This window comes from Bos javanicus, chromosome 27 (assembly GCF_032452875.1).
Source record: "Bos javanicus breed banteng chromosome 27, ARS-OSU_banteng_1.0, whole genome shotgun sequence".
NCBI lineage: Eukaryota > Metazoa > Chordata > Mammalia > Artiodactyla > Bovidae > Bos > Bos javanicus.
In genome coordinates, this window is record NC_083894.1 from 24701436 (window position 1) to 24773028 (window position 71593).

The 71593-nt window shown below is 43.0% G+C and overlaps 3 protein-coding genes and 1 non-coding gene across 4 annotated transcripts; 1 reads left to right on the top strand and 3 right to left on the bottom strand.

Annotated features, from left to right (window-relative positions):
- The first annotated feature begins 10722 nt into the window (after positions 1-10722).
- On the top strand, positions 10723-12718 carry CLDN23 (claudin 23). Its single transcript, XM_061404372.1, has one exon. The coding sequence runs from the start codon at positions 11039-11041 to the stop codon at positions 11918-11920; it is 882 nt and encodes a 293-aa protein (XP_061260356.1). The 5' UTR covers positions 10723-11038; the 3' UTR covers positions 11921-12718.
- A 3599-nt stretch (positions 12719-16317) lies between these two features.
- On the bottom strand, positions 16318-16390 carry TRNAE-CUC (transfer RNA glutamic acid (anticodon CUC)). The gene has a single exon. It is a non-coding gene; the product is annotated as a tRNA-Glu (tRNA).
- Positions 16391-21210: 4820 nt separating this feature from the next.
- LOC133239938 (very low-density lipoprotein receptor-like) lies at positions 21211-40468 on the bottom strand. Its single transcript, XM_061404371.1, has 17 exons — positions 39807-40468; positions 38511-38746; positions 36734-36863; positions 36360-36544; positions 35403-35589; positions 34603-34821; positions 34028-34211; positions 32817-33018; positions 32564-32728; positions 32187-32387; positions 30674-31223; positions 30148-30273; positions 28951-29061; positions 26458-26694; positions 23926-24394; positions 21733-21841; positions 21211-21290 (listed from the first exon to the last, which is right to left on the bottom strand). Exons 1-17 carry the CDS (start codon positions 40027-40029, stop codon positions 21261-21263), a joined length of 3564 nt encoding a protein of 1187 aa, XP_061260355.1. The 5' UTR covers positions 40030-40468; the 3' UTR covers positions 21211-21260.
- Positions 40469-42832: 2364 nt separating this feature from the next.
- Positions 42833-51926, bottom strand: LOC133239770 (low-density lipoprotein receptor-related protein 6-like). Its single transcript, XM_061404032.1, has 7 exons — positions 51499-51926; positions 50607-50775; positions 49089-50294; positions 48172-48297; positions 46306-46530; positions 43858-44169; positions 42833-43185 (listed from the first exon to the last, which is right to left on the bottom strand). The coding sequence occupies exons 3-7, from the start codon at positions 49363-49365 to the stop codon at positions 42833-42835; spliced, it is 1293 nt and encodes a 430-aa protein (XP_061260016.1). The 5' UTR covers positions 49366-50294; positions 50607-50775; positions 51499-51926.
- Positions 51927-71593: the final 19667 nt, after the last annotated feature.

Consider the following 71593-nt stretch of genomic DNA (forward strand, 5'->3'; position numbering starts at 1 on the left):
GTTGCCTCATAGGTCATTTGCCTCTTTCTTATATCCTGTAGCCACAGAAAACTAGATGGACCAAAATATTGCCTTTTATTTCAAGTCACTACCACATCATCCATATGAACACACTACTCTCCACTATGCTCTTGAGACTTCTAGATTCCCATTTTTATTATAAATTTTAGAAATACTAGATAAAGAGTATAATGAGGTTTAAGCTGATATCATTCAAATACATGTTAATTGTGTTGTCACTGTTAATAAAATGCCATTTTAAGCGCCTATTTTATAAAGATTATTTCACTCATCCTTATACCAATCCTGTTGAGTAGAAACTAACTGCTCCATTTTGACTTGAAGAGAAAAGGTCAGCTTCTGAGAGCTCAACTTGGCCCAGCAATAAGCAATGCATGGCAGAACCAGTTGACACAGAAAGTCTGCTTTATGTCAAAGCTGGTGCCAGTGGCCTTCACTCCATCATTCTGAAGTCACCTCTCCTCTCTGCACCTCTGAATGTACATTAGGGGAATAAGAGTCTATGCTCTCTCCTTCCAGCCCCAAGGGTAGTTGATCTGCACATACCATGATGGGTTTGCCCATTTATCCATTGCTAGGCTTTGTCCAGGTCTTTCTTATCCGTCACTGGGTCGGGAAACGAAGTATGCCTGTCTGGTTGTAAACATTATGGTTATTGATTCAGGTGAAGTGAAAGACTGATAAAATGCCTGACTGATGGCATCAAGCTTCACACTGACAAGTTTTGCGAGTTTAACAGGTTCTGTTCTGAAGTGCTTCTACAAGATTGAGGTGGAAAGGAATGTTGAACTGAGGAGAAAGTGATCATGCTCAAAAGCTTATGCTTAGAAAGGTCTCTATTTTTTAAACATTTGCTTTCTAGCTACTTTTAACAAATCTCACGCCAACCATAAAGTGAGTAAAATACACTTCTGCATGTTTTGATGGTCTTCTAGATGTTAGTGATGTATGTAACTCCTTTGTCTCTCATATTTTAGTTATTTCAGTAAAATTCACCCCATTTCTGTCTGCTGATGTGAAACATAGCTGTGCACAGGAATGAAACAGGACAAAGAATTCTCCAGAGCAATTCTACAGTTTTCTACCTGTCAGAGAACAAACATGTTCTGCAAATGTCCAGGCAAAGGGGTTATTTTGTCCTCCAATCAGGAGGGAGACACCTTTCATGCCCCTTTTTTCATTCCCAAGTCTGGAAGATCTTTCAGTCAAAACAACTGCTTGTTAAATTTACTCACTTTTACTTCATCCAAATATAATTAAATCTTATGGGATGTATGTTTCCCATACAGCCACTATAATTCTATCTGGTATCTTTGAGCTAAAATTTCCCCTTTAAACTTTCTAACTTAAGTTTATGGGCTAGCAGTATATGGTCTTCACCTGTGCTATTAGATTCAGTGCATTCCTCACATGTGTTTAGAATTCACATAGCATGACATTATAAACATAACATTGGGTAATTCATAGGGTTGTTGTATCTGCTTAGCAACCACAGGAAAGTCTATTCAGGGTTCCAGGAAGAAAAGGGGAAAATATATTTCTTATTCTTTTAAATATACTGTACTCACCATTATTATGAACAACATTAATAAAAATGACCTTCCAAAAAAAGAAATAATGAAAAAATGAGAAAATTGGATGTATGGCTTCTCTGCTTACCAGTCCACAACATATTTCCCAAATATTAATGTAATCTTGAAGTTCAAAGTCAATGCCAAATGTGAATTTTGAAGCTCATGACTGATTTATATACTGAATCTTGCCCTTGCTGTTTGTTGCTGAGTAAAGAATATCTCTGGACTTCCCTGGTGGCTCAGACAGTAAAGAATCTGTCCGCAATGCGGGAGACCTGGTTTCGATCCCTGGGATGGGAAGATCTTCTGGAGGAGGAAACGGCTACCCACTCCGGTATTTTTGCCTGGAGAATTCCATGGACAGAGGAGCCTGGGAAGGCTACAGTCTGTGGGGCCACAAAGAGTCAGACACAACTGAGCGACTTTCATTTCACTTCAAAGAGGGTTTCTATATCATGTGTAAACATGAAAAATACTTGGGAAAACACCACCCAATTTTCTTTCTAGTGTTTGTTCATATTGTTAATTGTGTGTACATTTCTGTGGATGACAATGTGACAGAACTCCGCTCTCTCCCACTTTTCACATATGGCCTAATTATAGCCATAAAAGACTGTGCACTCACAATTATGGAAGAAAAATTTGTGTCATAAGAATGTGGGACTGGACTTCAAAGTTAGAGAAATTGTGAAACATAGTTGGCCATGAATTTTTAAAAGTCATCTTTTTCCAATTTAAAAAAGCCTAGTGGTAGGAGGGTTCACGATGGAGGGAAAACATGTATACCCATGGCTGATTGATACAGATGTATCACAAAAACCATCACAATATTATAAAGTAATTCTCTTCAAATTAAAATAAATAAATGCTTTTAAAAACCTAGAATAAGGAAATTTTGAAAATGTATAAAAGTTCAAAGAAAATAAAGATTGGTTCTGAAATCTATCACTCCAAATACAGCTAACATTTTGGTATATCTTCTTCTAGTATTTTTCTATGCATAAACTTTCTTTTTAACCTAATTGGTTTCATGTTACAGTACTATTTTGTAGTCTGCTTATTATAAGGGGCACTACAGTGAATATCCTTATTGCTAAACAGTTCTACATGCTGTTTATTTCCTTGGAGAAAAATACCTGAAAGGCTAATTGAAAAATCAAAGAGAAGGCACATAATTAAGGCTTTCAAAACAAACTGCAGTGTTATTTGTGAAATATAATACTCTATTTCCTCTAGTGACTTTTCCAAATCTAGCCAAAAGTATAGCATTTTTTCCCCTTAACTTGTCAATTTTGTTTATTTATTTAATGTTTTTATTTGGCTGCTTGGGGTTTTAGTTGCGGTTCTTTTTTTTTTTTTTAAAGTTTCAGTATGTGGGATCTTTCTACCTGTGGCAGGTGGGAACGTGTCCAATTTAAAAGGAGAAAAAATGGTTCATGCACATTTTATTTTGCATTTATGTGAATAAAAGGGTCATTTAGTTGATCACTCTGAATGTGTTTATTAGATATTTATTCTCTTCTGTGATTGTGCATTTTCTTTGCCCATTTTTCATTGCAATATTGTGTTCTTATTGATTCGCCAGAGAGATATGAAATATTAACCTCTTTTCTGCCACAAAAACAGAAAGAATTGTCCTAATGAAACAGAGAAGGACCCTATGATCCCTCGCCTCATGTTTTCAACCTGCCTTTTGCCTGTAGAAACCTTTAGCCAAATAATACATTTAATCGGAGAAATGAGAAAATGCAGAAATAGAGGAAAACAGTCAAATGAGACCAAATAATAATAGTTTAGTCATTAAGTAAATGCAAGAACGTTTAGTTTCTTTTCAGGGGCTATAGATCATATCCTAAGCCATGTCTTTTGTGCTGTTTTGTAGATATTGAAACCCCTACCAGGCTGAAGAAGTTAATCTCATAACCAGACTGCAGCCATGTCATAAGCTGCTGTAATTCAGAGAAATGGGAATGGCCTCAGAGAAATGGGAATAAACCGACCCTGAAACTAAAGATTAACTGTAATTAAAACAATCAAAATGAAACTGCTCAGATGACCACGTGGCCAATTTCAAGATGTCTCTGCTGTTTCTGCATGTAGCCTCTCTTCTCTGTCTATAAAATCTCTTTTCGACTGACTGTGGGTGGCAGGGTGTGGTAAGGGAAGTCTGCCTTCGGACAGGAGTTTGCCCTTCCAACCAGGTTGCTGGCCTGAAAAAGAAAGCGAACTTTCCTTTCCATCAATCTTGGCTCTATTGGCTTTTAAGTGGAGAGCAGCAGGACCCACTTTAGCTAATAGACTTTGGCGCCCAACGTGAGGCTGTGCTCTCGCGATATTGGGCTCCCAGCATTTTCCCCTATCAGAATGCGGTCATGATGGCCAGGATGGCTGCAAGGAACTCACTGCTCAAGGCCCACTGGCCCCAAGAAAGGACTTTGGGGGATACCGTTTATTTCAAGGATCCAGAGCAGGCTCCTCTGCTCGGCACCGGCTGCAAACACACACATTTCCTTGGTGGAATGGAAACATGCGCCTGGACAAGCTGACAAGCTCCACACCCAAGTAAGTCCATCTGTGTGCACTTCGGCAAACTTCTCTTTTGAGCATAAGGTGCTTTTTGAGCGTTTTACAGTTGGTTCTGATGAGTGTCTACCATTGAGAACTGTTTGTGAGCACTGAATGTCATTTGAGCATTTTGCCAATTGGTTCTGATGGGTGTCTATTGTTGATGATTGTTTGTGAGCACAAAGTGTTATTATTGGTCATTTTGGCCAGTTGGTTCTGATATATGTCTGATGTGGAGGGCCATTTTTGTGGAGGAGGTGTCTGTTTGGGACTCAGTATTGGTTATTCTCTTGGCACATTTGTGATGGTTCTATCTACTGGTGTGTATACATGTATTCCATTTGTGTAATCAGTATCTTTGTTGTCTTTTGTAAAATGGGAAGTTCAGGTTCAATTTATTAGAAAGCTTTAGCTATGAAATCACAATTAAAGACAAAAAAATTAAAGAAATAGAAAGATTTTGTAAACATTACAAAATTACAATTAAAAATTACAATTAAAGACAAAAAAAATAAAGAAATAGAAAGATTTTGTAAACAATGTACGGCAACAGTATTCTTGAAACTCCAGAGAAGATTGTTTAAGATGAAACTCTTGAAATTCCAACACTGGTTCTTTTTGTATATGCAGTTAGAGAAAGCTAGCTTGATAAAATACTGTTTTCAGGATTCTGACCGTAAGAGCAAAAATAAGCCTAGGAGAAAGCTTGACGTTAACTCTTATCATGTCCTTGAAATACAGACAATCCCACTTTGCCTGGGACTTTAGGTTTGAGTTAAATAGTAGAATTTCAAAAGATGTTTGGGATTCTTAAACACACGTCTTGTTTCACATTAAAGAGAAATTATGCTATGAGAAAAAAATTCAAGTTTTTAGAGGTTATGGGATATGTTCTAAGTTTGCCAATCAGTAAATGCTGGTAAAACAGTTTAATTACTTGTTTCTTGGTTTTGTTAAGGCTTTTAAATGTTAAAAATTGTCATATGTAATTAAAGCTACTAAAAATGATAAGGAAAGCATTTCAGTGTGTAAAGCAAGTAGGATATGTGTTGTTGGTGAGAGAAGATACAAAGAATGGAGATATTTTTGTGAGGAAAAATGATGATAATTTTGTCCTAGAGCTGCTTGTTTCTGGATGGGGAATACTTAGCTGATCTTGTAAGATTGTAAGTTTCTTTCTCTAATTTTGAGTATTCCAAAGGGCCCCTAAGCATCTCAAAAGAATCATTAAGGTAACTAGGATTATTTGATATGATAAATTATATGGAAAGCATAAAAGAATTCTAATGGTTAAGAAATTTAAAGAATTCTAGTGGAAAGTGATTCTTTTGCTTCAAACCATATTTTTGACCCCAATGTTTAGGATGAAAAAAATTGTCTAGGGAAGTTGTCACAGGGTATAACTACTCATTATGTATATTACTGCTGGCTTATAAGTTTACTGCTAAAAGCACATGTACCATTCTTGTGTGACAATTGGGTATAAGTGATCAAAAGTATAAGCTATAAAATTTCTCCATCAGAATACCTCTGTACTTGTTTGTCATGTCTGATTAGTTTTCCCCCAGTGTGGATAACTAGGCCAGGGTATAAACGAAAGATAGGCCTAGCACCAAGGGACCTGAATGGACCCCGAGCAGGCAACTGAGCCACTCTGGCAATGCTAAAAAAAAATGTACTGATTACCAATGCTTTCTATGGAGAGATTTGCAGTTTAGAGGGGAAAGTGGTGGAAGAAATTTTCACATGTTGAGGTATGGGGAAGTCATTCTGGTTTATACATGACTTAATTTGAACTTCAGCATAACCAAAACAGCCTGTTTATGGTCTGTTAAACATACATTGTACATCTGCTTTAACCATTAAGGGGAAAAAACATTCTGAGAATAATGTAAAGATGAATTTTGATTATCATCTTCATTGTAATATGTCTAAAATTTTCAGATGTTTGTCTATGTACCATGACAAAGTAATCAAGTTTTCATAATATGAAATATTGATTTAAGTGAACCTAGTCCATGGTGTGGTAAATCTTTTTGCCCTACAGGAGATAGAAATGGACAGAGTTGAAGGGAAGCAGGCTACGTAAGCACAGCTGCTGATTCCTGGGACCAGCCCTACCCCCACCACACATCCACAACTTTGTAAAGGAGGCAACCTTCATGCTAGACCAAGAAGGATTAGAAGCCTCTAGAAGATAAAACTTAAGCAGATTTTTTTTTCCTTTATAAGTGTCATAATATCCTGTGATACCTTCTTATATGTAAAAGAGGAATGGCAAGTAGATGCTTGCTTTAGATGAATAACCACACAGAAATGATATAGAATAAATTTAAATTTATTTACTAGGGATTTCCCTGGAGTTCAGTGGTTCTGAATCACTTTGCTGTACACCTGAAGCCAACACAGCATTGTAAATCAACTATACTTCAGTCTTAAAAAAAAAGGTTAACCATCAATTATACTTCATGTCATTGGTGGAAATTTTGCAACAATTTGTTGGTTTAGTTGATGTAATGAAAACATTTTAGGGACTTCCCTGGTGCTGCAGTGGTTAAGACTCCATTCTTCCACTGCAAGAAGATGATACCACATGCTGAATAAAATAAATAATAAATACATTGATTTACTATCAGCATCATTATTCACAATAGACAAAAGGTGAAAACAACCCATGTCCATTGATTAATAAGTGAATAAGCAAAATTTGGTCTATATATACAGTAAATATTACTAAACCTTAAAAAGGAAGAAAATTCTGATACATGCTACAACGTGGATGACACTTAAGGACATTGAGCTAAAAGAAATGTCAGTTACTAAAGGATAAATATTGTGTAATTCCACTTTTATAACTTGGATACATTAGTCAAAGTCAGAGACACAAAGTAGAATGATGGTTATCAGGGGCTGGGAGGACAGGAGAGTTGTTTGATAGGTAGAGAATTTCGTCGCCACGCAGGGAGCTCGACACCGTCTCCTGGCAAGAGGACAGGAGCTGCAAATCCTTGGGACGCACAGGGACAAGGAGGTATTTCTCTCAAATAGAGGGAATATACTTTTCATTTGCTGGACTTTTTCCGTTGTCTTATTATTCACGTTCTTGTGCACTATAAATTAGACTCCTATGCACTATGAACCGGAGAAGGCAATGGCGACCCACTCCAGTACTCTTGCCTGGAAAATTCCATGGATGGAGGAGTCCGGTAGGCTGCAGTCCATGGGGTCGCTAAGAGTCGGACACGACTGAGCGACTTCACTTTCACTCTTCACTTTCATGCATTGGAGAAGGACATGGCAACCCACTCCAGTGTTCTTGCCTGGAGAATCCCATGGACAGCGGAGCCTGGTGGGCTGCCGTCTATGGGGTCACACAGAGTCGGACACGACTGAAGCAACTTAGCAGCAGCAGCAGCAGAGAATTTCAGTCTTGCAAGATGAAAAGTTTTCTGGAGATTCAGTGATGGGAATGCCCTTAACATTACTGAACTGTACACTTAAATAAGTAAGAAGATACATTTCATGTTCTGTGTATTTTACTATGATTGTTTAAATGATGTGTGTTGTATCTTCCTTTTTCTGGGTAGGATTTTACAAAATTTATTTCACTATTTAACTAAAAATATTTATTGAGTACCTCCTATGAGCTAGGTACCATTCCAGCTGCTGAGATATAGCCAGCAGGGTACCAAGCACTTATTTGTAACTTAACAATGCAATGGTATAAAAAGAATATAAATAGGTCAATATGCAATTAATAAGAAAATATTTGGTAGTGGTAAGTTCTATATGGAAAATAAACTAGGGTGATATGATACTGGGCTAGCTGGGGGGCTACTTTAAATTGGATGTCCAAGGTTATCTATTGTCTACAATATTTTGCACACAAAGCTTGAAACCAGTTGTCAGGCTAGAGGTCATCAAGGAAAACTAATGCCACATGAGTGGTCTTCATTCACTTCAGGCACTATTTAAAACTAGAGGATGATCAGAGTTTAATTTTTTTTTCGTAGTTTAATTTTTATTCTATGACCTACTGAACTGGATTTGCCATTGGAAGACTAACATATTAACAGGGTCTTAATATGTGGACAGAGTGAAATATAAAGACCTGATAAAGGAACTCTGAGGATACCTCATAATGGCATACTGATCTTTGCTCCCCATATTTGCAACAAGACCCAGCCCGTGTAGGCTAACAGGGGACCAACATTGGTCCCCTGGGAATCTTTGTTGTTGCTATTTAGTTGCTAATTGTGTCTGACTCTTTTTTGACCCCATGGACTATAGTCCACCAGGCTTCTCTGTCCATAGGGCACCTTAAACAGATTCCTGTCTTATCATAGGCCCCTTTGCAGAAAAGAAAGCTATTCTAGGGCCTGAGGATCATTTACCCAGCAGGTACTAATCTCAGAAATAATTCATCCTTGCTGCACAGTGATTCATGCTGTTTTTCACTCAGCTTTGCGATGAACTCAGAGGCACAGGGAACAAAGAGCCCAGGTCTAGAATCAGATGCTGTGCTTAATGCAATCATCTTTTATTACTATAGAAAGTCACCCACACAGGGCTACACTCTTTTTTTGTCATAAATATTGGAATTACCCTAAATCTCATTGTTTTCTATGCTGGAAAAAAAAGCCTTTCAAATAATAAACAACTTTACTAAAATGCATTAACAGTTTATTTTGACCAGGCAACCATGTGTAAGAGAATTGTGTGGATACTATGTGAAAGGACACAGAGCGGAAAGAGAGAAAATGGGTTTGTGGAATGACTGCTTTGGGCCAGGCCATCAAAGAATTTATCCTTGTCCTGGACAACTAGATGATTCAAGTAATAAAGAATTATGACAAGTGTTACAATAGAAGAGAGGGTGTGTATGGAAGTCCAATAGGAAGAGTTAATCCATGGGATAGAGAAGCTCCCCCGGAGAAAATGGCATTTAAGCAAAGATCTGAGAGAGGCACTGGATTTGGGAATTGGCAAGTAGGACTCTAGGAAAAGAAAAGAGCGTATACCCAGGTCTAGAGACAAAAGGGAGCACAACACACCAGAAAAAAAATGGGAAATCCAGTCTTCCTGAGTTGTGGTATGAGGAGGTGGGGGGGTAGTTGGAGAAATTAACCCTTGTGTATTGTTGGTGGGAATGTAAAATGATGCAGCTACTGTGGAAAACAGCAAAGTATTTCTTCAAAAAAATTGAAAATAGAGTTACCGTATGATCCAGCAATTCCACTTCTGGAGAACTGAAAGCAGGGATTCTAAGAGATATTGCTATACCCTATGCATAGAAGGATCATTTGCAGGAGCCAAACAGTGGAAGCAACCAAAGTGTGCATCACAGGCTGAATGGATGAACAAAATGTGGTCCATACCTGCAATGGACTATTATTCAGCCTTAAAAAGGAAAGGAATTCTGATACATGCTTATGAACATGGGTGAAACAGGAAACCATCATGCTAAGAGAAATAAGCCAGTCATAAATACTGTATGATTCCACTTGCATGAAATATCTAGAGGATTCAAACTCATCAAGACAGAAAGTAAAATGGCAGTTGCCCCAGGCTAGGGGTAGGAGAGTTGGTTGTTGGTAATTTATTGGTTGGGTTGGGGAGTTACTGACAAATGAATAGTTTCAGTTTGGAGAAATGAAAAAATTCAGGAGATGGCTGATGGGAATGGTAGAATAACATAAGTATACTTAATTCCAATGAATTGTATGCTTAAAATGGTTAAGACAGTAAATTCCATGTTTATGTGTATCTTACCACAATTTTTTGAATTTAAAAATTTTCAAAAAAACAAAAGACCCATCCTTGGTATTGTCCATTCCTAGAATGTTCAAAATTACTTCAAACTAATGCTTAACTTTGCTCTTTTAGAAATCATTTTAAACAGTTGTAAAGGTTAACACACTTCCATTGTAAGAAATACAGAAAATGAGGAAAACATTGTTAAAGGATAATTTTTAGGAAAATGTAAAATCCTGATTCTCACACAAATATAAAATGAATGTCAAAGATTTTATTTAACTTATTGTGGAAACCAGTATGATGTAACTCTTCATCCCAGAAACACTCGCTTTGATTCTTTTGTATCAAGGTTAATCCGGAGTATGACATGTTTTTTAAGCAAATGAAACAAAATACACATGTGCAACACTCCGGGACACACTACTCGACCGAGTGGACCCTCGGTGCACACCTGCCCAGCGCACCCCGGGAGGTTCCATCCATTTGGCCACGAGTAGCTGCAAGCTAACAGCGCAAAACTTCGGGGGATCTCTCTTGTGGGGAGTGGAGGGAAGACAGGCTACAGGTGCACGGTCGACCAGGGACCGGAGAAAAGCTTTAGCCGCTGAGAAGCAGGAACCTGCTCAGCGCCGGCCAGGTGCGCCGGGCTGTCCGGGTGGTACCGCCCCTTTCCTTCCCCGCCCACCGCCGGCGGGCCCAGCGGAGGGGCAGGGGCGGGGCGACCTTTGCTCGGTTCGGCCCAGAGGGGCTCTTGCAGTTTCCGGCTCGCCACTCCCGGCCCTCCAGCCCCTCCCACCCGAACGGGTTGGGCCGCGGCTGCTGCAGCGTCCCCACCTTCGACTGCAGTTTCGATCAGACTCGCCCTCGAACTGGTTTCGATCAGGCGGCCGGGCTGGAGGCAGGGCGGAGCGGCTGGGACGCTCGGAGCAAACTAGGGACGCGCGGCCGAGAGCGGACAGTCCTGCGCTGGAGACAAAGAGCGGCCGGAGGAGAACCGAGTGCAGGAGCGCGGGCGTGGCTGCGGTGGCGAGCGTGCGGACTTCAGGGAGTTGGAGCCCGGAGCGCTCTCTGGGGGCGCGAGAGCTAGAGATTGCCAGTCAGCGGCAGGTGCGCCACCCAGGATGCGGACGCCGGTGGTGATGACGCTGGGCATGGTACTCGCGCCCTGTGGGCTGTTACTCACCCTGACCAGCACGCTGACGCCCGGCTGGAGGCTGGTGAAGGGCTTCCTCGACCAGCCGCTGGACCTGGTGCTGTACCAGGGCCTGTGGGACATGTGCCGCGAACAGAGCAGTCGCGAGCGCCAGTGCGGCCAGCCGGACGACCTCGGCTACTTCGCCGCCGAGCCGGTGCGCGTGGCGCGGGGACTGATGGTCACGTCGCTGGCCGTCACGGGCCTGGGGCTGCTGCTGGCGACGCTCGGCGTGCGCTGCTGGAGGGACGAGCCCCACTTCGTGCTGGCCGGCCTCTCCGGCGTTGTGCTCTTCACCGCGGGCCTCTTGAGCCTCATCCCAGTCTCCTGGTACAACCACTTCTTGGCAGATCGCACCGTCCTGCCGGCCCAGCCCAGCCCGGTCACGGTGCAGGTCGGCTACAGCCTGGTGCTGGGCTACCTGGGCAGCTGCCTGCTGCTGCTGGGCGGCTTCTCGCTGGCGCTCAGCTTCGCGCCCTGGTGCGCTGAGCGCTGTGACAGCTGCCGCAAGGCGCCTTCCAGCAGCGCGCGCCGCAGCAGCATTAGCACAGTGTACATCGACGGGCCAGAGCCCGCACTCACGCCGGCCATCAAGTACTATAGTGATGGCCAGCACCGGCCGCGGCCTGATCAGCTGGGCGCCACCAGCCAGCGCAAGGCCGGCTTCCCGATGCCCCGGCCCCCACCCAAAGCCTACAGCAACCCGGTGGACGTGCTCGAAGGGGAGAACGCTACAAACTCCGAACCCGGCTCGTCTTCCCGCAGCACTCGGCCCTGCGGCAGCACGCTGCCCTGCGACTCGGACGTGTAGGCGGCACCCCAAGCATGTACTGGCTCAGCCCTGTCTCACCAGGATCCAACCTTCCCTTTCCGCTGAAAACACCTGGCTCGGAGTCGGACCCTGGGACACATTCCTGTAACTGGTTTGGAGGGCCATCTTCCTTTCCTGTGGCCAAACTAGATTCCTTGGACTCTTGGTTCAGGTTGGGTTTGATTTTCTTTTTAAAGAGTTTAGTGTTCCTCCCCAGAGGAATCAAGGCCCTCTTCTGGAGCGACAGGCATTTCGTACTTTTAGCTGGAGACATAGAAAGAGTGACTTTGCATCCCGTTGATAATAATGTCAAAATAAGCAAATGGAGGCTTGAAACAACAATATTCTGAAATGCCTATGAACCTTGGATCAGTATAATTATTATTAATTTCCCCCCACTGTATAATTCATTTTCATGCAAATTCTCAGGAGACTAGTATGTTTCTGGTTATATTTGAAGGAGGCTCTTAGAATAAACATAGAGCCATGCAAATACCAGCAGCTTTAGTGACTCTAATGGAACGAAGTAACCTGATTAACTCATATTTACATTTCCTCAGGTATAAAGAGGATTTATCCTTTTATCACTCACTCCAGAGTTTCTCTTCTAGACGCCAGAAAGAGAATGAAGGGACTAATGCTGTGTTGTTCTATTTCTTGGCTACCTCACACTGGCCATAAAGAGCTATATATTAAATATTTGGAACAAAATGGAACCTGTTAATCTCATTAGGCTAATGTACATGTGTATATATCTCTTATTTATAAATAAAATTTGAGAGCAAGAGTTTCACTATACTCACAGAAGCATTTGTCTCCTGCACAACCTTTGGAAGGTTAAGCTTTCATTACTAACAGTTTCCTGGCTGCCTACACAGGCTGAAATCTAGCACTCACATCTTTGCACCTCTTAGCTAAGATTACTAAAACTAGCCAATGGGCCGCTTCAATCTTTGACTGCTTTATTTTCAGGTTCATGCTGTTTTCTGTGCAAAGCCAAGTCTATTGTTGAAAAAACTAGAAGCACCAGTTTCCACATGAGGTGAGACTAGAAATCTTTTCCTCTTGTAACAGTACTGCCTAAAATCACAGGTAGGCAGCTATGTGTACAATGAGCGGGACTAAATCTCCAGCAGGGCCGGCTCCAATTCCAAGTGGTTGATTGAAGGGCTGTCTTGAACTGAACTGAATGGTAGCCAATTCAGAGGTAGGAGCATTCACCTCAGTAGACACTGACAACACAGCTATAATAGAACTAACTCAGCAGCACATGCAGAGTATTAGAAGTGGAAGGGATAATGCAGATTCATTTTCTTTGCCATTTTGTACTGGAGTCACCTGTTTCTTTTTGCAACCAAGCTTGAGTGTGCTGGTATATCACTGGGGAATCTTTTTCAAATGCAAATTCTGATTCAGTAGGTCTGGAGTGAGTCCTGAAACTGATTTCCTAACTAGCTCCCAGGAGATGCCAATGCTGCCATTTCACAGGCCCCCTCTTGGGGCTGCATGGCTTTCCTTGGGACTGTGCCTCACTCAAATTTCAATCCCAACTGGCAGCACGTAATCAGATCTTTGAGAACTATTGCCTAGATGAGTTTGGGGACTTGATTTAGGGAATCAAGCCAGACTGAAAAATGGCAATCCTACTTTTTTCAGCTGACACCTCAAAAGGTTGAGCACCTGAGAAGTCAGGACCAGGCAGACAACATAAAGATATTGAGTTTCTGGCAAGTACCGAAGCTGACTCTTGCCTACATCATAATTCCAGTGTTTCTAGAGTAGCCTTGGTAAAAACAATCAGTACTAGTACTTAGTGTGATATTACTGTTCCCTGCTGGTCACTCTCTTCTGGCTTATATCCAAAACACTTCTTCTTTGTGATTAAGGTTTGCTGCTGAATTAGAACTCCATTTTTGCTTCATCCACAGGAATAAAACGAAAACTGTCTTTAAGAAAACCAAACTTCTTTTTACTATTAAAAAACATATTTAAGACAACATGGAAAGAGCCTCTCTGCATTGGGGCAGGATTTGGGTTTGACCTGAGAATCATGCTGTGTTAGAGCAGTAAAAAATGACAATAGACTTGAGAGTCAAGATGCTGGAGGAGGCTGGAGCCTCAGGACTTGCTATCATGGACAAGTCCTTTCCCTAAACCTAATATCCACCTAACCAAGGAGCTACACCACAGTGAGACTCTAACGTGAAATAGTACTGCCTCCTGGCCTCAAGCCCTTCACACCTCTGACACACCATTACGACTCACTTTTTTCTTAGACTCTTTTCTTTAAGTATAGTTGCTTTACATTGTTGTGTTGTTTTCAGTCACTTAGTCCTGTCCAACTCTTTGAGACCCCTTGGACTGCAGCCTGCCAGGCTTCCCCATCCTTCACTGTCTCCTGGAGTTTGTTCAAACTCATGTCCATTGAGTCATTGATCCCATCCAACCATCTCATCTTCTGTTGTCCCCTTCTTCTCCTACCCTCAGTCTTTCCCAGCCTCAGGGTCTTTTCCAATAAGTTGGCTCTTCACATCAGGTGGCCAAAGTATTGGAGCTTCAGTTTCAGCGTCAGTCCTTCCAGTGAATGTTCAGGGTTGATTTCCTTTAGGATTTACTGGTTTGATTCCCTTGCAGTCCAAGGGACCCTCAAGAGTCTTCTCCAGCACCCCAGTTCAAAAGCATCAATCTCTGATGCTCAGACTTCTTTATGGTCCAATTTCACACCTGTATATGTGTGAAAAACCATAGCTGGAAAAACCATAGCTTTGACCATGTGGACACTGTTGTGAGGATTTGCTTTTAATAATCCTAATGACATACAGAGTATGTGTCCCCATTTAATGGGTGAAGTCTTTTCAAGATTGCTCAAGCTCTGCCTGGAGGAACGAGGAATCTGTGAAAATAGAGCATGCCCTGTGTTAACACAGCTACTGCTCTGCCACTTTGCCAGTCAGGCTCTGATCCAGACACCCACCCTCACTAAGGAGGGGCGGGGTTTTGGGCGCACAGGCTGTTGATCCCTTGCTGAGGCTCTGGCGGGTGCGTCAACAATGCTTCAGCAACCACCCTCATTTTCATGGTCTAGATCATTTGTAAGTTTTGGGGCACCTGTCATCCTGTCAGCACATCTTTGACTGCCTTGGAAAGCAAATTTATTTCAGGCCTGGGCTTTGTAGAACGTTCATACTCTAGCATGAGAAAGATGTGCAAGGAAAATGAAGACTAACAAACCAGGGTCAAAGCCTGGAGAAAAAAGGCAATATTTTAAGGAAGGTGATTGGGAAGAAGTGGGGCTTGAGCAGAGAACTGAGAGAAAAGATTGGGTGTCGGAGAGAACAGCAAACTCCAAGTTCCCAGTAAAGAAATGTTAGTGAAAACAGGTTGGCATAGTGATCACGATACCATGCTTTACTTTTCCTTCACCCTAGATGGGAGTGGTAAGGACAGGACGAAGTTGGGGGGACCAACTGAGAGAACCCAAGGACCTCTTCTGTTCTAGTAGCTTATTTAAGGAGGGAACACAGTCTGGATTCAATCTGTAGCATAGAAAATTTTCAGAGTCAAATATAAACAATTTGATATATGAATAGCAGGTGAAGAACGTTCTAGTCTGCCAATGTGTAGACAAGCCCACAGGCAGAGAAAGGTCTTTTAGCCTCAGAGCCTCATCATATCCCTGAAGTGACAGGAATGGTTAATAACCAGGCTCTCTCTCCCAACACTCATCTCACGTCTTCACTCCGACCTTCCTAAAATGAAGAACCGTAACTCATCTTTAAGAGTCTCAGCATGTTCCTTACCTATGCTTCACTCTTAAATTCCATTCATGACTTGGCCAAGGCTTAGGCTTTCACTCTCATCACTTTCTCCCACACACATACTCTAAACTACTTTTCCTCATCAGCTTGGAGGTGTCATCTTTGAACATACCATTCAAATGTTCAGATGTATGCTTTCCTTGGTGTACTTTCTCATCTCATCTCTAAATTGAAGGTGGGGCATGGACGGCTTCTATTTATATTTGTAATCCTAGAATGGGTACTAACAGGTCTTCAGAGCCTGTTAGCAAATAATTAAATTATAAATTAATTTAAAAGTCACCTCTAAAAGCCCTTTCTGTACCCAAGTGCTTTCCTCAAGTGGTCACACACAACTTGTCATGTATGTGGAAAGTAATTAGTGGCCGAAGGCCACTGGCCCAAAACCCAATGGGGGGGGGGCCATGAGAGCAGCCTTGTGAATCTTTATGATTGGCTTACAAAGATCAGCACAACCCATGCCTCCTCTACCCCCAAAACACTACAGATGAGATCTTTCTCCCTTTGGGAAGGGAAGAGAAAAGGAACTCAATCAATAGTTCTTCCTTTTAAATTTGGCTGCACCATGCGGTATCTTAGTTCCCTGACCAGGGATTGAACCTGGGCCCTCAGCAATGAGAGTGCAGAGTCCTAACCACTGAACCACCAGGAACTCCCTCAGTCAATATTTCAAGTAAAAACTTAAGTAGAATTCTTACCCCATCTTCCCCCCAAATTCTGCCCACATTCTGCTGCTTTTTTTCACTGAAGACAATAAAATGACCTCCTCCAGCAAGTCTTTATGAAGTAGAACTGAGCACAAAGCAGGACTGAGCACAGGAAAACAAGGTTTTAATTTGTACAAATAAAGAATAACATAGACAAGGCTGGGCAGGGGGTGGGGGTGGAGTGAGGGGAGATAGTACTGACCAGAGGGCTTGAGTCACCGGGGAGAGAGTTAAGTGCAGCTCTACCGCATTCTTGTCCCATTATGCCACACTCCCTGGACATCCATGGGCAAATGGCCCTTGTATTCCTCCCCACCCCGACCATGTTTGCCTCCCAAATCGCTGCCACTCACCACTCAGCTGAGGAAACTGAACAAGTCACTGCCATTTTACTAGAATGTGGGTAATAATATGTTCCGTAATAATAGCCTCTGTCTTGCCCTTGCTGGATTTCAGTTTCTTTAGCTGCATAACCGGGAAGACTGGATTAGATGTTATCAGAAGGTCTTCCCAAATCTAAATATTCTGAGTGAAGGTTACAAACTAGGGGAGGCTGGAAGAAGAGATGTGAAATCTGAACAGTGAGACTTGGGGAAGCTGACTGACACATAAAATTAGTAACTGGCCTGAAAGCAAAAAACTCCATATTCTGGTTCTCAGTTTCTCTGAATTTCCAAAGCCTGTCAACAATTAACATAGTAGGAATTTAGAACAGCACACTCATCATTGTTCATGGTGGTGGTGGTTTAGTAGCTAAGTCGTGTCTGACTCCTGCAACCCTATGGACTGTAGACTGCCAGGTTCTTCTCTCCATGGAATTCTCCAGGCCAGAACACTGGAGTGGGTTGCCATTTCCTTCTCCAGGGGATCGTCCCAACCCAGGGATTGGACCCAGGTCTCCTGCACTGCAGGCAAACTCTTTACCAACGGAGCTTCGAGGGAAGCCCATTGTCCACTAATTTGTTTGTTTCCTAAAGAAAATAAGCATTGTCTACTTTCTGTATCTGTAGGTTCTCCATCTGTGGATTCAGCCAAATGCAAATGGAATATTTTCAGTGCAGAACCCGTGGATACAGAGGGCTGGCTCTAACAGCCTTGAGCATCCGTGGATTTTGGTATCCATGAGGATCCTGGAACCAGTTCTTCATGGATACCAAGGAACAACAAATATAAATTCTTAATTTAATTCTTTAATTGCTAGCAGTAGACACAGGAGGTCAAGTTTTGTGTAGGGCCCTTGGAGCCTAAAGCATAAAACCATGAACTTTTCCAAAGCTCTTTTTTTCTTCCAGAAGAAAACTCATACCTATTTACCAGGTTATAGAAGTTGAGTTTCTATAATGAAATGTAGAATTTCCTTCTTCTACAGATTTACTGCTCCATTTGTCAGCTGTAGAGGAATTGAGAAATTAATATGGAGATGATCACACTAGAAGGCTTTTATGCTTCATAACATGCCCATTGCTGCAAATAGATAAGGTCGTGAAATGGACATATTACAATAAATTTAGGGGATGGGATGGTTAGAAATTAAGTATAAAGTTTTAAATATTGTTCATAAAATTAAGCCTTTCTGGTGAAAAGGACATTCAGATATTTTCTGAATTCTTGAATAGAGAAAGCACAATAGGATGTGATAAAGTACATTCAGATGGGATAATAGGCACACATTCATAAAGGACCAAAGACAGGAAAGATATAAATAAGAGTGGTCAGGGTGGAAAGAGTGCATATGTGACAGTTCAGCTGCAGTCAGCTCCCTTTTACCCAGGAAGAGCAAGCAGGGGGTATTCCTGGGGCACAAACACGAAACAGGTCTGCAGAGCAGGAGGGAGGCTGAGTGTACCATTCCAACAGAGCCTGCGAAGCAGACTGAGCCACCCAGGACACAGCCCTGCGAGTCTGCTGGACGCCTAAGGTCTAAGGAGCCAAGACAGTGGCCTCAGCACGTTCAGGAAGGGAGAATTTCATCGTACCTCATCTCTGCAGGCTTTCAGTCTGGATGCTTTTGGGTCATAGGTTCTGTGTCTGGATGCTTTTGAGTCACTTTTGCACAGGTAGAGGCAGAGCCTTGCCAAGGGCAGACTTAGCAGTGAGGATGGCTCTTGGCCAAAGTGGCAGACAAGTGTGAGGCTGACCCTGGGGATAAGAGGGGTCTAGGGGACTGTGGGGTGAAGATGGGTTCTCTCAAGTACAGCTGAGCCCCAGAGGCAATCTGATGATGCTCCATGTGTCTTCTAGCCTTGAGGAAGGAGAGCCCCCAGCGACTGTTCTCCACTCCAGGTCAGGTCAGATTGATCTGTACTTGGGAATTTTTACACTTGACTGCAAAGCACAGTTTGTTTTATGCACTACACTCCCGGTAATAAGCCTAGGACTTTGTGCTTAGCATCCTATACAAATTCATGCTGCAAGAAACTAAGTATAAATAGTCTAGAAAAGATACAAGCAAGAAATCTTCCAAGTCAAGTTGTGTTTATTATGATTTATGCTCATGTTATCAGTCTCAGGTACTAGGCTAAGCAGGCATTTTTGTGTTTTAATTCAGTATCCAAATGGTCTGATGTAGGTTCTGTTAATCCTGTTTTTTATCTCTGGGGTAACAGTTTCACGATTAAGTCATCTGCCCAAGGCTGCTGCTGTCGAACTTTAGACCATATTCCTGCTTTGTTACCTGTATCCCATCACAGATTCAATTCCTTTGATTCCTTATGTGGGTATGAATAAAGCAGTGATGCAGGAAGACGTGCAGAGGTATTGGCACAAAGGGTGTTGGGATCTAAGTAGCATTTGCATGTTTCCCTAGCAGACACAAGCTAGTTGAGATGACTTCTGGTCCAAAGACCCTTTGTGTCAGTACCTCTGTGTGTCCAGTGTTAGAATCCAACGTGGATAACTGGGCCAATATATAAACAAAATGTAGGCCTAGCACCAAGGGACATGAATGGGCCCAGAGCAGCAACTAAGCCATTCTGGCAATGCTGGAAAAATATATTATCAGTGCTTTCTATGGAGAGATTTTCAATTAAAAGGGGAAAATGATGGAAGAAATTTTCACATATTGAGGTATAGGGAAGTCATTCTGGCTCATATATGATTTAATTTGAACTTTAGGTTAACTTAAACAGCCTGCTTGTAGCCTACTAAACATACATTGTATATTTGCTCTAACCGCAAAAGTCTGTCTAGTCAAAGCTATGGTTTCTCCAGTAGTCATGTATGGATGTGAGAGTTGGACCATAAAGAAAGCTGAGCACCAAAGAACTGATGCTTTTGAACTGTTGTGTTGGAGAAGACTCTTGAGAGTCCCTTGGACAGCAAGGAGATCCAACCAGTCAATCCTAAAGGAAATCAGTCCTGAATATTCATTGAAAGGACTGATGCTGAAGCTGAAATGCCAATATTTTGGCCACCTGATATGAAGAACTGACTCATTTTAAAAGACCCTGATGCTGGGAAAGATTGAAGGTGGGAGAAGGGGACAACAGAGGATGAGATGGTTGGACGGCATCACTGACTTGATGGACATGAGCTTGAGTAAACTCTGGGAGTTGGTGATGGACATCACTCCTGGAGTGATGCAGTCCATGGGGTCGCAGAGTCGGACACAACTGAGCAACTGAACTGAATTGATTAAGGAAAAATGTATTAGTATTTAATATTATAGACACTAAAGCCCCCACCAAGTGGAAGAAGTTAAGAACATGATGACCAGACTGTAAGCCATGACATAAGCTGCCACAGTTTCAAGAGCTGGCCTCAAAAAATATGGGAACAAAATGGCTCTGGAACTGAAGATGAACTGTACCTAAACAAAGTCAAGATGATGCTGGTTACCGGTTTCAAGAGGACTGTCACAGCTGACTGTGCTGTTTTGCATGTAGCCCCCTCCCTTCACCAATAAAAGCTCTGGTCTGCTGATTGCCAATGGGCGGTAGTTGGCCTTTGGCAACTGACTCCACTCTCAGTTGCCAGCCTCAGAAATAAAGCAAACTTTTTCCTTTCCATCAACCTTGCCTCTTTATTGGCTTTTGGGCAGCAAACAGCTGGACCCTACTTTTGGTAACAATCTCACTTCTGGGCATATATCCAGACAAAACTGTAATTCAAGAAGATAAATGCACCCCTATGCTTATACCAGCAGTATTCACAATAGCTAAGACATGGAAACAATCTAAATGTCCTTCAACAGGTGAATGGATAAAGAAGATGTGGTGCATATAAACAGTGGATTAATACTCAGCCGTAAGAAATACATGAAATAATGCCATTTTCAGCAACATGGATGGACCTAGAGATTATCATACTAAGTGAAATAAGTCAGAAGGAAAAAGACAAATACCATATACTACTTAGGTGTGGAATCTAAAATATGCCACAGATGAACTTATCTACAAAACATAAATAGACTCACTCAGAGAACAGACTTGTAGTCGCCGAGGTGGGGGTGGGTGGGTAGGGAGAGGGATGGATTGGGAGTTTGGGGTTGGGAGATGCAAACCATTGTATAGAGAATGGACAGACAAGGTCCTACTGTATAGCACAGGGAACTCTAATAAATACCCAGTGATAAAATACAATGGAAAAGAATATGAAAAAGAATGTATATAAACGTGTAACTTAAACACTTTGCTTCACAGCCAAAAATTAACAACACTGTAAATCAAATATACTTCAATAAAATAAACTAATAAAAAGCAGTTATTTTAATATGAAGTTACCATTTACCACAAATTGTTACAGAAGTTAAAACAGTACACAGTGAAATATATAAACAGTTTTTATTGAGATGTTTCAGCTTCTTTTTTTGTCAGGTTAGTCAGTTTGTAAAGACGTTAACAGTTCCTGTAGGAAAAGAGACTTGAAATTAGAGAATATGTGTTACATTAAGACAAAGCAAAAACACAGAGATGATTGAGCTACACAGAAGTGAGCAGAGATCGCAGGATGGGGGTGGGGGACATAAATTTTAGGGGTAATGTTAACCCTAATTACGCCTCGCTTCACCCCAAGTAGTATTGAGCCCCTTTTGGAAGTCCACCAAAAGCTGAATTTCTTGATTACATGTATGTTTCACTTTGGTGTGAACAACTTGAGACTGAACAGAATCAGCAATCCAAAAAGTTACTGAGCGTTCATTTGGTCTACATAACAACATCATTTGCCAATAACAAAAAGCTCTTTAAGTTAACATGGCCTACTTTCACTCTGCTAGGATTTTTTGGTAAGGGCATTCTGTGACTGGACCTCACCTCCTGTTTTCCTCAAAGACTCTTCCCAGACATACCTGTTCATCATAAGCTTCATTGACAAAAGTCTCACTATTCATTAGATTCTCCTCTTCTTGGTCATTTTCTTTATGGCAGGTCAAATTTCTTGATGATGCTGTCCTGTTTCTAGAAATCAGAGAAAGTCAAAAGAGTTGTTCCTTAAGGTAGAAGCTGGGAATGGGGCATGGTTCGAAGACATTAACTCGTCCGCTATGAAAAGTTATGAAAAGGAAATGGCAACCCACTCCAGTACTCTTGCCTGGAGAATCCCATGGAGGGAGGAGCCTGGTAGGCTACAGTCCATGGGGTCGCAAAGAGTCGGACATGACTGAGCGACTTCACTTATGAAAAGTTATTGTTATGGGAACGATGTTGTGCTTTTATTGTCTCTATAACAAAGAACTGACCTAGAATGGCCAACACTTGAGTCAGTTTTGATTTGTTACTAGGCATTCACTGAACTTCCAAAATGTATCTTCTCAGTTGAGAGGAAACTAGGAAATTAGTCAGTGAGAATTGAATCTAAAAACAGGTAACTAGCACCTGGACATAGATGAGTTAAGAAAGCAGGTTAATGTAGAAGACAGATGCGACTGACAGTCAGAAGCACAAGGGAAGCACCTCAATTCATCTTAACATTAACCAGTGTTACTTTAGGCAAAGATACACCATTTCTCCTGGCCTTTTCTCCAGTTTGTAAAGTGAAGGCTGTACAGAGGAGATGTAACTTTAAGGGATTCTAGTTATCTCTGTAATGTTTCTTGATAGGTATTCTGTACTGTTTCAGGTACTGTGTGTTAGTCACTCAGTCAAGTCTGACTGTCTGCAACTCCATGGACTGTAGCCCATCAGATCAGGCTCTTCTCTGTCCATGGGATTCCCAGGCAAGATTACTGGAGTGGGTTGCCATTCCCTTCTCCAGGGGATCTTCCTGACCTAGACAGAGTCAAACCCGGGTCTCCTACATTGCAGGCTGATTCTATACCATCTGAGCCAGCAGGGAAGCCCCAGTGTTTCTTGATATATAGGCTGCTTAATATCCCTTCCCAATATGTTTAATCAGTTCCCTTCAATTACTGTATCTTCCTAAAGCTTATTTTGTCATCATTCTTAATCATTTGAGTCATTCTTTTTTGTTTCATTTGTTTCTTTAATCCAGTGACTCTTGTTTTACATAAAACTTTATGCTTTTGCCTTAAATCTCTCTTATAAGCTTATCTCACCTCTTGTCAAGGGCTATGTTTGTCCCCCTAAAATTCATATGTTGAAGTCTAACCCCTAGTACCTCCAAATGTGACCATTTTAGGGATAGGGTCCTCAAAGTGGTAATTTATGTCAAAAGGAAGTCATTAGGGTGGGTCTTAATCCAACAGGACTAGTGTCCTTAGAAGAAGAGGAGATTAGGACATCAACATGTACAGAGGGAAGACTACATGAAGACACAGGAGAAGCCTGTATCTACAATCCCAGGAGAAAAGCAACCCTCGGCCTCAGAAGAGACCAACCATACTGACACGTTGATTTCAGACTTCCAGCCTCCAGGACTGTGAGAAAATAAATTTCTGTTGTCTAAGACACCCACTGGGGAGTGTTTGTTATAGCAGCACTAGCAAACTAACACACCCAAGAAATTTTCCCTCCAAACAGTCATTGGCACTGACTCTGCCTCACTGGAGGCTTCCCAGGTGGCGCTACTGGTAAAGAACTTGCTTGCCAATGCAGGAGATACAGGTCTGATCCCTGGGTAAGGAAGATCCCTTGGAGAAGGAAATGGCAACCCATTCCAGTATTCTTGTCTGGGAAATCCTATGGAGAGAGAACACTGGTCGGCTACAGTCCATGGGGTCGCAAAGGGTCAGATACAACTTAGCAACTGAGCATGCATGCACACACACTTTCTCATTAGAGGGGACTCTCCTCACTTTATGCCTGAGACTGTGCCCCTGACTGCTTTTACGTTATAGTAAAAGCACTGCCCCTGACTGCTCCTTACATTATGGTTTGCTACAGGTCTCACACAAAGATGGTCTCAGTTATGATTTTTCCAGGTCATCTAACAGATAAGTCTGCTTCATTGCTCAAATCTTTCCTCAGAGAACAAATTTCTACAGTGGATTCATACCTCTGATCTCATTAATCTTGTTTTAGTTTTATTTAACAAGCCGCCTTTAGAATAAAATTCTCCCATGAGGACAAAAGTGGCTGCTCACCGCTTTAATTTGTGCTCTCTTCTGAAATATACAAATGCTCCCAGAATGACCAGAACAACCAGTAGGGCTATGGTTAGGCTGAGGGCGATGTGGCCAGGGGCAGGTCCATCGGCGGCTGCTTCGCAGAAGTCTCCGCTGTAGCCCATCAGACAGTTGCATTTTCTCAGCTCTCCTTGCATTGTACAGATTCCCCTCCCACTGCAGAAATCGCTGCTACAGAGCAGAAGTTTTTCCCTGTGTGAATCCTTGGGCTGACCTCCTTCCTTGGTTTCTGGAGTCTCGCTCTCTGGAGCAGGAATCGGAGGGGTTAGAATTTTTCTGACAGGGTAATTCATTCCTTCTGGACCTGGAGATCTAGTCTTGGTGGACTTGGTACCCTGGAGAGGTTGGACAGCTTTTGGTGTCAGTCTCTTTCCAGACTCTGACGTTTTAGGTGTTGGTGTTGAATGGGTTGTATCTGGATAGGTACCTGCAAAAACAATAGGTGTGAGTACGAGTGTATATACAGGTTTGTTATTGTCAATTAATAACTATTTCAGAAGAATAAGAATTCCAGTGAACTTAACTGGATAAGTTTGAATTTTTGAAATCACAATCACTACCATTACTTTGGGCTTCCCTGGTGGCTCAGATCATAAAGAATCCACCTGCAATGTGGGAGACTTGGGTTCCATCTCTGGGTTGGGAAGATCCCCTGGAGGAGGGCATGACTAATCCACTCCAGTATTCTTACCTGGAGAATCCCCATGGACAGAGGAGCCTGAGAGGCTACAGTCCATGGGGTCGCAAAGAGTTGGACACGACTGAGCGACTAAGCACAGCACAGCACCATACTTTTGACAAAACAAAAAACTATCAAAAGCTGATTTAAAAACTACACATCTAAAGGCACTTAAAATATTTGGTTTCTGGACCGGCGTAGTCTATCATACCAATCCATTTTCAAATGATGATATGCAGGATTTTAGCCAAGGTAGATGCCACCAGTTCCAAAAGTGTTTTCTCTATAAGGATGAGTGTAGTAGATCAAAGTATTATATATCTAGACTATAAGGATTATCTGTAAATATTTCACATTTTTTGAGTCCAAGTAAACTGTAGGTTTAGCAAGACGTACAAGTTGCAAATATTGAACCAAGTTTGGTGGCAGCGTGGGAGGGACACTCATAAAGCCGGGAGCAGAAAGACAACAGGGTTCTAGCCAAATAGCAATCCAAGAGTTAAGTTTATGTTTAAGGCATTTCACCATGTTCTCTGTCATTGTTGACACAACTGTTACTCCTCAAATGGAAGACAAAAGTACCAGGAGTGGAAAGAGCAGAATTAGCAATAAAAATGCTTCTTGCTTCTGTCCTAAGCTGGCCTCACAGGAGCATTTCCAATCCTGGGCATTTAGGATCCTTGATGGTAGGTTACATCCAAAGGAATTCAGCTTAATTTTATATACCCAGTACCATTTCCCTCAAAAAAGTTTTATATGTAGTCAGGGTAAAATCATCAAGAAGCAAGGTCAGCTCTTAGGCCCAGCACATCAGGAATGGGAGGGCAAAAGAAGGTTAGGTTAGGTTTTAAACCAAAAACCTAACCTAACCTCAAGGTGGTAAAGGTGATAAATTTCTCACTCATTTACCCCCATCCTTGAGTCATTGCCAACACAGGACTAGCAACAAAAGCACCCTTAATTGCTGAAAAATAGAATCAACTATGGGAATCAAAATCCCTTATCTTTCCCATTTAAGATGAAGTGTTTAGAGGTAATAAATAGTCTTCCCGCTAGTCAGGTTTTACAGAAATAAGAATTTACATTGAGAAGTCAGTGATAACTCTTCACTGTAAGGCTCCTTTTCAGATCTCTTCCTTTGCTGGTTATGACTAAGCCCACTGTCTCTCTAATTCTATTGTGAAGGGGACTTAGATACCCATGGAGCTATAGCTGATTATTCCAGCAGAATTAGGTATTATGATTACTCAGCTGTCTGGCCACGACAACACCTTCCCATGAAGGCATGGTTTGGAACAATATTTCTATAACAACCATCTATAGCTAGCATTTAAGGATTAACTTGACAGTGTTATAATAATATGACAGCTTTCTACACACCCTCTTTAATTCCTTAATAACTCTGAGCTAGAATATGCTCCTTCCACATTCAAAAGGGGGAACCAGGACAAGTCAACTAGTTTGCCAACCTCTTACATTCCAGGTGATGCTATTGTGATCAGGGGCTGAACTGGATCTGAGTTAGATGAGTGCTCTTTCAGGCAACATATACTGTCGAGCCCTGTGGAGTGAACTATCATATGGCCTACTCTAAAATTGAATTGAGGGGACGTTAGCTTTTTACAAAGAGTCCCCATAATCTATATACAATTGCCCATAGTTAGAAGTTTCATATTGTTCAGTTTAAAGAGTACACAGTGAGAAGGAAAAAACAGTTTAAAGGATAAAATCTTGAGGAACACTGTGGAATTAAATATTAAAGGTAAATCACCAAGGTGACCAACGGTGGGTCTCGGGTAGGAGTTACTCACAGTCCATTTCATCAGATCCATCCAGACAGTCAGCATGACCATCACAAACCTGTGTGGCGGAAATGCATTTCTGACCATCCTTACAGGACTGTGATGGTGCAGAGCATCGGACAGCTTCAAGACACTTCTTTATGTCATCCAAGTAGTACCCACTGGGACATTTACAAGTCTGTCCTTCCGGCTTTGGTAAACAGATATGGCTACATCCTCCATTGTCTTTTGAGCAGTGGTTACTACCTGTGGATCCCCACCCCCCCAAAAAAAATACTGATTTAGACTATTTCAGAAGGCTCTTCTGTAAACTTTCTGCAAATAGACCATCAGAGTTAGAGGACCCAGATTTTTCAGATTTTTTCCCCAGAGTAGGTGGCTTTTCAGTTTAATTCCTTTTAGACAACTAAGAACCAAGTGATTGGTGATTCTTCTTCATGGATAAGGATGGCTTTAGAATATCAGGAGTTCACATCTGTAACTGTGACTAAGCTAAACATAAGTTTATATTGATTTCTCCAACTTTAATCTATCACCATATGGATCATTCTAGCTTCCTTTGCTTGGTGATCTGTAAATTCTCAATAGTGAGAAAACTGTCTCCTATCACCTGCCATCTATTTACTTCATTGCTCAATTCTAGTAAACATATATAGTGGTATCAGAATTGTTAGTCTGTGCCCCAGTGGGAAACAAATTTATCAAGGAGGGTACAGGGCTTATGTATCGCTTTTTTGGCTTCAGTGTTAGACTCCACTCATTTCCAGAGTTACTTTGCTCAGCACCTTTTCTACCTTTTCAGGAACGTTGTTTCATACATTTGTAGAACAGTTAGATTGTTTTGTCATAGTTTGTGTTCCATCCTAGAATCCCCTGACCTTCTAAATGATTTTTTTAAATTTGCACATCTTAAGGTTTACTCTTTGTGCGATGAAGTTCCATGGGTTTTGACAAATGCATAATTTAACATATCCACAATTACATAATCATACAGAATGCAAGCCTTAAAAATATCCCCTGTGCTTCACCTATTCAACTTTCCTCTCCCCCCTCCTTCCTGGAAAACACTGATCTTTTTTCACAGGGTCTACAGTTAGACTTTTCCAGAATGTCACATAAGTATATAGCCTTTTCAGACTGGCTTCTTTCACTTTGTATCATGCACTTAAATTAATCCATGTTGTTTCCTGGTTTGAGAGTTTGTTTCTTTTTTGTGGCTGGCTAATATTCCATTTGTACCACAGCTTGTCTGTCCATTCACTTATTCAGGGACATCCTGGTTGTTTTCAGTTTTTTGTGATTGTGAATAAATTTGCAATAAACATGCATGTGCACAAAGCAAAACAAGCCAGTGGTTCATATAAAGGACCAGCTTAAGAAAAACTGAGGTAAACTTGGCTCATCCAAGATCCCCTGTAAGTTCTCCTTCCCCTTCACATCATGTAGCCAAGATATTAACTAGAAGGGCCTTGATAAAGCTCTCTTTAGATGAGAACTCAGAGGCTATGGTCTCTCTCATCCCTCTAAGAGTCACAGATACAGAGAACAGATTGGTGGACTCAAGAGATAGGGGTTAGATGGTGGGGGACAAGAGTCTAATTAAGTCAGCCATGTATATTTCCCCATAGTTCTCCAAGGCTTCTATCTCAAGCTTTGACTTCTGGTGAGGCTTTATCTCTTGACATATTCCAGGAATTCTGGAATAGATTATGGATATAACGAAGATAAAGTGTACTTCAGAAATGACAGGGTCCCTCAGTTAGGCATTTGCGTCTATAAGAAAGGTGGAGAAATACATGCAAGCACCCTCAAGTTGATATTTGAAAGATAAGTTAACATCAAAAGTAGATGTAAGTGACAATGAGTAGAATGAAGAACAGTTTCACTCTAGAACTAAAAGGGGATTTCCGGTTTTATTACAACTGTAATTCAGTCTTCAATAAGAGAACATAAAATTGGACCCAAGTATACCAAACCCATGGAGAAGGCCCTGGCACCCTACTCCAGTACTCTTGCCTGGAAACTCCCATGGACGGAGGAGCCTGGTGGGCTGCAGTCCATGGGGTCGCTAAGAGTCAAACACGACTGAGTGACTTCACTTTCATTTTCATGCATTGGAGAAGGAAATGGCAACCCACTCCAGTGTTCTTGCCTGGAGAATCCCAAGGACGGGGGAGCCTGGTGGGCTGCCGTTTATGGGGTCGCACAGAGTCAGACACGACTGAAGCGACTTAGCAGCAGCAGCAGCATACCAAACCCAAGCCCAATATCCTTACCACCATTGTGTCTCCTGGCTATGCAACAGGACTAGCTATAAACAGAAGCAGACTATACATAACTGCATGAAGATAAGAGTTATATAGATCTACAGGAATGTGTCAGAGAAATATTTTACTGGGAAACACAAAGATATTCCAAGGAGATACTATAGGATGGAACAACTCCATCATAGGGAAATCCAGTAGACTTCAGTGTTGTTATAATCACTGCAAGGTTGCTTACCCTGTTGGCTAAGTTTACTATAAACTTTTAAATCCACAATCTTCTGGTCTACTTGGAACCACCGGTTTTCTGAAAGTTCTGCTTTGCTGTACCAAACTTTACTGATCTGGGCTAAAACAAAAGGCAGTGAACAATCATTAACAAAAGTGAAATTTATCTTACAACTTCCTGGACAAAGAATACTGCTCAGTATGAAAACTGTCACTCATCTGGAAAAACTCCAGTTAAATAACAGGAGTTTTACAGAAGAGACATGCATTTTTTTAAACCTAGTTCCTGGGAAGAAACTTAAAGATCAGTAAAAGCCGTTTTGTGCTTTTGCCGAAAATAAAGTCCAGTGAACGTATGTCTAGCACATTCATAGACATCTGGATACACAGAGAGAAAAGTAGGATATATGATACATGAAAATTCAGCTCAAGCAATTGATGGGTAATGATTTTAGGCATTCTCCCAGAACAGCATTTCTAAAAATGGCTTATTTGTAACAAAAGTCACCAGGGGATCTTAAATGGCAAAGGTCTCACCACATACCTAACAGTTTAGCATCTTTGCGGTAGGATCTGATAACTTATTTTTGCAGTTCTCATGAGGCCAGCCCAACTGGTCGAGGGACCAGCACTGGGAAATTTAGAGAGACAGATTTACTTTAAACAGCCTTTTCCAGTTTTACCAGACCTAGACTCTAGTCAGAAATAACATACTAGAAAGAATACTGTGGTTTAGACCATTTCTTTGAATACTAGAAATATCCAGCAAGTATAGAATGCTCTGGAATTCACCTAATACTTTCATGTGTACCTAGTCAATCAAGACAGGTACACTTCCCTCATGTTACAGGTAAGGTGTTATAGCTATCAGCTGACAAAGCCACCTGGTCCCAACTCCTGGCCCAGTTCTCTCTGTACCATACCCTGGTGTCCTTCAAAGCCAAGAGCCTCCTACAAAAGCCAGAAATCTCAGGCAGAATGAGATAAAGCACATTCACATGTAAAGAGTAACCAAATAAGTAAAAGCTCCCCCAAATCACACAGTCACTGTTAACATTTATACACGTTAAATTAGGGAAGCTGCTTAGCTATTCCTCCGCAAGAAACACACTGCCAAAGATCAGTGCTAAGCAGTAGCAGATTTGCTTTAGATATCCAGGAGTAAATTCAGCTCACAAAGATAATCAGATGTAGAATTAAGACCTACCGTCATCCACGGTGGTCCAGAACATCATGCCTTGGCCATATGTAAACAGGTTAAGGCCCTGAATTCCTCTGCGGTCTACTCTGTATTTAGAGCCGTCTTGTTGAATACTTTCTATGAGTCCTCTCCCTAGAAGGAGAGGGCCAGTTAATTTCTGTTTGGAGCCCAAACAGCTGTACTCCATCCTGTGGCTCTTTATATCTTGTCCTGCCTCCCTTCCAGAAGGATACATGCATTTCCTGAAAACTAGTTCTTATTCATTCTAAAAGTACTACACAAAGATTTACTCATGCATATTTGTTAGGTTCTTGATTTCACCCCTTCACCAAGAGGCAACTGCATGACTCTCTGGGCTAATATATGCTGCTCAGGATGGGGACTGATTGTATTTGTTTAGAAAGTGGTACAGAAAATGTAAACTCAGACCTAAAAGCCATTTGAAGTTACAGCTGAAGACTACAAACCATCACTATTTCTCTGGCCAAGGTCCCTCACCCTCACACTTAGGGTGGAGAAGATAACTGCTCACCAGGATCAGCCCAGTACAGACGAGTCCCTGCATCTGAAAAGCTCAGGCCCACAGGGACCTGGGGTTTCCGCCAGAGCACCTTCCTCCTGCTGCCATCCATGGAGGCGCATTCAATGCTGGAGCCACGCCTACTATCATCCTGGGGACCCAGGTCCACAAAGCACATGACTGCAGTTGGCGGGTGGAGCACGACACAGGTCGGACGGTAGAGACTTCCGCTGAGCAAGACGGTGGAGTACTGGCCTCTGGGGGAAGCTATGTTGATGTGAGCATTCTCACTACCAATCCAGTATATGTTTCCACTCAACCAGTCCACAGCAAGGTCAGTCACTGTGCCCTCCACGGATATGACTTTCCTCCAGGAGAGCTTTCCAGAGTCTTTGAGCCTCAGTAGCCAGATATCACCCGTATTCCACTCTGTCAGGTAGAGCACCTTCTCCTGGGCGACGTAGTCCATTGATGCAAGCTGGTTGACATTAGTAAAGGGAAGAATCCTATGTCCTGGTAAAGTTGCTTGTCCTCGTGAAGCATCTAGATTTTTCAGATAGATCTGTGGGGGAAAATTAATTGGATGGCACCAGTTGAGACTAGTCAAATTCTTCATCTTGATTTTGAATTCATGTTCAGATACTTACATTCAGATTTTCACACAGTCTTATTGCCTAAAAGCAAATTGCATTTCTCTCCCTTCCTGTAGTTTCAGGCCCTTAAAATTCCTTGAATTCATATGCTTGAAATATTTACTCCTCTGTGAAAGGCCTCCCCCCTTAACTTTTTAAAATTATTTTTACTGAGATAAAACTGACATACAATACTATGTAAGTTTAAGTTGTACAATGTGTGGGTTTGATACACTTATATATATATATATATATATATATATATGAAAGGCCCTCTTCTTTAAATGAGACTTCAGTCTGAAGATCTTACTGAAACTGAAGTTGGTCTTCCAACCCTAAAATTTGCTTTGTCATTTTATTTATTTATTTTTTAATATAAATTTATTTAATTGGAGGCTAATTACTTTACTATATTGTAGTGGTTTTGCCATACACTGACATGAATCAAAGTCATCAAATCCTCTGGATATGAGAAGTTAGGGGTGACTTGCTTGTTAGTACCTTTTCTCCTCCTATGATTTAAGAAAAGTGTCCTCACAAAATGTACTTACCTCTCAGGCTAGAACCCAGCCAAGATTCTTGTATTTGGAATTACTCTGCATCATCAGCTAGGTGCTTGGACAATTCAAGGGAATTAAATATTATGTCAGATCCCTAGCCTCATTGTGTTCTGAGGTGCTAAGCATTTCTTAAGGAATCTAAGTAGGAGTGGTCTTCAATTCATAGCTACTTTTTTTTTTTTTTTTTGGTCATCATAGCTCCCAATACACAGTGAATATTCAAATTTAAATTGTATTTGAAGAATATCCCAAAGGGGAGAAATTCAAGGAATTCAAATTACCCAAAGTCTGAAATAGACTGTGGCCCAACCATGTGACAGAACAGGATAGTACCTGCATGATAACTGTGGGCAACCCAAGGAACAGAAACGCAGATTCCTTGAGGGGAACACAGTTGACACCATCATCTGCAAGCAGGAGTCCAGCTGGACAGCGACAGCTTCCCTTGGATTGTGGGCTCAGAAGGCACAAGTGAGAACATTCAGCGTCCAGACAAGGATTCGAAGACCTGGGCTGTAGCACTTCGTGCATTACCTGGAAGAAAACACCTAGATGTCACTACATGTTGTTGAATCCTTAAAAACAGCAAGTAACTCAACCCTGCCTTTCAGTCATTATAGATGCGGTCCCTGCAGTTTGTCCTTGGGCAGCTCATACACGTAGCCTTCCCAGGGAGGATCAGAGGATATTTTGAAGCATCAACTATAGACCTTTAGTCCGTAAGGCTGTTCCAAACGCTTGATGAGGACAGCCCGGTTCTTGCCAGTCATCTTTTTCATGCGTTGTACTGTTCTCGTCTTCATTTCAGACCAGAAGACTTCATCCTCAAACACAGCCACTGAGAAGGGGCTCTTGATTTGTGTTAGCTGCAACATCTAAAACGGTGATGGTGAGGTTCCCGGGATGAGTTTTACACAAGGCACATGACATTTCACACAAGGCTATTACCAAAAGAACACTTACGCTAATACCAGTACCATCTAGGTTGGCAGAGCCAATGCAGTGAAATTTGTCATCAGACCAGAATATCTTCCAACTCAGCTGGTCGAGAACTATGCTAGTTGGCCAGCCGAGACCTTGACTAAGGAGTATTTTTCTGCTGCTCCCATCCATTCCAGCTTGTTCTATTTGAGGCTCTCCTCCAATTTCAGACCAGTACATTAGCCTATGTGGATAAAAGTCAGCTTTAAGACAAAGTATTACCTCACAGAAAATAACACCAATTCATTCCTCAAAACTCTGATTTATAACCCAATTATTTCTTTCCCTCAAACTTAAACTTGGTCTATGCCTTAAACATAATTTGTGAAGTAGTAAAAGAAGATTTTCTTTGAAGTTTTATGGTGATTGTTCATTATTTAGGGATATAATATCTATTATGACAGCTGTATAGGAAGTCTAAAAAATACATTAGACCCTAGCCTGGAAAACATCCAGGGAACCTGCCAGTCTTTTCTGGGCTAGAAAGTCCACTAGTTCCATGGACAATGGGTGCTTCAGATCACATTCGTGGTCATAAGCCATTAGATCCATCAGGAAACTCCTGCCAGTCTCCTGAGGACCATGTTACCAGATTCCTGGTTGGAGGTATTGAAAAGATGAGGAAAAAAGAGGGAAGGTATCTGACCTAGGTCACCTCTGGATCCTGAGTTTTGCTCTATCTTGTTCTTACATTTGATACACACATGGCCATCCCAATTAGGGCTTTGCTTGGAGAAGTAGGAAATGCTGCCTCCAAGCTCCTGGCCCTTTTCAGAGAGAAAGGGCTCTGGACCGAAGAGCTCAACCCCCACATCCAACTCCTCTGCCCCCATCAGCACCCCCCAATCACATTACTATAAATTAAACACCAGCCCTAGTTCCATTCTCCCTCCTCCTGCCATTTTAAAGCCATACAGATTCTCCACTCAGGGGGACACCTGTTTGTTTTAGCCAAAGAAAGTATAGGTGGGCCACCAAGGGAGCAAGCCTACATCTCACTTTTCTGAAATAAAGGTGTTTTTGCAGGAGCTTTCACAACTACTATGGTATGGCTGGCTCACATCGTAAGATCCAAAGTCAAGTCAGACAAGGTTTCTATTCACTCACTCTGTGTTGAGGGAACACAACCGAAGTGGAACCAAAGAGGCACAGACCTGACATTCTTGACCAGGCCTTGTGATACCCGGACTCACCCATTTAGGGGATCTAAAGCCAAAGACCGTGGTTGGTTCAAGTCATTGTCCAGGACAACCGTGTACTCAGATTTTCCTCTCCAAATTGCAGTCAACTGAATTGCCAAAATCTGGCCAGCTGTCCCATCTGTCCAATAGAGATTCCTCCCGATCCAGTCAACCACTATGCAGTCTGCCTTTATCCCTGAGGAGAAGAAACTGTTCATCATGTGTACTTAAATTACAGCTTTTCAGAAGGTTGAAGCTCACAGACCTCAGACTTGCATGCCACGTTAATTCATTTTCCAACTGATATATGCATCTCCATCAGAGCAGTCTTAAATGCTCCAAGATACTATTTGCAGAAGAAGATGACCATTATGAGTAATGGTCACTGGCTGATAGTTTGACTGACTCTGATCAACAGAGATGGAAACTTCTCATTTCTAGCTAACTATTAATAATAGCAAGATTTGACCACTTGTAGTTTAGAAGATATAAACCAATGTTTAGAAAGTTCATGGCCACTCATCCTATTGTTCATGCTATGTGTAATTAGTAAGGGCAAGATGAGAGCCTCTTATAAGGAGACAAACCTTTCACCATAGTCCCCTTCTTCTTCATGTCCATGCTTATCCACTGAATACTCTGGGCCCCAAGATCGGTCCAGAAGACTTTCTGATCCACTAAGTCATAGTCAATAGAAAAAATAATCAGGTTCTTGTCTGTAGTTGCCAGAATATCTTCTTTCAAACTCCGCATCCCATAGAGGAGTAGTTTAAACTGGATTGCCACAAGGAGGACTGGTTCAGTACCTGTCAAAAAAGAACTGCTTTCAACATGGCCTTAAGGAGTTTGATTGGTGAGCCCAGCACTGGCTAAGGAATCAGAGGACAAAGTAGTTTTTGCTTTCTCATTGACAGGGCTGTGGTACCAGCTCACTGGCATCTAAGTAGTTCTTCCCTTGATGTAATGGTTAAGCTAAAACATGGTTTAAAGATACTTAGAACAAAGGCATCATTAGCCTAAATTGAAAACCACATTTATAACTAAATATTTGGTGTTAGGTGGACAGGAAAGAAGGGCTTGTCTAGTCTTAAGGTAAGGCTGACCCATGGTTACAGAGGTTTAACTTATGGGTTTGTTATAATAACGCCTTATTTGTAGATACTTTCAGATTCAAATTCAAGGTATAAAATGAAAGTGAAAAGTGAAAGTGAAATCACTCAGTTTACAAAATATAAAAAGGAGGCTTTGGAACTGTGCTTGTCTTGTTCTGAAGACAAAGCAGGCCGGAACACTTAAGACCTAAGAAAGAGATTTGCATTGGTATTCCGGGATGTCATAGGACCTCAAGCTCTCAACCTACAGTTGAGATATTTGCAGCTGCATTTACCAGTTGCTTTACAGGTATGGCCATCAGGCTCCAGTGAGTAGCCAGGATGACAGGCGCAGGTGTAGGAGCCCTTTGTGTTGACACAGGTCTGACTGCAAGGGTGACCACCCAGCCTCTGGCATTCATCCACATCCTCACAGATCTGGCCACTGCTTTTCAGCTCAAAGCCTCGCTCACAAGCACATACCTGACAGAGGTTGGAAAACATGAAGACTTTCTAAAGGCAAGGTACACAGTTGATAAAAAGACCTCAGCTTTGATATAAAAAGCACAGGGCGATATGCTCCATGTCAACAACTCAAACTGTTCTTTGAACCAACTTCATTCTGAATGCAGTCACTCTCTCCATCTCCTGCCGCTCGCCCCACACCCTTGTCACCCCCAGGGGTCCCAAGTTAACAAAGATGTCCAGTTCAGCCCAGGCCACCTAGGACTCCATCAGAATCTATAAGTGAAGAGACCCCTGGATTTCACTGAACTGGTTGTCTGCCAACAGGACCAGACATCAGCATGGTTTTCTTCCACTTCCACAAGTTCACCATGTTCAGCCAACTAATAATGCCAGACCAGAACAGGGACAGTTCTTGACTGAAGGGCAAGTCATATTCTAAATACTCACACAGAAAGGACTTCCTCACAGGTACTTAGTTTCCTGAGCTGTAGCCTGGCGGGGAGTTACTTGACTCTTGGGACAAATCCCTCCAAACATTGTCTCACCGTGAATGTCGCAGTAGGGGAGTTTCTGGAGCTGGGGGACAGGGTTCCAGAAGACCGGAGAGGGGAAAGGAACTAGACAGGACTGGGCAGAAAGCCTCAAGCAGGGGCACGTGGCAGGAGGGCTCAGGGCGGCTCCGCCGTGGAAGACTCGCGTAGGGAGCAGACAGCCCGGCTGAGGATGACCGCCTCTCCCCACACCGAGGCTCCAGCCGCCAGAGCACAGAAAGAGAAACCACTCACAGGTCCGTGCGGGGACGGGTAGCAGCTGTGGAAACACTGTCCCTGGCGGCAGGCGGACGACGAGCACTGCCCGCCCTCGTCGGAGCCATCGGCACAGTCTCGCTTCCCGTCACACACCAGGCTGAGGTCCAGGCAGGCGGAGGGGTGACACTGGAACTCGGAGCTCCCACACTTCTCCGGGGGGCCTGGAGAACGACTTTCTGCCTTTATAGTCAAACCCTCTGCCACACCTCCCTCCCACAGCAAGGCTCTAGCGCGTACAATCAAGACCCCGTAGAGGGATGGATTTCAGCCCCGTAGCATTTGCTCACTGAGCTGGGTTCCTGCGCAGCTGCGCCCCTCGGAGGCCGCCCGCCTCCTCGCCCTGTACTTACATCCCGTCTCGTCGCTGCCGTCCCCACAGTCACTCTGCCCATCACAGCGCCAGGGCTCGGGCACGCACTGCTCCCCACTGGCACAGCGCCACTGCCTGGAGCCGCAGCGAAGCTCCCTGGGGTCACAGTCCTGAGGAGACAGTGAGCGACTCCGTCAACTCCCAGGTCCAGAGCCCAGGAAGGGGCCTGGGTTATGAGAGAACCCTCAAGTCCCCTCTTCAATGAGGCCAGAGATGTGGATGATAAGCAACGCCTTCCTCAGTTGGAGTTCAGACGACGAATTGTGGGTGATACCAACGTGGATGGGAAAGTGGGAAGGAGATACCTTATTCTGTAAACTGACCAGCCAGGAAGTCTTAATTCGTTTAAGAACCTACAGCTTGTTTAAAAACAACTAGACCTTATGATGATCGTTTACCTAGTTTGGTTCACTTTTTCTATTTCATATTCAATGGTCCCATTTCATTTAGTTTATGTTTTTCAATTTCTCCATCTTTTCTTTTTTCTAAACATTCTTTCTCAAGCCTTTATCAAGCATAGTAGAAAAGATTTTGTGTGTGTGTGTGTATATATATAGTATTTTTAAAAGTGAAAGTGATAGTCACTCAGTTGTGTCCGACTCTTTGCGACCCCATGGACTGTAGCCCGTCAGGCTCCTCTGTCCAGGGAATTCTCCAGGCAAAAATACTGGAGTGGGTTGCCATTTCCTTCTCCAGGGGATCTTCCCGACCCAGGGATTGAATTTGAGTCTCCTGCATTGCAGGCAGATTCTTTACGGTCTGAGCCATAATACAAAACTTATGAATTTTTGCCTAACTAAAAAATTCATGACATTTTGATTCCACTTGTTTGACTTAATATGAATAAAATGCTGTATTTCTAATGAAAACAACAGATATGCAACAAGCAACAAAGATTTACTATATAGCATAGGGAACTATAGTTAATATCTTATAATAACCTATAATGGAAAATAATCTCAAAAATAATATATGGGTATATGTATAACTGAATCACCTTGCTATGCATCTGAAACATTGTAAGTCAACTATACTTCAATAAAAAACTATATTAAAAAAGAACCTATGACTGATTCACATTGATATATGGCAGAAACCAATACAATCAATATTGTAAAGCAATCATCCTCCAATTAAAAAAATTTTTTTTTTAAAGTATAAGCAAAAGAATCTGCTCTAGGAACTCTTCTTAGAATTCCCACCATTTCTAATGCACACTCCAGCATTTGTACCTAATCTGACTGGGATTCTCAGAACTGCTGCAGGGAGAAGGGTATTTCAGATCTGTGCACCTATGATACAGCAGCACCTTAAGATATAGTTTCAGCCCAGCAGACACTACCCATTCTATTGATGAGAAAATAGAACATCACCACAGAGCTGCTTTCTTAAGGTCAAAAGTGAGCAGTAGGTTCAAAATTGGGCTGCATCTCACACAATGCAGAAGCAACGGTGTATGTTACGGGAACTGGTTAGGCAGGGCTTCAAAGCATCTCTCTAAACAAGACGTTCAAGCTATGACCATCAAGACCTAATATTTGCAAAGCTCCTCCAATAAAGATCTTACAAGTTTGACTTTCAACCAAAGGATCTTAACATTTTGGACACTGTGATGCAGTTACAAATGGCTTTATGGGCAGAGATTGTGGGAGACCTCTGTTCGTACATTTTCCCAAGTTTTCTGGTGAGGAAGCACAAGTTACTGTTGTGATTAGGAGTCTACGGTGTTTTTTTTTTTTGAAGGAAGAGTGGGCTACCTTCTCGTCAGTTCCGTCTTTGCAGTCTAAGTCATGGTCACATATCCACTCTGCCAACACACACTCCCCACTCCTCGGGCACTTCACCTCCCCTGACGGGCATGGCAGGGGCCAGGCAGGACAGCCCTCTTCATCCGAGTGGTCCAGGCAATCACGGTTCCCATCGCAACGCAGGGAAGAAGATACACACTGGCCATTCTCACATTTAAATTCAGATGGGCTGCATTTTTCATGAACTGAAAAACAAAGCTTTAGGTAACAACTCAGCCAGATGGAGAAGAAGCAAGTTGATGGCAAATAAAACGGTTTGAAGACTCCCAGTCTTCTCCTGTTACCTTAGGAATTAAGCCCCAGTGGGGGTTAGGGTGGGAAGGTGCTTCAAGCAGAGTGTTAGGACAGAAAGGGCCTATAAGCTAGCCCAGAAAATCCTCCTGTCCTGGAGGATGAGACAGGGATGGGAGGACATGTAGGAGGATGCTGGGACAGGCAGGGGAGTGGGATTCTTGCCTGGGACCCTAATGTGAGTTGCCCCAACACACCTTTCCAATTGAGGCTGAAAAGGCACCATTTTGACCTCAGGTTTTCACTCTCAGACTAAAAGAAGTATGCTTTTTTGTAATCCTTTTTGTTGTTTAGTCCAGCAAGTCATGTCTGGCTCTTTGTGACCCCCATGGATTTTCACCCACCAGGTTCCTCTGTCCATGGAATTTTCCAGGCAAGAATACTAGAGTGGGTTGCCATTTTCTCCTCTAGGGGATCTCCCCAACCCAAGGATCAAACCTGCATCTCCTGCATTGGCAGGCGGATTCTTTACCACTAAGCCATCAGGGATGTCTTGCAATCATTTAGGACCATGTTTTCCATGTTTTTTTGTTTTGTTTCTTTTTACTTTCTAGTGATTTTTCTATCTAAAAGACCCCAAATGTAGTGTTGAAGTGCTGTTTGGTGCTCCTAAGGGTAAGGAGTCTACAGTGTATCTTATGGGAAAATATACATGCATTCAATAAGCTCTATTCTGCATGAGTTTTGGTGCTGCTGGATATTACTGAGTCAACAATACATGATAAGTCATCTTTAAACAGAAACACACATTTTAAAAAGGTTCTATATTGATCAGTTGACAAAAATGTGACCAGAGACTCTAAGAAACCTCACCCTGCATATTTTCCAGGAGCAATGATCCAATATCCTCTAATTCAGTGTTCATGGCAGCTTTATAGAACATAACTCCCACAAATAAGGAGAACTGACTACACTGTAGTTCGAAATACTCCAAGTAACTTCCATGGAACTTACTACATCCTTGTTCATCTTTTCCGTCAGAACAGTCGGGGTGGCCATCACACAGCCAGCTCTTGGGGATACAGCGGGTCTTGTTGTCACAGCGCAGAGAGCAGTCTTCAAGGGGCTTCCAGCAGCCCAGCTCATCGGAGCCATCCAAGCACTGCTGGGCTCCATCACAGTGATATTTCTCCTCAATGCACTTGTTTCCATCCAGACACTGGAAGACCCCTTCCATGGAACAAGTCAAAAGCAAGGACCATATATCTTCATCAAGCTGAAGTTTTATTACTAAATTAACTCAACCCTTATTCTGGAGTTCGAGGGGTAGGTAGACTAATTTTGAGTTGGGTGTGCATGCTAACTTGCTTCAGTCGTATCTGACTCTTTGTGACCCTATGGACTGTAGCCCACCTGTCTTCTCAATCCATGAGATTCTCCAGGCAAGAATACTGGAGTGAGTTGCCATACACTCCTCCAAGGGATCTTCTCAACCCAGGAATTGACTGAACCCACATCTCTTATGTCTCCTGCCTTAGCAGGGGGATTCTTTACCACTAGTGCCACCTGGAAAGCCCATTTGAGTTCTGTATATACATATTTTTTAATTTTTTATTTATTTGGCTGTGCCGGGTCTTAGTTGCAGCACATTGGATCTTTGATCTTTGTTAAGGCATGGGGAATCTTTAACTGCAGCACGCTCTTAGTTATGGCATGTGGGATCTAGTTCCCTGACAGAGATCGAACCCGGATCCTCTGCATTGGAAGGTGGAGGCTTAACTACTGGACCACCAGAGAAGTCCCCTGAGTTCTATATATTAATTGGTCCATAAGTGACCTTTAATAAAGTGCTAAGGTTAATTAAGCTGAACTAGGTCCTTGAAATAGTAAGGCTTCATACTGATTTGGTTACTTGAACAACTTGTAAAATACAACCAAGTCAGTTATAAGTAGTCCATTTAGGAAGGCAATGGCACCCAACTCCAGTACTCTTGCTTGGAAAATCCCATGGACAGAGGAGCCTGTTAGGCTGCAGTCCATGGAGTCGCTAAGAGTCGGACACGACTGAGCGACTTCACTTTCACTTTTCACCTTCATGCATTGGAGAAGGAAATGGCAGCCCACTCCAGTGTTCTTGCCTGGAGAATCCCAGGGACGGGGAGCCTGGTGGGCTGCCGTCTATGAGGTCGCACAGAGTCGGACATGACTGAAGTGACTTAGCACAGCATAGCATAGCATGCCAATATAAAGGCAGCTATTGGAATACTTAGGCAAATTTGAGGAAGCAAGGAAACAATAGTCAAATTATACCTGGCAAAACACTATGGACTTAAATGTGATAAAACGGGCAATCAGACAGTCTGTGTTCTGACAGGCTATGTAATCTATGAAAATGTATAGGGAAAGCAAATGTGATTATAATGAACACTCCAGCAATTCATAGCATGCTTCCAAGGCAGAATCAGCACGCCTGGGACAAGGACCAGGAGGTGGTGACACACCTGGTCTGTTGCAGAAGCGGGAGCAGTTCTCCTCATCAGAGCCATCCCTGCAGTCTTGCTTGCCATCACAGAGGTACCCCCGGGAGATGCACTCCAGCCCATCACGACAGGGCACAGAAGATCGGGTGCAGAGGACAGGGGGTGGCGGGGGTGGGGGAGGAGGGCTGGGGGCTGCTGCTCCTTCGACCTCAGGATCTAGAACCAGCAGTATGTCAGCAGGTGAGTCCATCAGACATCAGCAGTGGAGACAGGCTTCTACTGCCCCGTTCCCCAAAACCCCACGTCTTGGCCAGGTAGCTATGTTTGTCTACCTTGTAGAAAGAAAGAGTAAAGACCCTTGGTCTTTAGACCATGTGTGTGGTGTGTTGGCCCATTATCTCATGGTTTTGAATTGGGGGAAATTGTTTTTTCCTTTCAGGCCTATAAATTTAATTTTTTCCACTACCTGATGCTATATTCTAGGCATGCAGAATAAAGTAAGTTTCTGAAGATGGGACTTCAGTTTCATGGTGAGATGTCTGAGTTAGTCACTTCCAGAAGTTACCAGTTAGTATTCTTCAGCACCTGTCACAGAAACCTAATGGATATGCTAGTAGAATAATCAAAATTGGATTTTTTTTTTTTTTTTTTACCAAGAGTTAACCTCTTGTTAACACATTTTACCACCTAGGAAACATGTTCCTAAGCCTAATGGTTCTTAACCTTGAAAATCAGGTCAAGCAAGTGAATCAGGAAATAATAGTTTAGACTGCAGGGGGAGATGAAAGACCTCTAGCGGGCAGGTACATAGGAGGAGGAACAGGTCTGTGCATCTCTGTTTCTATTCTTCCTCGGGGTTTCCAGCTGCTTCCACCAAGAAAACCCCCTGAATCCTGTGATAAGACCTTTTCTTCTGCCTCAAGATCTGAAATCAGATTTTTTGGCACCGTGCAAAAGGTTTATACGAAAATAGTTAAGCCAGCTTTAAGCAGATTAATCTGAATGATCAAGGCACAGCTTTAACAGAAGAGCTGCTTCCCCTGGTAACCAGGACCCAGAGCAGCTTCACAGAGGATCCCCTGCAAGATGTCACTGCTATGAGAAAGGGGCTTTCTCGGTTTAAAAAAAAAAAAGCCAGCTTGGGAAACTGATTTTCATGCATTGGTGCTCTGTTGTGTCCCATTCTTTGCAACCCCATGGACTGTAGTCCACCACACTCCACTGTTCACGGAATTTTCCAGGCCACAATGCTAGAGTAGATTGTCATTTCTTTCTCCAAGGGATCTTCCTGACCCGGGAATTAAACCTGGGTCTCACGAATTGGCAGGCAGATTCTTCACTGCCGTGCCACCTAGGTAGCCCGGGAAACCTGTTTAGAGCAAGTTAAATGGCTCTCTTTACAGCCAAACTAAGAGCTTCAACATGCTAACATGAAAGATGATTCCCAAAAGGGGCTAGGTGTGCACCCTCCTTGGGGTATTACTCAGGAACTGGTGCCGTTTAGCAACTTTGAGAAATGTGTTAGATTCTTACTTGAACAGGTTTCAGTACAAGGACAAGTTAGGCAGAAGGCCTGCCGAACTGTGGGGTGGGACCATGCTGACACAGATCGGAAGATACCCAGGAATTTCTCGTAGGAAACACACCGAGGAGAGCCACGTAACGTGGATCTCTAAGAAAACCCCCAGGGGAAGACTTGCCTGGAACCTCCAGGTTCTCAGCCAAGATGATCATCTTCTGGACATAGGCCTCTTTTGACACTGAGAAGGGCTCTGGCTTCCTCCTGTTCCACAGCACGAGAGCCGTTCTGTTCAGAGTCAGTAGGTAGGGCTCATGGGCCGCAATCATGCCATCACTCCAAGTCTCGTTCAAAGTGTAGGTTCTATTTTTTAGGAGACTCAGACTTTGCAACCCTAAGGAAGAGTCAAGTCCTTACAAGCTGATACAGAACAAGTAACCTGTGACAGCAAGGAGGCAAGGGCAACATTGGATTGAAAATTTCAATGACCTTGCACTGAAAATATGCACAGATTCGTCTATGAAGTTTTGTAAGTTTTAGTTCTATAGTTAAAGATAATCCAAGGAAGTGTTTAAAGCTCCAGAAGAGTGAGGGGTGCTGCATGGGAACATCAGATGTGACTTGACCACCACAGTCCTACAACCCCAGTCATCAGCACAGTGCTGTCAGGCCATCCTTGAGACTTCTGGGTGAGTAGACTGTCACATTCAGCTATGAAGGTGTAATGTACCTGCTGTCAAGTTATAACCAAAGTATCTGTACTTTGTTTATAATGGAAGTTTCATTCCATTACTTCTACTTACCGAAGTAGAAACAAATAGCTTTTTGCAGTGTTAAAAATTAAGTATGCTATTTCTAAAGTTTTCTATCCCTTCAATCATAAATTTAGACTCATAGATGTGAATAGAGCTTGAGGTCAGTGACTCATGCCCAAGCTTTAACTATGAAAATCAGAGTTTGAGACTATATCTAACTAGTTCTAAAAATGGTGTCATTACTACTAAAAAGAAGACTCTCATTCAGCCCCTCAAGCCTCTTCCAACCTCACTGGTTATGCAGCACTTACCTGACCCTTTGGTGGTCCAGAGGATGCTGGAAGAGCCGAGATCTAAGGTTACGTGGGTGTCTGCCGTCCAGGTGCCTCTCCAGACTGTCTGTATGCTTTTGCCATCAAGGGTCATACTTTTCAAGGGTTCCCCACTTTCCACCCAGTAGAGCAGCCTCCTTGGCCAGTCAAGAAGGAGATGCAGTATAACGCTGCCTGTTTTGTACAGGATATGGGTGTCTGGGCCAGCAAGTCTCGTCCTCTGAATAGCACTTCTGTCGCAGGGCAGCCAGTACAAGTTCCCAGTTGGAATGTCCACATTTGCTGAGCAGACTGTAAGGAGGACAAGTCACTCCCATTAGGAAGGACATTCAAATGTGTTCTCATACTGTCTTAAACTCTGGGCCAGGGATGAAGGCAGACAGTTTCAGGATGCAAAGATCATTCCCTAGAAACCTACACACCTTGTTCCCACAAGGGTCCCATCATGCCTACTCTGGTTTTTTGTCTGTCAGTACGAGCTCCCCTGATCCTTGACAACCCCTAGGCAAGGCAGACACACACTGCATTTTGTAAGTTGGATAGCTTAGGAAGATTGGCAACTTCCTAAGAACACACTGGCCCCATTGGGGTTCTGTTTCTCTTGACCTCACTGGGCTCTGCCCTCTGCAGAAAATATGTGCTTTCCTCTGGAGTCAGATGTAACCACAAAAATCCCGCATGCCAGCATCACAGAATGCCCTCAGAGTGATTCTACACCAGTTCTTAAAAACGTGCACTCTTTCCTAAAGTGGAACTTTGAAGCCCTCCCATTTTTGATTCAGAACTTCATCTGTTTTTTCTACCCTCAAGTTTCAGTCTGAGGACAAGATTAACACATCCAAGAGAAAACAACAGATGTCAGTGCAGTTCAGTTCAATTCAGTCACTCAGGCGTGTCCGACTGTTTGTGACCCCATGGCCAGCAGCACGCCAGGCATCCCTGTCCATCGCCAACTCCCAGAGTTTACTCAAACTCATGTCCATTGAATTGGAATCCATGTTCCCGAGACACCCTTCAGATCAGTGGCTGATGTTTTGATCCTTAAAGAACTGGAATTGCGTCAGGCAATATTTATTTTTTTTCTTTGTTTAGGACACCCAGTTTGTGTTGCAGAATTGCTTGGTGTGTGGGGGGGGGGCAACACTACAGATGTCACAAGTACTGAGGTATAGTAAAGGGCTTCCCAGGTGGCACAGCGGTAAGGAATCCAACTGCCAGTGCAGGAGACACAAGAGACGTGTACACGCTGATGTGAAAATAAGGTGAAAGCTGCAGACCCAAGAGTTTTCAGGAGGCCCTGAGATCCTGCACACTGGCCTGGAGAGCAGAGGTCAAGCTGATCACTACCCAGAAAAGGCCTGCCTGGCTGTGTCACACTTCCCAGTTAACTGTGTAGGAAAAACACTTGTGTGTCTCCTTTCTGTGTGTATGTGCTCAGTCACTCAGTCATGTCTGACTCTTTGTGACCCCACAGACTGTAGCCTGCCAGGCTCCTCTGTCCGTGGGATTTCCAAGGCAAGAATACAGGAGTGGGTTGCCATCCACAGGATCTTCCCAGGGGATCTTTACAACCCAGGGATCACACTTACATCTCTTGGGTCTCCTGCACTGGCAGGTGGATTCTTCAACACTGTGCCACCTGGGAAGCCCTTTACTATACCTCAATACTTGTGACACCAGACATGTGCTTCTTCCCCCCACACCAAGCAATTCTGCAACACAAACTGTGTCCTAAACAAAGGAAAAAAAAAAAAAAAGTCTGATGCCGTTCCAGTTCCATAAGGATTAAGACATCAGCCACTGATCTGAAGGGTGTCTCGGGAACATGGATTCCAATACAGCACTTCATATAGTAAAGCAGTTCCTTGGCACTTAGAATACCCACAGTACAGGCATTCAGAAATAAGATTACTCACCCTGGAACTCACCTCTCAGTTTACTTTTATAAAGCAGATATTTTCATTTAGGCTGAGTACAGGGAGCTAAGGGTGGGGTATGCCATGTAGGAGTGTGGGAGGGGAGAGAAAGCATATATTATCAAATTAAGAAAATATCTTGCTAGTTCTCTCTGAAATCTGCATTGCAAATTGCTTCTAAATTAGTGTAAGAAAAATCTGCAATGCAAAGTTGAAGTATTTAAGGTCTGTTTCCATCCTATCCAGATGTAAGGCCAAAAAAGTAAAATTTTAAAACCCTTATCACTGACCTCAGTATTTCCCAAATCATGGTAGCCTTTTAAGAGTCTGCACACCATAAGAACAAGGGTAAATCACAGACACTTAATATTTAAATTAGTTAAGAACCACTCTTTGGTATTAAGCTTGATTCAGGTCAGAGACAGATAGGGTTTTGGAGATGTTTGGGAGCCTACTTAAATCTAGAGCCAGAAAGTAAAGGAAAAAATTCAAAATAACCAACCCAAGCTACCTGTATGTTCTGTCCAAATTTCTTGCTTGTCCCCCAGGTAGCCAGTTGAGCGAAACAGATGTCCCTGGGTATCTGTCCAGTAGATGAGATTTCTTTTCCAGTCAATATCCAGCAAGTAGATGTTCCTTGGATGCTCTTGAACTAGGCTTCTCTCTATAGCAGTTCCCATAAAACCAACTTTCAACAAGTAGAGACGTTTGCCGGAGGAAAACACTAGTTTTAACTCTACCGAAGAAAAAGAAAGATGTACTGTTTGAGCATTTGTCAGAAAAGCCCCATGCTCCCCTCTGAAACAACATTGCTCTTTCAAGTTGAAGCTTCCCTAGAATTCTAGGATCTTATAAAATTTGCTTCTGAAGCATGTACACACAACATGAATGCCTTGGCTTCCTTAGAGAAGGAAGTCATTTGGGCAAATGAAAGTGCTGCTCAGTTTCACCAAGGCCTTTAAATGTCTGTGAAAAGATTAACATAGAATCCTGAGGATTAGGGCCTCAGCTACTGTTGGATTCAGTAACGTCATCAAATCCTTGTCTGTAGCACACACATTTCAACACAAAGAAATTTAAGCTCTGCTGCCTATCTAAAGAAAAGTTACCTGGGTGCTTAACTGTGTATAAGGTTCACAAACATTTTAAGCTAAGACTTGTGTTTGGCACAACAGCTTATTACACTATAATCATGCTCCATGGCTACGCATTGTGAATTGCCTTCTACAAAGGTAGTTAGAGCATCAACATATTTATATCATTTATTATTCTTAAAACCTCACTGTTCTATAGGAAAAATTCAAGGAATTGGGCAGTGATGTTCAACCGATTATGTAGCCTTCACAGTTTCAAAGATGGAACAGTGACATGAGGAATTATGTTAAAAATGTTAATGTAGACACTCTGCTTACAAGCAAGAGTCAGAAAATACTATAGTCATGAGACTGTAGAGGGTTTCTTTCTTATACCAACTTAATCATTAGTCTCGGAGAAGGCAATGGCACCCCACTCCAGTACTCTTGCTTGGAAAATCCCATGGATGGAGGAGCCTGGTAGGCTGCAGTCCATGGGGTCGCTAAGAGTCGGACACGACTGAGCGACTTCACTTTCACTTTTCACTTTCATGCATTGGAGAAGGAAATGGCAACCCACTCCAGTGTTCTTGCCTGGAGAATCCCAGGGACGGGAGCCTGGTGGGCTGCTGTCTATAGGGTCGCACAGAGTCGGACACGACTGAAGTGACAGCATAGCAATCATTAGTCTTTCATGTAAAACTGAGTAGTATAAGCTATTTTTTCTTGTTTTAAAAATTACTGAACCCAAATATCCATTGATAGATGAATGGATAAACAAAATGTAGTATCTACATACAATGGAATATTATTCCACCTTAAAAAGGCAATTCTGGCACATGTTATAACATGGGTGAACTTTGAAGACATAATGTTAAGTTTAAAAAGCCAGTCACAAAATGACAAATACTGTACCATTTTACTGAGATGTGGTACCTAGAGTAGTCAGATTCAGAGACAGGAAGTAGAATGGTGATTGCCAGGGGTTGGGGGGAGAGGGGAATGAGGAATTATTGTTTAACAGGAATAGAATTTCAGTTTGGGGAGATGAAAAAGTTCTGGAGACCAAGGGGGGAGGTGATGGTTGCACAAAAATGTGAATATACTTAATGCCACTGAATACTACACTTAAAAATAAAGTGGTACCTTTTGTTATGTATATTTTTAACACAATAAAAAAAACCTAATCAAACTCTTATGCTTTCAGGACAAAAGTGATTAATTCAAAAACAGAAGTGACACTATTTCCAGACCTACCAGAACGTGGCTTCTTGAGCCAAACCCACTTCACCCACCATCCTTACCACTACACGTGCCGGAAGGTAAAAGAAACATCCCCTCTGGACAAACACACTTATAGCCCTTGGGATGGACGGGGGACAGGAGACACAGGTGGCTGCAAGAACCTGGAACGTACGCTGGGTATTTACCTGTTTTAAAGTAAAAACAGGTTGGACACAATTTCAGATGGATTTATCCAAACCAGTTCAAAACTTCAGACTCAAAGGAGTTAAGGCATTTTTGCTTTAAAAGGAACCCCAATATATTTGTCACCCTCTAAGTTAAGCATGCTGACCTTAAACTCCTGGGGTCCCGTCTTTCAGATGGTGACAATGACCTCTCTACAATAAGCTCAGGCTAAGAAAGCTTCAACCAACGGTATCTTCCCCTTCCAAGTTAAGGCAAAATAACTGTCTAGCTTGCTGATAGGAAGTAAATAGTGGTTCCCAGTTCTCCACTTTAATTAGTTTCTTGGCCCATGAAGAAATATAATCTGAGTTGAAGCTGACAAATTCAGATTAACAAGCTTTTAACTCCTAGTCAACAAACATGTGACTTCCTCCTAAAAGCAGGATGCCAAGCTTGGTTCCATTTTCTGTTATCAATTGATGTGTCAGTGAGAAAGCTACTCTAGCCCTTTTGTGAACAGCGCATCCCCCGTTTTGTGTATTAAAACTCAGATGTTTTGTGTATTAAAACTCTGGTTGCTATGTTAGATAAAAGCCAGGTATGTGCCTGGAACAAGTTTTCCAGCAGATATTTTCGTTCTGTTCATCTTACTCAAAAGTCCTGGGTACGTCTGGAACGATACCCAGAACACTTCCCCGGCCCCAAAATAGCAAGTTCCAACAACAGATGGAGGTAGTAATTTGGGGTGGGGGTCTCCATTTAGTGTGAGTTCTGATTCATAAGTGTTTTGAAAGCAAGTGATGATACTTACTTTTAGGCTGTTGGGATTGGTGGAGTACCAAGAAGGCGGATATGGAAGCGTTTAGCAGCACAACTCTCTCCTTTGTGGTGTGGGGTGAAGTACGAAACAGCTGTAGTTTATTTGCCCAGAAGAAAGAGTTCTCAAATACCGCCAGTCCCACTGGATCGTCATCTTCCAGGAAGACCTTGGGAAAGGTGTGCCTCCCGGAGCCATCCACGTTCACTGTCTCTATGGACTGAAGGGTGACAGGGTCTCTTGAGAGTGTGGCAGCAAGAGGGGTGACCATCTTAGAGTACCTCAGTTTCTTGGACACCAATTAAACACGTTTTGATATCAATTTGATAGAGATGAAGTTATCTTGGGATCTGCAGAGGTTAATGCCAAAGGCAGAGGATTGGGCTGCTTCTTGTATCAATTAGGGTCACAATTCTTATACAAGTAGCTACTATAACTTAGTGTCTGCATCAGACATTGTACCAAATCCTTCTACTACATTCCCCAACCACCTTCCGAGGCAGGCTTTCTCTCTCTTTCCAGAGAGGGCAAGAAGAGCTCAAAGAGGCACCCTAAGTAACCAGAAATCACAGCTGGAAGAAATAGGCTTAAAAATATGACTCCCAAGCCTGTGCTTTCAGCCCCCATGTCCAACTGGTCTTTTAGTTTGATGGTTTCAAAAATAAGATAACGTGACCTGTAATACGAAAACCTAGAAATGTGGGAGAAGACACTGAGGTACTTAAGTAACTGCATGTTTGTTTGTTTTTTCCATCTTAAAATGTTTTATATCCCAGGTACCACACAGAACATGACCTAGACAACCAGGAAATTCCAGAGCTGAGTTTGACTGTAGAGAGTTTAAGAAAGTCACAGAGTCTCCCAACCTGTGTTGATACAGTCCAGTTTCATCTGAAGATGCTGGGCTTTTCTCGGTTTTCATGGCCAAAAGGTACTTCACCGTATTGATGCAACACAGAACTCTGTACTCAAAAGAACCCTTTACTCCTACTAAACAGTTTTACCTTTTCCTCCTGACCCATCCATGGTACCTCTTTGTATTCACTGATCCAGTAGAGTCTGCTAGCCACATGGTCCAGCGTCAGCCCTGTGGGTTCCTCCATGTTGACCACCACCAGCACCTTCCTATCAGAGCCATCCATCCCTGCTGTTTCGATAGTCCTCAGGCCTTTCCCACCTCGATTTACCCAATACAAATACCTGAAATCAGCAAAGACACAAGGGTTAGAAAATCCACTCTAGGCCATGTATATGATTCTGACAAGCCAGGCTGCCCTGATCACTGGCATAGACTTCTTATCATTCCACTGGTCAGAATCCTGGAGATTTCTGCTCTCAGACTCACTAGACTTTGAAAAGTTTGGCTCTATGGTATTCAATTTAGGCTTCAAAATTAAGAATTTTTTGGAGCAAATGAGACCTAGGTCAAAAAGGTTGACCTGCTCTCTTATCAACTTAAATACCTAAGACAACCAATGATTTGGGATATATTCCAAAGAAAGCGCAACTTACTTCTTTGCAGGAAACACTATGAGTTGCTCCGGCACAAGATCCTTTTCCAAGATTCTGATGTAGCCTCTGCCATCACTTAAACCAGCACAGATGACCCTGGCAAAGCTGCTAGCCCAATACAACTGCCCCGTGAACCAGTCCAAAGAGATACTGTTGATGGTTTTAAGTTCTGGGGATTACAAGAGACAGTGTTATGTTTCTGTGTTCTCCTATACCCATCTCACCTTGAAAAAAGAGACTCAGACAAAATTTTTCTACACCTTCTGATCTCAAGTCACATAATGAGGCCAACAGGACACAGGGAATGAATGACAGCTATTGCTGTGTGAGGTATTCCCAGTATACAGTGGGCAGGAAGGAAAGACAAAGGCCTTAGGAGAAGTATAACCAAGACATCCAGGAGAATGTGACCTCAGTTTGGGACAATATTCATTATCAAAGTTTTTGATATTTTTTTTCTGGGAAGGCTGTGATGAATGCTACCTCTTAACTGCCAGCAGAGGATTTTTGTACATCCAGGACTATGCTAAGCTCTTCTTCCCCTTAATCCCCACACTTACCCAATGAGACAAGTGCTGTTTATCTTCATCTTTTACATGGTGGTTCAAAGGAATTAACAACTTGCTCAGGGTCATATACCAAGTGATGGAGCTGAGACTAACCTTGGCCTGAGCCCACATCTCTATACTTTCCAAACTGCTTAACAATCTCATCTCAGGTTATGCTCTACAAAGCTCCTATAGAACCAAGCTACATAGATTAAAATCAAGATTTTATGTACTCTCATGATGCATGACAAGTGAGTCACAGATGATGTCCAGATAAACATATATTTCTCACACCATGTTTAAGTAGCTTAAAGAAGCTAGAGCTTTAATATCAAGAAATATACCTGGATAGAGAGAAGCAGGGTTTGGCTTCCCAAGAACAAACACATTTAAGACTTCATCCACCCAGAAGTACATGCTTCTCTCTAGATCATATGCAACAGAAATAGGCCTTGATTTTACAGGTATCAGTGTCTCATAGATGCCTGTTCCTCGATCCAGGATACCAAGTTCTCTATCTGCTGCAATAAGAATTTTAACAGCATCATCTGCAATAGAAGTAGAAGGTGACTCATGACTATGAAACTTCCTTTCACACCATCTCCTTAACTAAAGACATTGACTAGTGGCCCATGCCAAAACCTACTTATCTCTGAAGTCTGGACTAAGGTGGATCTAAAGGAGACCTGGTTGACCACCTGAAGTCTCAATTCCTCCTCTGAACTCTAGCACATTGAAATGAATCTTTGGAACTTTTCTGCCTGATTTCAGATTCAGCCCCTCACCCCTAGACAGAGGTCCTCTCCAGGCCTTATAGACAACAGCCAAATATAATTAAGTGTCCCATCATGGAAGTGGCACAGGACAAACTAAGATCATCAATTGGTCTCTGGAGCACCTAGCTGTAGATTCTACAGAAAAACTAAATCATTTTAAAGACAAGCATGTGTGCTAAGTCACTTCAGTGATGTCTAACTCTTTGTGACCCAGGGGAATGTAGCCCACCAGGCTCCTCTGTCCATGGGATTCTCCAGGCAAGAATACTGGAGTGGGTTGCCATGCCCTCCTCCAGGGGTTTTTTCCAACCCAGAGATGGAACCATGTCCCATGTCTCTTGTGTTTCCTTCTCTTTACCACTAGTGCCACCTGGAAAGCCCAATCATTTTAAAGACACATAATAGCAACTGATACTCAAAACTGATCAACTAACATTATAATAGCAGTTTCTTTATGGAAAGAGAGGAGTCATCTCTAATACCAGACCCTGAAGTGAATCGTCTATATCACTCTTACCTAAATGCTGCTAAGGATAGAGCAGGGCCTCCACTTTGTTTACAGGACTGAAACTCACCTGTAACTCGACAGTCAGTGCCATTGTGGAGCTGGTAACCTTGAATACACCCACAGGAGTAAGAGCCGCGTGTGTTATGACATAGCTGGCCGCAGGGGCTGTATGCCATCGAGCACTCATCCACATCTGATGACAGAGAGTTGGAAATTAGTGAAGACTGAGGAATGATCTCAAGTATTTTTGTTCTTTGGGGCCACTTTTCAGATGCTCATGGAGCATGCATTAAGTGGAGATGACGGTGTGGGTCCTAGGACAGACAATCCCCATGTCCATAGGATTCCCATGTATGTGAGTGCATTGCAGCAGAACCATCAATACATGGACCCTAGACGTGCATCCCTGTTATTCTAGCAGCATTCCTGGGGACGTGACCCATCTCAAGCCAGCCAGAGCCCAATTTAGAATGAGCTGCAAGGATGTGCAGAAATCAGAACCCATGTGCATTGCTAGTGGGAATGTCAAATGGTGCAGCCTCTATGGAAAAGTTTGATGGTTTCTCAAAAGTTAAACATAGAATTTATCATGTGACATAGCAGTTCCCCTATTGTTATATACCCAAGAGTATTGAAAGCAGGCACTCAACGAATGTTTGCACACCAGTGTTTACAGCAGCATTGTCCACAATAGCCAAAGGGTGGAAATGACCCAAGTGTGCATCAACATATGCATGGATAAACAAAATGTGACATACGGTCATCTCTTGGGATCCACAGGGGATTGGTTCCAGGACCCCCAGAGAATACCAAAATCTGTGGATGCTTACGTCTCTTATATAAAATAGTTTGGCATTGGCATACAACCTATGCACATGCTCTCGTATACTTTAAGTCATCTCTAGAGTACTCATAACCCTAATACAATGTAAATACAGCAAATTCAAGTTTTGCTTTTTGGAACTTTCTAGAATCCCACACCCCACACCACCCCCATCCCAGTATCTTCAATCTGCAGTTGGTTGAATCTGCAGATGTGGAGCCTGCATATACAAAGAACAAACTGTATGCATACAATGGAATATTATTTGGCCTTAAAAGAGGAGGGAAATTCTGATATCTCTTCAACATGAATGCACCTTAAAGACAAGCTAAGTGAAGTTAGCCAGAAACAAAATGACAAACACTGTATAATTCCACTTATACATAGTACTGAAAGAAAGTGAAAGTGAAGTTGCTCAGTTGTATCCGACTCTTTGCAACCCCATGGACTGTAGCCCACCAGGCTCCTCTGTCATGGGATTTTCTAGGCAAGAGTACTGGAGTGGGTTGCCATTTCCTTCTCCAGGGGATCTTCCCGACCCAGGGATCGAACCCAGGTCTCCCACATTGCAGGCAGACGCTTTATCATCTGAGCCACCAGGGAAGCCCAATACATAGTACTAGAACAGATAAATTCATAGGTAGAAAATCAATAAAGTTTACCAGGGAAGGGGGACAGTTATTGTTTAATGGGTACAGAGTTTTTGTCTGGGATGATGAAAAAGTTCTGGAAATAGTGTGATGGTTGCACAACACTGTGAATGTACATCAAAATGCCTATTAAAAATGAGAAAATGGTAAATGTTAAGTTAGTCCAATGAGAACTTGTAAAGATGAGCCAAAAGAATTCTGACCTCTGCAGCTCTGACCATCGGGCTGTAACTGCCATCCGGCTGCGCATGAACACTGGACACCCCAGGGTGAGTCCCCGCACTGCCCCTCGCAGCCCCCGTTGGCCAGAGAGCAGTTTTTCCCTGGTAGAGACAGACAGGACAGTGGTCAGTACAGATGAACATGGTCAGGATCAAACGCTTTATAAACCATACTGTGTCACAGCCTTCCATACTTGTGTGAGGAGTAGATGACTGGCTAAAGATAACCCTTGACCCCGCCCTCCTCCCTAGGAAAGTGGAGGCTTTGTGGGGAGACCAGAGAAGAGGGAAAGTTAGGAATCACAGAGCTGGGGAAAGGTGGAGCGTCTGGACCATTCCAAGTGTTGGTGTACGGTTCACCCATGGAGGGACCAGCCACCTCTCTTCTATTTTCTCTAGAATCTATAGACAGCTGGGACCATTAGTTCAGGAAGTGATATAATAATTTATTAATCCCAATGAATTATCTATACAGGAACAGAAGCCTGTATTTTGGGTCCTACTGTTTATGCTTTTAGTATCTCTTAAGTGCAAAACTTCTTTCACGGCCTTTAACAGTACTAAAGGAGCCTGCATCATAATGTCTAAGATCTATATGGGCGGAAATGAGAGGGGGACAGATGACTGGGGACAGATGCCCTTCTTCCTCTGCCCCAACTAGAACCACCAGGATTTAAAAGTCAGAGCTGCGAGCTGCCTGTTCAGAAGGTTCCTTCTCATCAAGAAAGTCTTTCTCAGTTCTTTTTTTAAAAATTAAATTATTTTTAATTTGAAGGATAATTGCTTTACAGTATTGTGTTGATTTCTGCCAATCAACATGAATCAGCCATAGGTATACCTATGTCCCTCTTGAACCTCCCTCCCACCTCCCTCCCCATCCCACCCCTCCCAAACTGATAGAGCCCCAGTTTGAGTTTCCTGAGTCATACAGCAAATTCCCACTGGCTACCTATTTTATATATGGGAATGTTACTCTCCATACATCCCATGTTACTCTCTCCATACATCCCTCCCTCTCCTCCCTTCTACCCTCAACTGTGTCCATAAGTCTGTTCTCTATTGTCTGTGTCTCCATTGGTGCCCTGTAAATAGGTTCATCATTTCTCAGTTCTTTGGCTAAATGATTTGCTTCTTTGTGGCAAAGTTTATGTTCTTTCTTCCAGAATTTTAGGAGCCCTGTAATTTGGGGGCTATTTAGCTAATCTAGTTCCATAAAGCTACAACATAGAATGGCCCTCAGTTTTTACAGGTCAGGTAACATTTCCTCGAATTCAGGAGACCAAAGCCAAGGGCTGGAACTTGTAAGGGATCCATCACTGAAGGATAACTGCTTCTAAAGGAGTTTGAGCCCAGGAGTTGTCTCAGAGAGTAGACCCACATGATAACTAAGGTGCTGGCTTGTTTCATCTTACTCTCCTCTCTCCCATGTTAAGCAGAGCAATTGATTTCTTACCACATGTGACGGGCTCATCAGTACCATCTGTGCAGTCCACTTCCCCGTCACACATCAGGGATTCTAGAATGCACTTCCCCTCATCACATCCAACCATGCCTTCTGGACAGGAAGCTGTGTAGGAAGTTAAGCATTGTTTTCATTAATATTTGGGGTGGTAGTAAAAATAGACAAGTCTTACAGCCGGGAAGGGAGGTGGCACTATTTCTATAACCCAGGGCAAGTCTAGGCTGGAAAGGAAGTTATCTTTTTAAGCAGAGTTTTCAGGAACTGGGACTTAAGATTCAATAGCAACAATGTTAAGACATCAGGGCACTGGATTGAAATTGTATTAAAATTGAACTGAGCTAGCCACTCCAGTACTCTTGCCTGGAAAACCCCATGGACGGAGGAGCCTGGTAGGCTGCAGTCCATGGGATCGCAAAGAGTCAGACAGGACTGAGCGACTTCACTTTCACTTTCATGAATTGGAGAAGGAAATGGCAACCCACTCCAGTGTTCTTGCCTGGAGAATCCCAGGGATGGGGGAGCCTGGTGGCCTGCTGTCTATGGGGTCGCACAGAGTTGGACGCAACTGAAGCGACTTAGCATCAGCAGCAGTAGCAGCATTAAATAGTTCTAATTGAAGTCATATTAAAGTCAGATAACATGAGCCCTAAAAAAATACTCTCTTAAGAAACCAGGTTATAAATTACTATAAAAAATGTTAGAATCTGAACACATTTTCTTTTCTTTTTTTTAATTTTATTTTATTTTTAAACTTTACATAATTGTATTAGTTTTGCCAAATATCAAAATGAACACATTTTCTATTACAGATTTAACTCTAGGGAAGAATAGTGAAAAGTACTGAATTTCATTAAAAAAATTGGAGGTTCTGCTACACTGTGTATTGAGGATTAAAAAAAAAAAGGAATGTAGCAATCACCATGTTTGGGGGAAGCTTTCTCTTTTTTAGTGACGAATGTTCTCTTTCCATATTCACCACACAAGGATGTAGGCATCTGTTAGGAGACTGCCTCCGGATGCTGGCGCTCAGGTGTTCTGTGAGTTGGCCAGACTTGAACAGCGGAAACAGTCTAGGCCGTGCTGCGAGTGTCCACTGCAGTTGCTATTTAAGCACTGCTTTATGTTTCCATGAACAAGGAAATCTTGGTTATTGCTAGGAAACACCCCATGTTTAGATATAAGATGGGAGTCTCAGTCATAGGGATTAAAGCACCGCTTGCAGAAAGGAGCCCACATGGTCCAACCTTTCCTTTAACGAAAGGTGGGGCAGGCTGAGACTCACCACAGCCCTGCTCGTCTGAGGAGTCCCCGCAGTGGTCCACGCCGTCACACCGCCAGCTGTCCGGGATACACAGCCCGTTCCTGCACTGCCACTGCCCACTCAGACAGCGGTGCTGGGGGCAGAGCGCATCCCCGAACCGCCCTCCACAGTCCTCACTGACATCGCAGGGGTCCCAGGCATCTCGGCACCGCGGATCTCCTGGACACTGGGTTTTCGGATGTGGACATGCCGTCCTTCTCTCTAAAAGGCAGAGTTAGCGGGTAAGGTAGAACACCCCCGTCGTGACCTTATTATTTAGGGATTTACGATTTGCTCATGAATTTAAGAAAACCAAGAATGGGTGGGGATGGAAGCTGTCAGAGATGTGGCCATAATTTTGTGATCTGACATTTCACCCCAAAATAGGTTTTAAGTCAATAAAGCTAATCATCTTTTTTTTTTAAGACTTTTTTTTTCAGATGTGATCCATTTTTAAAGTCTTTATTGAATTTGTTACAATATTCTTTCTGTTTTATGTTTTGGTTTTTTGGCCGCAATGCATGTGGGATCTTAGCTTCCCAACCGGGATTGAACCCACACCCTCTGCATTGGAAGGTGAAGTCTGAACCACTGGACTGCCAGGAAGTCCCAAGCTAGTAATCTTAATTTTAGGTAGTTTTGAAAAATGGAGAAGTGAGTGAAAACAGTCATCTGCAATATGGGAGACAATTTAAAGTCTGGGTTTAGCATATAGGCAGAAGACTACTTTGTGAGGGGCTTCACTTAAGACAGTTGATGCTAATCAATGCAGCTAATAAACAGAATGCGACGGAAGATAAAAAGATAAGCTGTACATACCGCAGTTAACTTCATCAGAGCCATCTAAGCAGTCGCCAACACCGTCACAAAGCCAGTGGGAAGAAATACATCTTCCGTCATCACACTGCCAGGCCTGTGGGTGTCCCCGACACACCACCTCTGTGGGTCAGCAGCAGTGTCCAAGGTGCAGAACAAAGGAAGAGGTGCTTGTCAGGGCACTATCAGCTTTTAAATTTAGATTTCTTATCAGGTATTTTCATTAACAAAGGAATAATTCATTCCTGATTTGTCCCTGGAGTGAACCCTAAACCGGCCCATCCTTTTATGTACTTTTGACGACATCACTCAGTAGCCCTACCTTGTGGGCAATCAGTCAGCGGATCGGTAGACATCGCCTCATATATCCAGATATAGATATACATATATGTTTGAGTCCCTTTGCTGTTCACTTGAAGCCATCACAACATTGTGAATCGTCTATACCCCAGTACAAAATAAAAAGTTAAAAAAATAAAAAATCTAACATCTCTTTCCCATTTTTCTTCTAGAACACCATTGTCCACTAAAACCTTCTGTGACAATGGAAGCATTTTACATCTCTGCTGTCCCAAATGGCAGTCATCAGTCACATGCGGCCATTGAGCTCTTGAAATGTGGCCAGTATGATCCAGAAATTGAACTTTATTTGTATTCATTTAAAGAAATCTAAATCCTCACATGTGGTTAGTGGCCCCTAAATTAGTTCAGTTTTATAGGTTTACTACTCTGATTTCTTTTGACGTTTGAGACTCCATTAAGACCTCAGGCAACCTGGGAACTGGGGTTGGGGGCTTAGTTAGACCTTCAAGTATTTCCACCAAAGTCTGACTACAGGCTGAAGCAAGTCAACTTAAGGAGCTGGGCTGAAGTGTCTGGGGGGCTCGAGCGCAAGGCATTTCTGCAAGTCTGAAATTTTACCCTAACCTTTAATAGTACACATTTTGATATCCAAGATTTCATGTTAAGTTACAGTAAGTGACCAGCCCAGGGATATGCATGAGGGGAGCACTCACCCAGTGCTGTGGGGGTTTTCCTCGTTTAATGAGGAACGTCTGCCCTCATATTCACTGCACCCCCAGGTGCCAGGCGCTGAGTGAGAGGCTTTCCTCACACAAGTCCTCCAGCCTCCCTTCTGGGGTTTTAAGTTCTCTCAGCAGAGACGGACTAGAAATTTATTTCAGGAAGACATTTACCAAAAGGCTAACTGACTTCTGTTGATTTTATAGTTTTTGTCCCCAACTTGAAAGTACACACATATAGAATTGTGTGTACACAATTACTTTTACATTTACTACTTTAACTTTTATACACAACACACAATTGTGTACACAATGCAGGGGTTTTCTATCAATGAATCCCTGTAGTATTCTAGGTTGAGTAACACTGTTTCAGATGTTTAGGTCTGAATTTAAGATGAGGAGCCAGACTCTTGCTGGATTTTTCCATCCCAAGTCTCCCTCCACATGTTTGCACAGCAAGGTTGCCAATACTTTAAGACACATCCCTGGCCTTCCCCACCAAAAGCCTGCAACAACCCAGAGCTCCCAACGTTTTAGAACACTTCCTAAGAGGGTGAAAAACCGAGAGAACTGTCAACGAGGCATGTAGCACTATGGACCAGGTGTAGGTGAGTGCACGATACATAACACAGCACAGCTGGGAGACCGCTTACCGCACTGCTCGTCAGCCTCATCCGGGCACTCGCGCTCTCCGTTGCAGAGCCAGGCCACAGGAATGCACCTCCCACCACATGCAGCTTGCCTCGTTGCATGACACTGCATTTCATCTGCATTGGATGACCAAGAAGCAAAGCCATTAGACTTCCCGGCTTCCTTGGGTCCAGGAGACCTTTTCATGATAAGCTGAAGTCAGTGTTCTCTTTGGAAGACCTTTCTGACTACTACTGAGGAGAATGCTAGCAAGTTCTGTACCCTAAAAACCCATGCGATTTCACCAGTGATGATCCTTGGGGACCATTCTTTCTGATGCTGTGGAGTTGCTGCTGGAGGGCTGTCATTTGCCTCCTTGTTGTCCTGTTAGAATGGCTCAGACTTGTGCTTTGACAAGATATGACTACTTCCTCCAGGTGTGATTTGGTCTTAAAAACTCAGAGTATGAAGAGTTGCAAATTTAGAGGTTTGGGCTCAAAGCACTTGACCATACTTTACTTTTGTACTCTTGCCTGGAAAATCCCATGGACGGAGGAGCCTGGTAGGCTGCAGTCCATGGGGTCGCAAAGACTTCACTTCACTTTTATGCATTGGAGAAGGAAATGGCAACCCACTCCAGTGTTCTTGCCTGGAGAATCCCGGGGTCGGGGCAGCCTGGTGGGCTGCGTTTATGGGGTTGCATAGAGTCAGACAAGACTGAAGTGACTTAGCAGCAGCAGCAGCAGATATAACTTCAAGTGAAGTCAGGGTTTTGGGTCCTACATGGCATCTTTATAAGCTTCTAGCAGCCTGGTTACATACACTTAAGTTTTCAGTTATTTGCAGGGCATTGATTTATATTATCAGTTTTATTCACATGATGAACTTGAGTTTATCAACTCTGAATGATTAATGGTCAAATATAAGTCTGTTATGGATTTGGTGCTCAGAGGAAAACACTGGAAAGGCTGACTGTATTTAGTTTACTTGTTTGTCCTAACTTTCAAAGAGAAAAAGTCAATCCTTGGTTCCAAGAAAACATAAACTACATGGCCCATTCAGTAGAAGTTTCTGCAAGACACAGTGAAGACCCAGCAGTCCTACCCCAGGGACAATGTGTGCACATGGATGGAAAGTTGTGTGCAAAGCCATGTGTTGGGAGTTGACAATGGAAGCCCACTGCATAGACTTCACCTTCTTTGGTAAGGACCAGACCTTAGCCTTACTTATATCCATCTAAGATAGTGCTTTTAGCATAGTTACTCAATGTTTGATTTTAAAATGCTGGCTTATAAATTGCATTATAACTGAAAGACTCAGAAGGAACTGGTTATTACTGAATAGCTCACAACTTTGCCAGCTACTCACACACTATCCAGGCGATGCCATTTAACTGGACCAAAACCATCCATCTGAGAGCAGGTAAGGTCAGCAACCCCTAAGATGTATCCCAGGTCAGTCGTCAGGCTACTCAGTTGGAGTTTTGGTTAGAATACTCACTAACAATATCATCCTGGGAGACTTACTGCCTCAGTTTTTCTTGTCTATAAAGTGAAGATAGTGAATAAGTAGTACTAAGAGGAAAATTCAAGGATTAAATGAGCACAAAATCACTTGGCATAAACCCAGCAAATAAATGCTCCTGGGCTCCTTTGCCACCTCTTCTAGCAGATCCTTCCAGAAGGATCCCAGTTAGGGTTGCAGTCAACCTTCAGAGACTTGCACTGCTAGGCGAGTCCCACCTAGAACACTATTCTGCCCTGGGGATTCTCAGTCTGGAGACCCAGTGTGCACATGGATTCTGCACACCATCTGTAGATGAGTCTCAAACATGACTTTTCAAATTTAGGTACATGCTTGCTGTGAATAAATTTAAACTTTACTAATCTAATTACATATTAAATTTACAGTAGCTTTCTCATAGTCTGTCAATATACAAAGTATATTGTGTACCATATACAAAGCAGATCACACTGTTCTACAACAGACATCATAAAGATGTCTTCACACCAGAAGGCTTCGGGAAACACTGCTTAGTGAAAAAGGCAAGTAACTTTAAATCCCATTTCAGGAGTGGGGCAGACAGACCACACACGTGGAAGGGCTTCCTGCCACAAGAGAGACCCTCCACAAAGTTAGGGGAAAACCCTGAGCGTTAGAATCTCTCCTGGAAGACAAACAACTCAGAGATGAAGGGCCATCTCCTGCAAACCAGTTTACAGTATCTTGACCAAGAAAGTGCCTGCGTACTTGAACAATTGATGTAAAGCCTACCTCCATCCTTGAGGGCCAATCAGGAGCACCTGTCAGGAGAGATGCACTCCCGCAGGCCAGGTGGTCTTACAAACGCTGGGCAGCTCCTGCACCGGCTAAGTCACCAGCCACCGACCCTACGGGAGCTGAGGGTGTCTCGGTCACCCTGGGACCGACTCAGCTCTCCTCTGCCTTACGGTCCGCGGGCATCTAAGTGGTATTAACAAGTGCCGCTTCAAGTTGCTTGCTAACTGCACCTCAGGACCAGGCTCCGTCGCCCCCGCGGCTGTTGGTAGAGAGAAGCATCTCCTCCCAAGGTCTCGGGCCTCCAAGAGGCTAAATTTGCTGCCTGGTTAAACCTTGGCGGCGGGCGCATCAGAGACCCGGGCTAGAAAGCCAATCCCAGTCCCCGGGACGCTCCGGGAAGAAAGAACCTAGGAGGGAGGGTGTGCCAAGCACTCAGGTGCGGAGAGAGCTTCCTTACCCTGAGGCTTGAGGGCCAGAGAGATCAAGACAATCCATTGGTCCGCTGAGCCAACCTACCCAGCGGGCTTGTTAAAGAGTTAAGGGCTGAGAAACAGGGGCCCCTCCAGATGGTCCAGCCTCGCCCTCCCGGATAAAAGGTCACCGCAGGACCGGGGAGACGCCGCGCACACCTAGCGAGGGCGCCCCAAGCTCTCCTCTGCCTCCGCCCCTCAACGTCCCTCCCCGGGGGCCCCACTCACCGGTCGTGGAGCCCCCGAGGCCGCCCAGCACGGGAAGCAAAAGCAGAAGGAGCGTCTGGAGTCCCATGGCCGCGAGGGGACAGCGCAGGGACCCGGGCGCGCTGCGCGTTGATGCCGCGGGCGGGCTGAGCGCCCCGGGCGCCCAGGAGGCTTTAACTCGCGCTCCCGCCCCTCAAGGGGAACGCCGGCGGCTGTGGGCGGGGTGTGCGGGGAGTTGGCGCCTCCAGATCTCCGAGAAGAGCAGCGGGGACGCAGTGGGGCTGCATACTGAGCCAGGGCGCCTCGCATGCGTCTCCCCCGGAGGTGCTCGGTGACTGTGAGTGCCTGGCACCCTCGCGCCCCTCCTGCAGCAGGACAGCAGACGCTCAGATGATTCAAGGTCCTTGTCACACTTAAGGTAGGGATGGTCGACCATACTTAAGGCTTTTCAAACTTTGGTTTTTAAAAATTAAGTATAGTTGATTTACAATATTGTGTTGATTTCTGCGGTACAGAAAAGTGGTTCAGTTACATATACGTTTTTATATTCTTTTCCATTACGGTTTATCAGAGGATACTGAATATAGTTCTCTGCGCTACACAGTAGGACCTTGTTGTTTGTGCATTTTATATATAATAGTTTGCATCTGCTAACTCCAAACTCCCACTCCATCGTGCCCCAACCCCGCTCCCCCTTAGCAACCATAAGTCTGTTCTCCATGTGAGCCTGTTTGTTTCCCAGATATCATTTGTGTGATATTTTAGATTCCACATGTAAGTGATATCATATGGTATTTGCCTTTTTCTTTCTTATTTCATTTAGTGTGATAATCTCCAGTTCCATCCATGTTGCTGCAAATTTTACTGAACCAAACTCGTGTCTGCTTGCCCCAGGGCAGTAAAGGCAATCTACTAATTTCAAACACCTGGTGGTGGTAAAGGCCCTTAGAGCCTTTATTACAGGGCCAAGCAAGCCGTCCAGGGCAGCTAGTGCTTAAAAGATCCAAACTCCCAAAGGCTTTCAGGGAAAGGGTTTTAAAGACAGTGAGGGAGGCGGGTTGTGGGGTGTGTTATCAGCTCCTGGATGTTCTTCTAATTGGCTAATGGTACGGTAATCAGGAGTCAACATCACTAACCTGGGTGCAACTGATCTGGCATCTGCTTGCTTATGGGAAACATATGAATAGTTAACTTTTCCCACCTGGTGGCCCTTTTAGTATCTGCAAAACAACTCAGAGGACATGGCTCAGAATAGTCTCTCTAGCCCTTGAGAAACTAAAGGTCCTTGATTTTGTTTAATGCTTAAACTACTATTATTTTGTCTTGCTTCATTGTTTCCCTTTCTTTCTGAATGTTTTCACTTCTTTGATTAAATTTATTCTTTGAATGAAGGTTTTTTTGCAGACAAAAAGCAGGCTGAGGACATGAGAGTGGGGGTAGTTGGTCTGGGAAGGCCCCATAGGGTCCTGCTGGGTTGTGCAAATGTCATTATTTTGTTCTTTTTTATGGCTGAATCATATTCCATCATATATATGTACCTCATTTCCTTTATCCATTCATCTGTTGAACGTTTAGGTTGTTTCCATGTCTTGGGTATTGTGAATAGTGCTACTATGAACATAGGAGTACATATATCTTTTTGAATTGTAGTCGTATCTGGATATATGCCCAGGAATGACTGAGCGACTTCACTTTCACTTTTCACTTTCATGCATTGGAGAAGGAAATGGCAACCCACTCCAGTGTTCTTGCCTGGAGAATCCCAGGGACGGGGGAGCCTGGTGGGCTGCCGTCTATGGGGTCGCAAAGAGTCGGACACAACTGACGCGACTTAGCAGTAGCAGCAGCAGGATTGTTGAATCATATGACAACTCTAGATTTTTGAGGAACTTCCATACTGTTTGCCATAAATGGCTGCATCAACTTACATTCCCACCAACAGTGTAGGAGGGTAACCTTTTCTCCACACCCTCTCCAGCATTTGTTATTTGTGGACTTTTTTTTTTTTTTAAGATTTATTTTTTTTATTTTTGGTGGTGCTGGGTCTTCGTTGCTGCTTGCGGGCTTTCTCTATTTGTGGAGATCGCAGGCCACTCTCCATTTGTGGTGTGCGGGCTTCTCACTGCAGTGACTTCTCTTGTTGCAGACCTCGGGCTCTAGGGTGCATGGGCTCAGTAGTTGCGGCTCCCGGGCTCTAGAGCACAGGCTCACTAATTGTGGCACACGGTCGCACAGTTGCTCCATGGCATGTGGGATCTTCCCAGAGCAGGGATCAAACCCATGACCCTTGCATTGGCAGGCAGATTCTCAACCACTGGACCACCAGGGAAGCCCTATTTGTGTACTTTTTAATGATAGCCATCCTGACTTGTGTGAAGTGGTACCTTTTTGTAGTTCTTTTTTTGAAATTCAAACTATCTTTTTTAACACTTTAAAAATACATTTCACATTTATTACTCATGCTACGTGAATGATTTTGGAATTGTATTTCTTGCCAAGGTATATGTTGTGTATAGCCAAATGGAAAATATATCTGAAAAGGGAGCTTTCACACAAACTGACTGTCCAAGTGATTGCTGAAATAAACTTGAGGAATCAAATGAGTAATAAAAAACATAGTGTGTTCATTGTGTTAAAAAACACTGTAACAATAAGAAAGATAACAAAAAGCCTATAGTATCTGTGTATCAAACAAGATGGCATTGGGGCTGTGGGGCTCCCATACAGGGCTGGGAAGGTGGCCCCCTCTTCTTGGGAAACAGGCCTGACTTTCTTGGAACCGATCTTGGACCCTGGGTGACATGTCAGCCTCTAGGACTTAGAAGGCTCTGAGCTAAAGCAGAAGAAGGCAATGGCACCCCGCTCCAGTGCTCTTGCCTGGAAAATCCCATGGATGGAGGAGCCTGGAAGGCTGTAGTCCATGGGGTCACTGAGGGTCAGACACGACTGAGTGACTTCACTTTCACTTTTCACTTTCATGCATTGGAGAAGGAAATGGCAACCCACTCCAGTGTTCTTGCCTGGAGAATCCCAAGGATGGGGGAGCCTGGTGGGCTGCTGTTTATGGGGTCGCACAGAGTCGGACACGACTGAAGTGACTTAGCAGTAGCAGAGCTAAAGCATCTAGGCCTAGTTGGGCGGTAGTCAGGCCTCATAAGACCCCAGGAAGGGCAAGAGGCTAAGAAGGATGAGCTTGTATATGTCAGAGGAGCGGGATGACTCAAGCAGACTCTACATCCTTCATCCAGTTACTGCCCCTGCATTCTTAGGGTGTCAGGCGGATCTGGCCTCTGGCTCTGTTCAAGCAGCCACTTTGCCTCTCAGAACAATCAATAAAGAAAATGCTTGCCACCATGCTGGTGGGAGTGGGAACAAGAGGGTCTTGGCAGATACACACTGATAGATGAGCAAGACTGTGAACAAGTTCCTGGGGGTTTACAGGATCAGGAGCACCTCCCTGGGAGCCCAGTCAAGAGAGCAGAGTTTATCACAGGGTGTCATCATTGTAGTTTCGCTTTGCATGTCTCTAATAATTAGCAGTGTTGAGCATCTTTTCATGTGCCTGTTGGCCATCTGTATGTCTTCTTGGGAGGAATGTCTATTTAGTTCTGCCCATTTTCAATCAGGCTATTTGGTTTTTGTTATTGTTGAGTTGTATGAGCCATTTGTATATTTTGGAAATTAAGCCCTTGTCAGTCTATTGTTTGCAAATATTTACTCCCAGTCCTGTAGGTTGTCTTTTCATTTTGCTTATGGTTTCCTTTGCTATGCAAAAGCTTGTAAGTTTGATTAGATTCCATTTATTTTAACTTTTATTTCTATTGCCTTGGAAGACTGACCTAAGAAAACATTGGTATAATTTATGTCAGAGAATGTTTTGCCTTTGTTCTCTAAGAGTTTTATAATGTCATGTCTTATGTTTAAATCTTTAAGGCATTTTGAGTTTATTTTTGTGTATGTGTTCTCACTTCACTGATTTCCATTGACTGTCCAACTTTCCCAGCACCCCTTGCTAAAAAGACTTTTTCCCATTGTGTATTCTTGCCGCCTTTGTTGAAGATTAATTGACCATAGGTGTGTGGGTTTATTTCTGGCCTCTCTGTTACATTCATTCATGTGCCTATTTTTGTGCCAGTATTACACTGTTTTGATTACTATAGCTTTTTACTATTGTCTGAAGTCTGGGAGGATTACGCCTGCTGCATTATTCTTTCCCCTCAGGATTGTTTTGGCCATTCTGGGTCTTTTATGGTTCCATATAAATTTTAGGATTATTTGTTCTGGTTCTGTGAAAATGTCATGGGTAATTTGATAGGGATCACATTAGGTCTGTAGATTGCTTTGGGTAGTATGACCATTTTAACAATAGTCTTCCAAATCCAAGAGCATGAAATATCTTTTCATTTCTTTGAATCATCTTTGATTGCCTTTACTCATGTTTTATAGTTCTCAACATATTAGAACTTTCACCTCCTAAGGTTTTTTGGGGGGAGAGGGAGAGTGGGTTGGTATGATTTTTATGTGTCCACAAAACACCTGGAAACCGCCTGAATAAGCTGACTCTGCTCCTGCAGGTCCAGGGAGGAGCCTGAGAATCTAACAGACTCTTAGGTGATGCGTTTGTCGGTTGCCCTCACACCTCACTTTGAAAAAGCAAGGGTTTGAGGGCCACAAACGGAGGGCAACACTATGACTGCAAACCTCTGGGCTCCTGCCTGCGTGGACCCCTTGCTGCCTCCTGTCTTCCCACTTGGGCAGTGAGGCCTTCTTGACCCAGGTCTGTAATGACAGCTGAGACAGCCGTCCTCTTTAGCTGGCTATCAGCACGCTGTTAATACTGAGTAGCAGCACAAAAGTCCTGAAAAACACTCTTCCCCTTTTAGCCTCTGTCACAGCCGGGAGGAAATGCTTTAAGAAACAGTTGGGGGACTTCCCTTGTGGTCCAGTGATTAAGACTTCGCCTTTCAAGGCAGAGGGTGAGGGTTCAATCCCCCACAGGGACCTAAGATCCCACATGCCTCAGGGCCAAAAAAATCAAAAGATAAAACAGAAGCAATATTGTAACAGATTCAACAAAGACTTTGAAAATGGTCCGCATCCAAAGAAGTTGGATGTAGACGTGTATCAAATGTAATGAATCTGAATCAGAGTCACACATAATCCCTGTAGGGTGGTAGACTTAAAGGACTGGAAGAATTCAGAGGTCATTTTACCCAAATGCTGCCATTTAGGATTGAGATGGTGGATAAAAATGAGACTGTGTGACACATGCCAGGGAGGCTCAGACTGCCCTCCTACCCCCTTCCTCAGCTCAGCTGTGACATTCCTTCTTTCCAGTCTACCAGGAGAAGTAAGTGTCAGATTCTTGGAGAGAACACGATGAGGTTTGAATTTAGATGGAAACTGGCAGGGAACATTTATAGTGTCTGCAAATGAAAGGCAGCAATAAAACACCAGGAAAAAAAATAGAAAATCGAATTGCAAAGTGCTTTCTTAGGTTTTATTTGCAACACAGTCCTCCAACAGCTTTCTTTTAAATCATACCTCCTCTTCATTTTCGCTGCTGGTCCCATCAAACCACACTTTGAAGATATCGGAATGCCATATGCTATGGAACTTTAAAGTCATCGTAGGCTCTGATTACATAAGCCAATTAAAAGGACCCTTCTGCTTTTAACAAAAATCTAAGATGTATCAATTTCTGCTGAAATGTTCCTGCTTTGGAACCAGATTATTTGAGATGCTTAATAATGTTCGGTGACACAGAAGTATAAGAATATAGACCAGTTTTCCTCACTGGTCCTCAAAGAGGCATTGAAGCTAGTGGTAAGGTACTTGGGATGGGGGTATGAAAGACCTGGGTTCCAGTCTCAGCTAAACAAGACCTTATGCACACAGAAATAGCACCTTTATTGATGGTATGGGTTAAGAGCTGATGCTCGGATACAGCCAACATCAGCTCTTAACCCATACCCTCTGAGGATGCCACAGACACAGGTGATAGAAATAAGTGATTTAAAATAGGTTCCTCTTTATCTTTGGACTTCCTTGGTGGCTCAACTATAAAGAATCCCCCTGCCAATGCAGGAGATGATGCAGAGATCAATCCCTGGGTTGGGAAGATCCCCTGGAGAAAAAAATGGCAACCCACTCCAGCATTCTTGCCTGGGAAATCCCATGAACAGAGAAGCCTGGTGGGCTACAGTCCATATGGGTCATGGAAGAGTCAGACACGACTTAGCCACTAAGCAGGTTATCTTTAAATCGTTATATTCTCTCTATCGAATATTTTCATGCAAGTCCTATATGACAAGCATGAAAATTCACACCTTCATTGAATTCATTTAACAAATTCTCAAACACCTCCTCTGTTCCAAGCACTATTCAAGTCCTGAGGATACATCAGGGAACAAAAGCAATAAGGTTTACATTCCAGAAATGATTCAGAGGGGCAGTGGTATGTGTAGTTGACCCCAAAGCAGAACAACAGGCCTAATGATGAAAGCAATCTATCTTGTGCTCTGTCTTCTAAACTCAACACGTAGGTTGAGAAAAGCATTCTCCCTGGAGGCATTTGCCAAACCTGCAAAGGGAGGGGAAACAGGTGGTCTCGGGGGCAGAGGGACAGATCAGAGTCCTGGGAGCCTGAATTGTGGGGAGCCGAGTGCTGGAGAGTAGGGCTCCACACAGAAAAAGTTTCTGCAGAGGGGTTCACTGGCTGAATTCTAAGCTGGCCCTGTACACAGTGAGATTCTGTGGGTCCATATGAAGAATGACCACTGAAGAGTTAGTTATAACCTGAACAACTCCTGACTTTGAAAGGGTTCAAGACATTGGAGCAGTTGTTGAACACCTGGAACATTCTGTAGATGCCTACAAGGCCACTAGCCCTTAAATAAAGACTACTCATAAAATTATTAAAGACACCCCCTCACCCAAAGAGGTTTTTAGGTACCAAAGAGGTAAAGTATTTCCCTGTACCTATCAATATTTTCTATATCATATATTAAAACAGAATTTTAAACATGATTAATTCAGACAGAACAGTAAATTGATTACATGTTAACATAAATGACATATTTTTATGAAAAATAATCACACTTCCCAAACTACAAACAAAATTAGGACAGTGGCAGGATTTTACATTTTTGCAAATCTTTTTAATGAGACTGATAGAAGACAGCTATATTTTCATATGTGGTTTTGCATTCAATCTGTTATGATATGTTGTTTTGGTTGCTGTATAAGACGAAAATCTGGCCTCACAATGATATGTGTTGGCCACAGAAATATTTCACAAGCCTTTTCAGATCATTGCAAATATTCTTCTTTGATACTGTTATGGGTTCAATAGTGTTTCCCCCCAAAAAGGAAGTCCTAACTCCCAGGATTTCAGAATGTTGACCTTAGGTGGAAATAGGTTCTCTACAGATTTCATCAAGTTCAGACGAGGGCATTAGAGTGGTTCCTAATACATTATGACTGGTGTGCTGATAAGAGGAAATTTCAGACACAGACATACAAAAAAACAACAACAACAAAACACTGTGAAGTGAAAAAGACACAGGGAGAAGGTTATGAGAAGGTGGAGAGACAGAGACGGGAATTAGGCTGCCACAAGCCGAGAACCATCTGGGGCCATGAGAGGCTAGGAGAGGCAGGGAAGAATTCTTCCTCTGGAGCAGCAGTACCAGCCTTGTTGGCAGCAGGGACCGGTTTCACGGAAGGCAATTTTTCCACGTACTGGGATTGCAGGGAATGGTTTTCAGATGATTCAAGCACATCACATTCATTGTGTACTTTGTTCCATTGTTACTGCATCAGCTCCACCTCAGATCATCAGGCATTAGATCCTGAAGGTTGAGGACCACTCATGGAGCCTTCAGAGAGCTCGTGCCTGCTTAACTTCAGACTTCTGGCTTCCACAATGTGACACAATACATTTATGTTCTTCTAAGCCATCTAGTTTGTGGGTTATGTCAGCTCTATGAATAGATACCAGTTAGTATCTATTGGTAATCTATATATACCAACACTTAAGAAATTTCTTAAAGGTTAGCTGTAATGTGAAACCTGAAACCACATCAACGAGCATTTTATACTGTCCTTATTAAAATCTACCGGCCTGTTTTATACTGTGGGTGGATTTTCTAACCATGCAAAACTGTAACTTCATACTTTGCTCATTTGAAAAATATTGGTTCATTAAGTTACGCTGATATTCCAAATGTTGACACCTTCCACTGCACAATATTTTGAAAATTGAACTTGTTAAAATAATTTCTGATGACATTTGTAGTGATGTTAACTGTTGGGAAGCTATCAAGCTCATGATAATGGATTCAAGTTTTTGAAAATTCTAATTTTCCCTTGAAAGCTCAAATTCTATCACTGGGAAAAAAACTGTCATTTTCCTTAAAGTGACACATACACATTCTGTTTTTTGAGAAACATGTGTGCCAAGCACACAAATCTGAATAACCAGATGTCTATCAGTCATTCTTTCCAGTAAAAATGATATTCTGTGAAAAGAGTGGCTAGGTATGCTTGCAACTGCACAAGCTTTTTTCCTCCTCAAATCTTGACATTCAGCAGAAGGGCTTAGGTAAACTTCCCATGTATATTGTGTGCTGTGCTGTCCTGATGTAGTAGCAGTGTTAAAAAGCCATGCACTTCAGGGTTAAAATTTAATAAAGTTAATAATTTTTACTACATCATTAAATACATTCTTAAGTGAAACAGGTATATTTTAACACATTATTGACTGGGGGTTATCTGTAGAAACTAATGCCTGTGGCTGGCAATTTGCTATGTAACCAAATATTGAACTGTCTCCAATTAATAATGTTCAGGCTAACAGAAGCAGAAGATATTAAGAAGAGGTGGCAAGAATACACAGAAGAACTGTACAAAAAAGATCTTCACAACCCAGATAATCACGATGGTGTGATCACTGACCTAGAGCCAGACATCCTGGAATGTGAAGTGGGCCTTAGAAAGCATCAACACGAACAAAGTTAGTGGAGGTGATGAAATTCCAACTGAGCTATTTCAAGTCCTGAAAGATGATGCTGTGAAGGTGCTGCACTCAATATGCCAGCAAATTTGGAAAACTCAGCAGTGGCCACAGGACTGGAAAATGTCAGTTTTCATTCCAATCCCAAAGAAAGGCAATGCCAAAGAATGCTCAAACTACCACACAATTGCACTCATCTCACACGCTAGTAAAGTAAAGCTCAAAATTCCCCAAGCCAGGCTTCAGCAATACGTGAAC

Excerpts from the sequence above, each read along its gene's own strand:
- CLDN23 (XM_061404372.1), top strand. The coding sequence starts at position 11,039 with ATGCGGACGCCGGTGGTGATGACGCTGGGCATGGTACTCGCGCCCTGT.
- LOC133239938 (XM_061404371.1), bottom strand. The coding sequence starts at position 40,029 with ATGGAAGGGGTCTTCCAGTGTCTGGATGGAAACAAGTGCATTGAGGAG. Across the intron at positions 35,590-36,359 it reads ACCCGTCCCCGCACGGACCT|GTATGTGCTTGTGAGCGAGG; the intron begins GTGAGTGGTTTC and ends AACCTCTGTCAG. Across the intron at positions 33,019-34,027 it reads GCTTTAGATCCCCTAAATGG|GCTAATGTACTGGTCTGAAA; the intron begins GTGAGTCCGGGT and ends TTATCCACATAG.
- LOC133239770 (XM_061404032.1), bottom strand. The coding sequence starts at position 49,365 with ATGGTCACCCCTCTTGCTGCCACACTCTCAAGAGACCCTGTCACCCTT. Across the intron at positions 44,170-46,305 it reads AATTTGGACAGAACATACAG|TCTGCTCAGCAAATGTGGAC; the intron begins GTAGCTTGGGTT and ends TCCTCCTTACAG. Across the intron at positions 43,186-43,857 it reads CTGGACCACCAAAGGGTCAG|GGTTGCAAAGTCTGAGTCTC; the intron begins GTAAGTGCTGCA and ends ACTCTTCCTTAG.